Source organism: Balaenoptera physalus, assembly GCF_965194825.1.
Source record: "Balaenoptera physalus genome assembly, chromosome: 10".
Taxonomy (NCBI): domain Eukaryota; kingdom Metazoa; phylum Chordata; class Mammalia; order Artiodactyla; family Balaenopteridae; genus Balaenoptera; species Balaenoptera physalus.
Genome location: NC_138889.1, coordinates 32353434 through 32425522, shown reverse-complemented (window position 1 = coordinate 32425522; position 72089 = coordinate 32353434).

The following is a 72089-nucleotide window of genomic DNA, read 5'->3' as shown; positions in this document are numbered from 1 at the left end:
TCTTGTGGTGGAACACAGGCTCTAGGCACACAAGCTTCAACAGTTGTGGCACATGGGCTCGGTAGTTGTGGCGCCTGGGCTTAGTTGGTCTGTGGCATGTGGGATCTTCCTGGACCAGGGTGCGAACCTGTGTCCCCTGCATTGGCAGGAAGATTCTTAACCACTGCACCACCAGAGAAGCCCCCTTTGTGTTCTTTTTAAATTCCACCTTAGATTGGGTTGAGGCCTGTCTCTTTGTAATTCTGAAATTCTGATCTATGTATTTCAACATGGCCTTTCAGAACAATAGAAGTCAAGTTTGTTCCATCTTGTACATGATGGCCTTCACATATTTGAAAACAGCTCTCTTGTTTTCTCTGAATTGTCTCGTCTTAAGGTTAATCAAAGTTTCCTTAGAACTTCCTTCCTCCATGAAAGACTAATACGAGGATATTTCCTCCAGAATGTTTTAGTGTTCTAGATTAAAAACAGCCTAGTTCATTCGTGGTTTAAAAAATAGGGAATGTGCAATGATAGAATACCACTTGGCCTGTTTTCCCTTTGCAAGGCAGGCTTTAGGACAATGATAAATATTTGTCTAAACTGTGCAGCTGAGCCATATGCAAATTTGCATAATTGTACTCCAGGTGATGTGCTGCATGGTAATTACTTGTTACTTGTAACTTGATAAAGCTGGGTTTTAGCAACACACTCCTGACTGAATGCACTGTCAGCAAACCAGGAGCCCTCCTCATGTCTCCTTGTCACCTTAGATGCCATTAAGGAAGAGGGAAGATGTAGCAAGAGACAGTGGAAGACTTCTCCAAGGCCACAAATAAGTGTGATTTCAAAGAATTTGTAAGAGTGGTACAAGCTGTTTGTTTACAGTGCAAATGTTTTGATGTGATCAGTCCAAAATTTCAGGGTCTCTGCCAACACCGATTCATCCGACCAGATGGGTGAATGAGAAGAACATGTATTACTCACACTTTATGGGCCACGTCCTGTAGTAGTTGCACAAAGGAGACATCCAGGCTGTGTAACCATGCTTCCTGCTCTTGTGAGGAGCATCAGTCTCTCTGGAAAAATATTGAATACTTCCTGTTAGGCAAGGATTCTGTACTTTACTGCAGAGGTCTAAGGAAGTTGATCAAATCAAATCAACATATTCAACAATTCAAGCAAAAAGCATTGTGTTAGGTTCTGGGAGAAGGAAGTGAATAAGAAATGCCTTATTACCGCTTTTTTTTTTTGGAACAGTCTTTTGGATTTTTTTAAAAAATATTTATTTTTTAGTTTTTGCTGCGTCTGTTCTTAGTTGCAGCACGCAGGATCTTCATTGCAGCATGCAGGCTCTTTGTTGCAGCATGAGGGCTTCTCTCTAGTTGAGGCACGCAGGCTCAGTAGTTGTGGCATGCGGGCTTAGTTGCCCTGCGGCATGTGGGATCTTAGTTCCCTGAACAGGGATCATACCCACGTCCCCTGCATTGGAAAGCGGATTCTTTACCACTGGACCACCAGGGAAGTCCCTGGATTTTCAAATGGTTTGTATTGTTATGATATAAGTAAAACTTCCTTTTTTAAGGATAATGATATGGCAAATGTTGATGACACAATGTCAGGCATAAAAGAGGCAGATTACAAAGATTGCTTTGAGAGGCTGTGTAGAGTAGTGGGTGAGAAAACACAGTTTTGGAGTCTGAATTCTTGCTCCACCACTTACCTCGGCACATTATATAATCTACCTGGACTCCAGTTCTCTTATTTTTGACATAGGGATAATGATACAGAGCTCTTATCTCATTAACAATGAGAAAAAACTAGTGCTTCAGAGAACACCTGGCCCATAGTTCAAGTTCAACATATATCAGCTATTAATGGGTTATCAGTACTATGAACAGTACAGAACATTGTGAAATTAGTAAAAACTTGGAGTGAAGCTAGAAAGTCTAATGGAAAATAAACAGTTGATTAATCAATATGAAAGCATTTGAAGGGATCTGTCTTTCAATTTATCTTGAAAGAATGTTTGTGTGATAAGTAAAGATTATAAAGTAAAAACTAAAATTATTAAATAAAAATAATTTGAAGCAGAAACCAAAGACACAGTCTCCACCCTCAGGGATCTCATGATATAGTGGAAGAGACATAATTATTGGTTCACACTGTAAGAGTAATTAGTAAAAGCCAGAACAAATGAGGGAAGGATGCACCCTGTGGGAGTGGGAAGGAAATGCCCTGAAATATTTCCTAGAGTCCATAATGTCCGAGATGCAGTCAGAGGAGCAATAATGGTGGTGGCGTTGTAGCTCAGGGGAGGACATTCCAGAAAGAAAGGCCCCATGTAACTACGTGGCGAAACCCTCATGCCTGGCACTATGAGGTATATGTGACATTTAGCGTGACATATGTTGGTGTTGGATTGTGGAGGGTCTTAAATATCATGCAAGAAGTTAGGGCTTTGCTATTTACTCTGTGAGTTTATTCCTCCAAACACTTTTCCTGGAAAATGTATATGCTGTGAGGATGCATTAGATATCCTGACATTTTCCCCCAATGAGAATGATAATGTTTCAAATAAGATGAGTTGGGGATAAAATAACAAGCAAAAATATCCTAATCAGGAATGGTAGTGTTTAAGCCACTAAAAACATGCCTTTTCACCCATTTTGTGTAGATTCTAGGTGTGAGAAGAGGGACCTGTGACCTTCCTCAAAATAGAGTCTACAGCATCCACATGTAGAAATTGGCATAACCAGGCACCTTTCAAACTTTTGGATAAAGTTGAAAAAAATAACATGTGAAGGCAGAGTAAAGTTTATTCTCCAAAAAAGATCAATTCCCCTTAATTACTGACATAAGGATGGATCCAGGAACAAAATAGCTCAAAGTATCCTGGCTTTTCCACTTACAAGTGAACCAGATTTTCAGTGACACAGAAAGCACCAAACATGATTTTAAATGCATTAAATTTATCTTATAATACATACCAGGGAGGTGGTAGGACTTGAGATTGGGAAGTTCGGTGGGAGGAACCCTGGTCTTTGGAGCAAGTGGCCTGGTTACAAGTCCTGGCTCTGCCATCACAGGTCTGTATTACGTTAGGTGGAATCTTTGGGCAATCTGAGCCTCAGGCTCCACGGACCTAAAAACAGGATTGAAATAATGCTTCTTCAACAGGGAAATCTTGGAGATTGATGGGGGAAACTCCTCCCTCTCCCTGCTTTAAGAAATTAAACTGGGATCATGCAGTGGGATGAGACCCAATCCACCTATGTCACGTTACTAGCCTTGTTTGCATATTGAAGATCACATAGGAAGATTCCTCAGTTATCTGAAGCAATATGCTCTCTTTCATTGTCCATGAAGCTCAGGGTACTCTCCGTCCATCTTTCATTTTCTTACTTCTGATGGGAGAATGAATGCATGGTACTCACTATGTGCCAGAAACTGTTATATGTGTATATTTACTTTATATGAATATGTATAGTGTTTACTTTACACATATTAACTCATTTAAATTTTTGAGTGGATTTTATTCTCTCCATCTTACAGATTAGGAAATGGAAACTGAGGCACAGAGAGGTTAAGTAAGTTTTCAGGATTGTACAACTAATAAATGTTGGATCTGGAATTTAAATTCAAGCAATCTGGCTCCAGAATCAAAGTACTTAACCATTATACCACACGGTCTCTCTTAGAGCTGTGGGTTCTTTCCTTTACTATAATAAAAGAAATAGCATGATCTCTCAGTCTCCATGTCAAGAAGCAATAGAGGTGAGAGAAACTGTAACAAACAAGAGAATGACCCATCAGAAGGGGACAGTTTCTACTCACTTCCAGCTATTGGTTGCCATGGGGTGTTCCTGGCCTAATATTGCCAGCACAAGTTTTCTGATTATTTTCAACAAAGGCTGGAATTCAAAATTTAAAAATGTATTCTATCCATTTTCAGATACCTTATACTAATTACAAAATTTTAAGAACTCAACACAAGCCACCAGGTGTTCACAGGACAATAGTTTGTGGTGTTGGCTGAGAGATGTTAACAGCACTGTGGTTTCAAGAACAGTCTCTGCAGCCAGACTTTGAGTTCAAAACCCATCTCATTACTTATAAGGGAGCAAGTCATTAATTTGCCTCAGTTCCCCTGCCTGTAAAACAAGGCTTACGACATAAATGAGGATATGTGCCTCAAATTATCTGAATGAGGATTAAATGAGTTAACATAAATAAAGCTCTTGAAACAGTGCTTGGTCATGGTAAGCACTATATTAGCACTTATTATTTGATCTTATTATCATTCTGCCCCATGACATGAAATCAGTCATCCACAATGGATGAGGAACTTTCACAGGTCTGGGTGTCAAGTGAAGTAGGAAATAAGTTAGCTTTGAACATTCTTGGAGAAGAATGTTCTATGTGGCCATCAAATGACTAACATTTAAAAATTACCAAATTTCATAATGTTATTACCTCTATTTCACTCCCCATCTAGATTCTACTTCAATTTTCATCAAGGGGAGTCCAGAGAAAATGATTTCCTCATAAAAATAAAACAAGAAACTGATTTCTCATTTCTATTTTTTCCTTCTAGTTTTTTTTGTTTCTTTGTTTTCAATTACATTTCCTCTTAGTGATTTTCAGGGGATAAAATTCATAGAAGAGGGATTAACACAATTCTTTAAAATGGCATTTATTGTGCACAGAGAGAAGTGCTTAATCCTACAGGAAGTAATAAAATAATTAGATGACTTTTTCTGGAAAGAAAAATAGAAAAGAAGAGGAAAAACAAAAGAAGGAAAAAAGTTCATCAGTTTCTGAATATGACAGTAATTAAACTCCACTAAGCATCTACCAAGAACAGTGTTCTGCATAGATGACATAAGGATATGAATTTTAATCGGATGAGGTCCCAAAGATTTCTGAAGTGGTTGTCAGTATTTAATGCGCTAAAAAATCAGCTGAGAGCTTGTTAAAATGCAAGTTTCTGGACCTTACCCTGGAGAGTCTGCTAATGTAGTTCTGAGTGGGGCCCAGGCATATGTTTATATTAATCAGACATTAGATCTCTGGACTGCACTTGGAGGAACATTGTTCTAAAATAAGAGCTTAGGGTATTAGAAAATATGGTTACCTATCCAACGACCACCCCTCCTGCATTTTTAACTCAAAGATTCTTCAGCATTATGGGCCTTTCTTCAGTTCAAGGGGATGAATGTTGATTTGATCAAACCAGTGACTATAATTCCATTCACTTGACAGGCACAGATGTGAGATGTCACTCTGGTCAATATGATAAAATGGTAAATATTTTGGGAAAGACTTTCACTTTGATTGAAGAGAGAAATTCTTCAATGCTTCTTTTTTTTTTTTTCTTTGCTTATGGATGAAGCCATGTGGGGAGATAATACTTGGAACTCCTAAAGCCAAATTCTAGCATAAGCAGAGTAGCCAGCACACTGAGGATGATAGAGAAGAAAGATGGAAGAAACATGGGTTCTTGAGAACATTACTAATGATTACAATAACCTTTGAAATATCTTGTCTCTGGATTTGTTGAGATAATAGTCTTCATATAATTTAAACTAATTTTAATTAGACACCCTGTTATTTAAAGCTTAGGGCAAATATATGATACAAATTTTGTTCTGGAATGCTATAAGGAACAGACCATAAAATACAGAACTTGCAAAGTGAGGTAGACTGAATGGAAGACAGTGATGGCTGTAGCACTCCCATCTGGGAAGTTGGAGATACCTGTTACACAGTCTCAAAATACTTGATCTAACTACCAGTTGTTTCTTGGGCTGCAGACTTCATTCTGATCTAATTTGGAAGAAATGGAAGGAAAAATTCAGTGCATGGGGATTTATTGACTGTCTATAGACTCCTTCACTAAGGTTCTACAAGAAAGAGAAAAATTATCTGAATGTGGCCCCTGTGAGGACAAAGAGAAAGGAAACAGGCTTTGCTAAAAAATGCCTATAGGCTGAAAACTGAGTTGACTGAGAGTCTTCTAATTTGAAGTCTTGCAGTGCTGGAAAAGTCAGTTTCTGCCCCCTAAGCTAAAGCTAGTTTATAAAGCAGCAGGGAAACAGGAGACTTATCAGAAGATAAAATTAGTAAGTTTGGTGCCTCAGGCCACTTGCAAATATCCCCCATTATTAATTATTCCTAAGTGAAAGAGAGGCAAGGCTGTCTGCAAAGATTGAATAAAAGTGGCAGCTTCTCCAACAAAGACTATACTTCTCAAAAGTCTTAAGGTAGGGGCCACTGAACTAAGAGAGAGGGAGAAGGGCAGAGTGCAGAGGTCAAAGGACAGTGGGCGGGAAACAAAAATTCCAGAATTAGAGACCATGTCGAATCAAACATTTTACCTGTGGTTACTAACCTGTGAAAATGACTGTAAGTGTCTACAAGTTCGTGCATCACTGTGTTGCTAAGGAAAACTTGCAACAGAACAGCCTATGAATCATTACCCCGAAGGGAAATTGCAGGCCTCTGCACCTGAACCAACATGAAGTAGGTGGCTAAATCTGTGCGTACTTTGGAAAAGTTGTTTCATATTGTGCATCTCAGATGTAGTCAGGGAGGATGAACCACCCAGAAAGCAGAACCAGTTTTGTGGAGGACAAAGGACAAGGGAGACCCTCCCTGGGGGCAAAACCAGGTCTATGGAGGATAGGGGATGAGGGCTGTCCCTCTAGGGGGCAGAAGTAAGTCTACTGAGGACAGTGGTCAAGGGCGTCCTCCCAGAGGGCAGAAGCCAGGCTTCCAGACTGGCTGTCCTGGGGGCTAACTGGGTCGCTTGAGCAGAATCTTCATTGTTCTTATTCAGGTGAGTAGGAATGAGTTCGCACCTCTCTGCTTTGCCTCTCCTTCCACTTTGTCCACATGTACGTTGCTATGGCAGTTATCTTCCTCCATTTCTTCCAGTGTACATTTTCAAGTTATGGGCAGATAACTTGTCTTTTAACCATAGGGTTGCAAACATGGGCCCAGTGAAGAAAAGTGTGCATCACCCAGATGTCCAACACTTGGAGCCAGATACTGGATGATCCTTGAGGTTTATTTCCTTTAGGAAATGTAAGAATGAGTGTTAAGTGTGAGGCTGTTATTTTTAGCATAAAAAATGGCACATATGGGTATCGGGTGGCCAAAGGAGTGGAAAGTGGTGAGCTATTGTTAAATGCCCAACAGCTCTCTTTGCCTCCTGGCACTACAAACCACCTTGTTTAAAGACTCCAATTTTCTTCTGCTTCATGGGGCTTCTCCCCAGCCCTCAAGGGGATAAATTTTGATAAGACGAAGCCAATCATGGCAAAGTCATTATCAGAGACAGTCATTAGTTTAAGGGTGGGCTGTGACTACACCCTGGCCAATTAGACAGGAAGAAAACTCTCCTGAGAAACTCCTGGAAAGGACTTTCCTTCCTGTAAAAATGAGAGTGTGTGGAGAAACCCTCCTCCTACCTCTTTCAGCCTCTGGAAGACACTGTGTGTGAGGAGAGTATCAGCTGCACCCGTCATCTGGCAACTCTACTGGAGCTACTGACTTATGATGGCAGAAAGATGGAGGGAACCCAGGTCCCAGATGGCATTGCAGAGCCTCAGAATGAGCCCTTGGATTATTCTGGCACCTGATATCTTGTGGAGGGGGATAATGAACTCCTAGTGTTTAAGCTATTTACTGGGTCTCCTGTCCTAAATGAAAGAGAGAGACAAGGCCTTCCTTAAATACTACAGATAGGATCTGTGTGACATTTTTGTTTAGCGCTCAGTTTCTGGAGTCCAATAAACACCTGAATTTGAAGCCAGACTCTGCTACCTAGTAGCTTAAACAAGTTACTTAACCTTCTTAAGCTTTAGTTTCTCAGTCTGTAAAAATGGAGATAATAGGAACCTATTTGATAAGATTGATTTGAGGCATGAGAGATAATGTACATGCAGTAAGCATTCAATAAATGTTAACTTCTCTTCACTGTTAGCTTATTGATAAAGAATATTCTAGTTTTACCCTGATATAGAAGCTGTTGTTAGTGTAGCATACCAGCACTCTGATTTGAAGAGTGTTCCTGCATTTTATTTTAATTTAATTTAATTAAAAATTTTTAATTGAAATATAGTTGATGTATAATATTATGTTAGTTTCAGGTCACTACATAAGGATTTGACATTTGCATACATTATGATCACTGTGATAAGTCTAGTTACCATCTGTCCCCATACAAAGTTATTCCAATATTATTGACCTATTCCTTGTGCTGTATATTACATCCCAATGATTTATTATATAACTGGTGTTTTGTGCCTCACAATCCTGTTCACTTATTTCACCCATTGCTTCACCTCCTTCCCTTCCACGTGTTAAATAAAACAAAAAAGCCACATATTTCAGGCTTCACTGCATCAGAATTAGGCTGCTAAAGAAAACCAGGAGTAAGTTTGTTTTGCTTCAATGGAACATTCTTGACCCTGCCTTCTTCCCAGCATCACAGGTTAAACAAGCGTAGATGCTTTTGACAATAATCCAGGGGCCTCAGTTGGAATATGTGATTTCTTGCTGATCTGGTAATTGTTGGAGAGCAGGAGATGTCTGAACTGGGATGCTTAATTACTTTCACCATGGGAATAGATTGTGGTGGCATTACTGTTGCTATATTTATTTAAACCACATAATCATTTTTGCCATTGTCTCTGCTCTTGAGAATCTGGTATATCTCTATCTAGGATGGTATTCTATACATTCATGGACCATGATGGAGATTCAAGTCCAATCAAGGGCCAGTGATGAGATAGACATAAGGGATGGCCGAAGGTGAGATAGAAAGGAAGGGTGACATTCTCACATATTATACGATTCCTAAAAATTTGGATTATGAACTCACAGAGCATATTTTTATGATGAAAATTAACCTAAATTCAGTAGAAGCTGCAATTTGTTCACTACAGTTCTCTGAAAATGTCATGTGCCTGATCATGATGACATTTTATTTCAACAAGTACTTCCAGATCTGTTGCAACAGTTGATCTCCAACCAGTTGAGAATTACCAGCCCCTCATCATAATACTGTATCTAATATTAGAAACTACAAACCCAATTTCTTCTTCAACTGCTATTTCAGGTATAACCCTAAGCCAAGGGGATGCATTTGAGGGTGTTGGTGGAGGGGGGTGGATAACTGAATTCACTCACAAAAATCCCAGGTCATTATTTCTGACAAGTTATTTGATCTTCCTGAACAATTGTCTCCCTATCATTTCCTCATTCATAAAACAGGGCTGTCAGTGCCTTTACCAGGGGATTGTGGCTAAGATCAAAACTGCATAAAGAAAATGAAGCTTGTGTTTGTTGGTTTGTTAGCACATCATGTGGAACTGGTTAGGCAGATTATAATCAAAGGTGGGGCGTATGTTCAGGAAATGTGTACTCAAAGTATAAACTCTATGGGGTGGGCAACATTCAAATGGATGGCCCCACGGAGGTCACTTAGAGACAGTATTCTTTCGGAGTAGCTGAAACTGGTTCAGTGAAAGACATGCTGTTTGTACATTTAAGCAGAGTATTGGCTTCAAATAGGAGACCACCTTACAAGTCTCGAGGGCAGGTGCTCCAGATTAGAGGGGTTCACTTGCACATGAACAAGTAGAATCACTGTGCAGAGTGAGTAGGGGCAGAACCCACCTTTTGTATTGCAAAGTGGCCTTGGTGACAAAAGACTAGGTGAGGCCTTCTTTGTGTCCCTTGTATCTGGACTGAGTTTCTCTTGGCCTATGATTAGAAAGAATCCATTTACCTCCTTGGCTAACTTCTACTCATCTTTCACGTCTCAACGTAGGTGACACCCTGAGAAGGTTATCCCGACCCCATGCCCACCCTGGTTCTGGGCTAGGCGTTCCCAACTGTGTTCTCCCAAAGCATCCTGAACATGCCAACCACTGCACTCTTTATGCTCCTCTGTTATTCCCTGCCCACTCATCTCCACTCTTATAAAACTGTAAGCTTGTGAAGTCGAGGGCCTGGGCCAGCCTTGTTGGCCTCTGTGCCCTAGAGCAGAGGCTGACATACAAGATGTATGAGTATCGGCAATAAGAATTCATGCCTGAATGAATATCTAATTGTTATGACACTCTGAGGTCCTTCCTCTGGGAAACATTCACTTAAAAAATTTACTGTGAAACTGTTAAAAAATACATGAAAGAAGATTATAAGGAAATCCCATAAAGCCATAATCTATATCCAATGATTATCAAGATCAAGATTTTGCCACATTTGCTTTACCTTTTCCCTTTTGTAGTTTTGTTGCAAATCCCAGATCTCATGTCATTTTAGCCGTGAATATTTTAGGATGCATTTCTAAAAACACAATTATTTTCCTACATAAGCACAATGCCACAATTTCTTTGTATCGTTGATTGCTTAGTCGTTATTTAGATTTCCCCGATTGACTTAAAGGTGGCTTTTTATAATCAGTTTATTCCAGTTAGGGAGAAAATCCCATACATCATTTGGTAGTTATGTTTTTAATTCCCTCCTACCACCTTTTTCGTTTCATGCCATTGCCCTGTTGAAGAGCTGAATTTATTGTCCTGGAGAATGTCCCATATTCTGGATTAGTCTGTTTTCTTGAAGTGTCATTTATTTGTTCCTGTAGCCCCCTATAGCTTATAAATTGGAAATTAACTCTAAAGGCTCAGTAAGATTTAGGGTCAACTATTTTTGGCAAGAATATTTCATAGGTTGTGCTGTGTACTTTGTGTTACATAATATTGAGAAGCACACAATGACTGAACGTCCCAGGGCAGTATTTTGTGCAGGTGCTGTGCTTTATTCAATTAGTCCTCTATTGATAGACATTTGTGTTTTATTCTCAGTTGTTTGATATCACAAATAATGTCACAGTGAATAACCTTGTGCATAAGATATATCTTCTGACAGTGTATTTTTAATATGGTTTCCTAGGGATGAGTTTATTGCTTCTTTGATGCTAATTTATGTTTTTACCATGACTGTTTTACAAATTATGTTTCTATTTTTGAGTTTCAGTTGTTTTTACCATGATGCGCCTTGGTGTGTTTATCCCACTTATGTTTATCCTGCTTAGGGTTAGAAGTGCTTCTTGAATCTGTGATTTGATGACTTTTGTCAGTTTGGAGAATTCTCAGCATCACATTAAATATTGCTATGCTCATTCTCTCCTGTCTATCTAGAACTCCAAGCACCTTAAGGTTAGACTTAACTGTATCCCCTATATCTCTTGTGTACTTTCTGCATTTTCACTCACTAATCTCTCTGTACTTCTGTACTTAATATTTGGGATATTTACATCTGACTCATATTCCAGTTCATTAAATCTCTATTTAGCCATGTCTAAGTTGTTTTTAAACCCATTCATTGTATTCTTAATTTCAGTTATTGCATTTTTTTAGTTCAAAAACATCCATTTGATTCTTTTTTTAAAATAATTCCCGATTTATTTTCCCAATTCTCATTTTTTTTTTTTCATTTCCTTGAAGGCATAGTTGTTTTAAAAGCTATGCTTAGTACCCACTATTTGGAGCCACTGATGTGTTTCTGCTGTTTATTATTTCTCTTGTTTTTGTTTACAATATCTTATCTCTTTGCATGATTTGATATTGATAAAATACCATTCATTATGCATGGAAATTTATAGAAATAATTTGAGGTTCTGGATGATATTATCTTCCTCTATGTAGGATTTACATTTGTTTTGGTCAAATAGGAGTACATGTGAACGTGAGTCACCTTAATACACTTTCAGGGATTTGAAATGATTCAAACTAGGCTTTAGTCACAGCAGAGACATATGATTTTCCATTATTTCTAGGTGGTAACCTTCTGGGTCCCAAGCTAAAGCCTGAGAAGTATACCAGAGTCCTTCCTGCATAGTGGACTGGGATTCCAAATTTTCATCATGCTCTGTTTGACCATCACAGGCATCACTTAGTTTCTCATCCTCTCAGCCACTTCTTCCAGAATCGACAGTCACCTCTGTGGGAAAAGCAGTCTTCATTGCAGAGTTTTCCTCTCCCTGTTTCCTTCTTTTTCCTAATTTGTCACTGTCATTTTTATCTCTTTGTTATTCTCAATGTATTAAAAACTTAAAAATATTTTCTCCATATTTTCCAGGTGTTTTTGCTGGGAAAGTTGGCTTAAATAGTCTAGCCCACTGTTACTGGAAGCAGAAGTGTCCTCACTAATTTTTATAAAGAAAATTGTTCTAATTTGTGAGATTCTACTTATTGTTTTGATACGTATTTCTTAAATTTTTGATTGCCTATATCTGTGCCATCCTCACAGTGAAATCCCTGACTTCTCATAGATCATCAGGACATCTAGGTGATTACCTGAGTTAAAAGCATTGCTACGTCCCTGAGGAGATTTGGGTAAACGTCTTCGCAGGTCTGTATATCAGGACACATTTTAGAATACAGTGCTAAGTTGCACAGGTAAAATTTTCTTATCAGTGTAAATGAATTTTCTCATAATCAACTTATTGAAGTTTTCTTCTATCTTAAAACAAATTCAAATGAATCTGTCACTGTGACATTATACTTGATTAATAGCTTTGTGAAGCTTTAAAAATCGTACATGTTAAAGTTCCCCCAATGGACATGCCAATTACACTACCAGTGCATCTGAGAAGGGAACTATGCCCTTTCTTTCTTTATCAAGTACAGTAATTGTGTAGACAGTGAATTTTTGTTTCTTTTTTTGTGTTATGCCTAAATTATTTATTGTTGCTATGCTTGAGAATATTGTGTTGGGCCATGTTTTCATTCAACACAAGAGAATGGAACTACTCAGGGTAAATTGTAAAGAAACACCAAGTCCTTCAGATTGTATCATGGCAGGGTTATGTCTGGAGTTGGCTTCCAAATGGGGTTGCTAACCTGAGTATTCCCACCATCTCACTTCCTATGTTCTGTGTTCTCCATTTCCTTTTACCTCCATTAATTCCTAGTGGAAAGATCTTGAGCTTTGAAGTCAGAATGGCATGAACTCCCTACTCCACCTCTAGCAAATTGAAGATAGCATTGACTCAATCAGCTGTAAAGATTGGGATACCCCAGAAAGCAGAGCATGGTATCTCATCACTGGTTCATCTGTGTAAGCTATAGAGGCTATGATGACAGGCACCCTGGTGCTATTTGAGCAGTGGGAAAAGAGACTTAGAGAAAGTTGTCAGAGGAAGGAGTAAGGGCAGCAGTGGGGCTATCTGCTTACCAACTCACCATTTTGTGTGTACACAGGATACTTGAGGCTCAACTAGACACTATAGAATGTAGCTGATGAAGAGTCATTTTGCCATTCAAGAGAGTTAGCCTTGGGGCAAGAAGATCCCAGCAACAAAAGGTCAATAATTGTGCTCTGGAGGAATCAGGAGAAGGAGAAGTTTGAAAGAGGTCAGGCTGGAGTCAAATCTTATACTTTTCTGTATATAACAGGGAGGTCTGCTGAAATACTCTTTCCATATCCACCCCTTTCCCTAGCCATGCCATTTGAATGCTGTCACCAAGAGGATATCAACAGTCAGTCAATGCTACCATGAAAACCAAAACCAGTCGAAACGAATATAGAGGACAAAACCAGTAGCTTTTGAAATGGTGGACACGTGCTCCCCCCTTTTAATCACCTTTAAAATTATGTATGAGAACAAGGATGAGCCCTGGCATGGATATTTTTTCAAAGGTCCCTGGTGATGCTAATGAGAAGCTAGTGTTGAGAATTTCCAAAATCCTTTAAGAGAGGATGAAAGAGGTGTTTCCAGAGTAGACCAAAATCCTTCTTTCACTTCAAGGTAAAGGTCAGAAAGGAAGAATTAAAAAGCAGACCCACACCCCATTACCAGGTCAGGTTCCTCAAACCATGTGTCTGGACACATGGGGGAAAGTTTGATTCAGTGGAATTTTAAATTAAACCTAAAGTAAATTGAGTAAATTGGAAGTTGATGGTTTCCACATAAGGCATTATTGGGAAATCTACCACCATGCCAAGAAAAAAATTCAACACAGCACTTGTGGGGGTGGTCATTAGAGAAAAATAAAACTGTTTCATGTTTGTGTACCATTCAGAGTATACCAGATACAGGAGCAATAACTTCCAGCAGAGAAGGAAACTCCATAATGAAATCCTGACAAGTTGTAATAGTACAGCTTGAGGAACTATATGCCATTCTCTCTGGAGTAGCTTCCTCCTGACCCCCAAATTCTGAGCCGGTGAACAATAGAAAAATTTCAGGAACACGTTCCACCTTGTTTTGGTTATAATCTGTATAATGGGATTGAATAATGTCAGCCACCTCCTAAGAATGAGGTTTATTAACTTTGCTGTTAGCCTTTCTTCACCTCTCAGTGTCTCATTTTACATTTATAAAATCATTTACACATTATCACTCTTTCTTGTTGCACTTCCATTTTCCTTTATTTTTTTCATTTCTGGTAAAATATTTATAATTCACAAGTTTCTCTTTCATGTTAAGAAGAAAGTATTAGCCCCCCAGATATATTTTTATCAGCAGAAAACTTGGCACCCTTCGTTTAAGGGAAACCTATATTCCAGATGAATAATATTTAATTATCCTTGCTCTAAATCTTTTACTCTGCTAAGCTTACTTCTTAAACCTCAACCGTCTTGTCTTGCATGGCCATTCATATTCACAATGGACTTTATAACCTCTTGAGAATTTAAATTTCCTTTGTTAAACCTCAGTTTTTGAAAGCAGATCCTCAGCTTTTACATCATTGTCAGGTTTTCTCTAAGGGTAATGCTTCATTCTAATAAGCTTTAATTGCTACATTAATCCAATTCATTATCCATGCAGATTGCCATTTACTGTTCTTTTAAAAATCTTTCCATCTGATTTTGTGTACACAACCTGTAAACAAAGGCAGCTGCTGAATTTGTTCAGACTATTACCATTTGGGATGTGCCATCTACATTTTGTTCCCAAATTAATTAGGGCAGATGAACCTGCTTACTTTGCAATTGACAGAGCTGGTGTCTACGTAGGAGGTGTCTTACAGAAAGTTTATTATTTTACTCTCAGAATGGCCCATCTAACTCAACGTCATAACTATGTTTTCCAGGTCTGGATAGTGATCAATTATTCAGAGCCCAGTGTTTCCAGGTGATGATAGATCAATTCCTGATGATATTGCTCACATTATAAATTCTCTTTCTCCTCCATGGAGTAACTTTAATCAGACACTGGGGATGGGGAAGGGTAGGCAATTCTACCTGATATGAAATAACCAAACTAAAAGCAGCTACACACATGCCTACTGAAGGGGATTGCAAATTTATCTATTGAAGGTCACTAAGGACAAGAAGCTCTCTTAAAAGGGATTGTAAATTGCATTTTGGACTGCAATCATTATGGGAATATTCTGTTTAATGAAATTCATTACAAATAAAGGTACACAGAAATAAAGTCATGGAGAGTGATAAAAACTCCATATTTACATTTTTTTCTGCAGGCATGTTTAAGTAATACCCTTAATCAGAAACAATCAGAATTAGGGTTCAGGGAGCATTTTCTCCCTCACAGACCAAAAAATTTCACTAACCACAAGGTACCCTATTATCACCCAGGGTTTTAATAAGATGTGAGAAGATTCCAACCATAATTTCTTAAGTTACTCTTAAAGTGTGCTTGAAAATGTCATTTTATTGGGTTAGAATTTAGTTATAGAGATTAAATGCTGATTTTTTTCCTCTTTTCTTCACCTCCCTATTTCTTTTGTGGGACCTACTTTGGGGCTTGATGGATGCTAATAGTAGGAGAACTCTGCACATGTGGGAGGCCACAAAACAATTAAAAAGCAAGATACGCATATTAAAAAGAAGCCTCAACTAGTTTACTGTTTTTATTGGGTTGGCTGTGCCATTCCAAAACTTTCTTGGAGAAACATTGATATATGATGGCTTTTTAGTGGCTACATGTTTAAGTTGGCAAGTAGGTTTCTCCTCTCTTCTCTTTCTAGGCAGTTGGTCATGGCTGCCTGAGTACTGTTTTAAGAAGTATGTTTAGGGGAGATCAGGGCTTAGCAGAAAATGATATCATAACTGGCTAGTGATGTTTGTGATTGTCATCAGAAGGGGAAAGGAAGGATGTGTGTCAAGTGATTGCTAGATACCACTGCCAGCTACAAACTGGTACATGCCATCTCCCTCTACAAGGACCAAATCATGAGCTGCTGCAGCTGCTGACCTTCACCACTCTGTGAAAGGCGTTCAGGGTGGAGATCAGGAATGAGGTCCTCTGTGCTCTGGGGAAACTGGCAGAACAGGCCCTCAGATAGATATTTTCAGGAGAAGATTTTATAAGCCCAACTCTTGCATCTCTTCATATCTAGAAAAACACTAAAATCCTTCATGGTGACGTCTGCTCTTCATGACTGGCAGTAACCTTCATGAGACTAGCAGCAATTTTTTGCAAAAAATATGTGCTTGATTGCATGTACTCCCCTTTCACCAAAATCACATATATACTGACCTTCCTCCCTACCTCTTTGGAGCAGTTTCTCAGAGCTATCTGAAATACTGTCTCCTGGGCTATAGTCCTCATTTTGCCCCAAATAAAACTTAACTCACAACTCTCATGTTGTGCATTTTTTTTCAGTCGACACCATTCACATAGCTTTTTCTTTTATTGTTTACCTTTTAACCAACTTCATAATTCGTAGTTCTAGCCCTTAGTGAGAGCACAGTGAGTGTCTTAGGGGTCTTAGGTCTCCCTGAAACTCAACAAAGCCTAAACATTTTAGATACTGCAAAGAGAATGCTCTGGAGCATTGATGATAGGACTTGGAAGGCAGACCTAGGCTAAATCTTTTGGACCAGTGTAAGCAGTCCAGGGAAAAAACACAACTGAAGGACTTGGGAGATCAGCTGAGATGCAGAAGACGGCACCAAGGGGAATGGCATGTATTAAATGGAGCATGGGGATTGGAAATGGGTGAAGAATTTTGCGTAGGATTAATGCTGATTAAAATGAAAAGAAGGAGGGAAAAAATAAGGAAAAAATCTCCATATTAAAGTTGTTCCTACTGTGAGAACAGGAAAAACAAATAGGTGTAAACACCTGATAGAGGGTTGGTTTGTTGAAAATTCACAATAGAGTGTTGGGAAAAAAAGATCATATCAGGTAGCAGCAGAGCACATTTCTCGCTGGACTCTTCCACATCAGGGGTCAGCTAAATCTTGTAGAAATTTATTTGGTAAATTCCCAGCAGCTTCCATGTATCCTACCATTCTGTCTTTTCTTTAGAAGATGACAAAATGCTGGGAGTCTCTAATACTTTTTGAAAATCCAATATTTTCTAAAGTTTTTTTTTTAACTTAAATCAATCTCAGAATGTATTCCCCTCTCATAGTATTAGTTTATACCTTTTATATTCATAGCTCTATGAATATCTGTATGAAGGGTAAGACCACTGCAAAAGGAAGTATGTGTTCAATCAGAATCATCATTTGTCTAAGGTTTACTCAACTACTTTTGAATGAAAAATGAGTTCTACTGCCTTAAGGTATCCATTATATGTATTTCAATGCCTCTTGAAAGGTATTTCTTCTGATTATCATTGTTGCAGGATAAACAAATTGAACACTTGGTGACTTAAAACAGAGACATGCATTTCACTCACAAATCTGCAGTGGAGCAGTACTCAGTGGAAACAACCTGTCCCTGCTCCACTCAGAGTCAGCTGGAGTAGCTCAAAGTTTGGAGGCTGGATCTTCCTAAAGCTTCACATATCCGGTGCTCAATGCTGGCTGTTGGCTGGGATCTCAGCTGCAATCTCAGCTGAGACTGTGGCCAGAACACATACACACAATCTTTCCATGGTTGCATGGCTTCCTCAACACATGGTGATTGAGTTCCAAGGGCGGGCTTCCATGAGGACTAGGAAATTAGTTGGAGAACTCTGAAGAATGGTTCTATGACTTAGCCTTGGAAGTCACATAACACCACATCTGTTGTCAATACAGACCCATTTAGATTCAAGAGGAGGGAATGTAAATCTTATCTTTTAATAGAGGAATGTTAATGTCACATTGTAAGGAAAATATGTAGGATAGGATATATTTTCCATCCCTGGAAAATACAATAAATACAATCTGCTGCAGTACTAATTATGTACCACCTTTGGGAAAATGGAAATAAAGACTCCAATAATTTTCTGTATTTTGTGGCTTAGATGAGGAATCTACAATAAGAAAGATTAAGGCAAATGACTTGGAAATTGATTAAAAGTGATGACACAATGCCTAACACTCAGCAGCTGCTCACTAGACTCCTCCCCTGCCAAATGATTAAGTCCTGTCATTTCTATGGTATTACCAAAGGTTTTGTTAAATTAAACCAAAGAACTAAAATTAAATTTTAGTTCTGTTCTAGATCTAGATTTATTTTAAAATATCTTTTAAAGTGCTAACCTTATTATGTCTGAAAAGTATTTTATCAATTATAGAATCTGATTTAATGGAATATGAAGTAGCATGGAGAGATTTGCTTATGTTTTTTAACTAACGATAAATCCAATGACTGTAAAATGATTAAAGCGTAAAGTATTAGTTGTATTTTAAAATAGGGTAGAAAGATGCATAGTAATTTAAGAAAACTTTTGCAAGTTCTCAGAGTTTATCAAGATGGTATAATTGAGTCTATGTGGGGTTTATAATCAAAATGACATAAGTTCTAAACTTGACTGACATTTTATAGTTATGACATTAAAATTATTCACAATAGATGATAGTAATTGTTACCATTTATAGAATGTTTATTCTGGGCCAGATATTTTGCTAAGAAATTTGGATGCATGCTCGCATTTGTTGAGGTTTTTTTTTTTTTTTTTCAGTGATCTTAAGGTAGAAACTATGATTATCCCCATTCACAGATATTACGCAGTAGGTAATAGAACTGATATTTGAACATCTTCAGTTTGACTCAAACTCTTACCTGCTATGCAAGTTCTTTAAATTTCCTGAGTATCCTCATTTATATAATAGGAACATCATTCCTACTTGAAGGAGTATAAATAAGATCACATATGGAAAAATTATAGCACATAGCAGGCACTTAAATCCTAATTTCACTTTCTCTTTAGGGATCAGGAGCTCGGTTCATAACCCTGATGGCCTAGGCACTAAATATTGCTGCCTGATTTAAGCAATGTCTGTGTCTTTAGTAGCTATAGATGCCCAGAGCTGGAAGGGGCCTTCAATATCCAGTTCTCCTCTTTGTTTTACAGCTGAATCAACCTGAGATTTAGAAGGTTAAATGACTTAGCCAGAGTCACAGACCCAGTAAAAGGCAGAGCTGGGGGCAAACTCCAAGACCAGTGCTCTGCTAGTGTATCATGCCACACCGTAATTTTTTGACAAGTTTTTAATATTATAAGAACATGAAAAAATAAGCTAATGATTAGATACATAAAGTTTGCTGGTACATCATGTTTTATATTGATAATTTTATAACTAAATTTAGTGTTTTATTAAATAAGTATTACTAGTGCACACTTATATGTATTTACAAATGCCTGAAACTGAAATTTCATGTCATCCTCAATGATTGTTAAGTTGCTAGTCAGTACCTCACCCCACTAGGGTTAATTATTACACCTAATAACACTCATGCTGCAAACTCCTGCTTAGACTAATTACTCTCATAAATCTCTTTAGAGTAGTGTAAAATTCTCATTACTTAAATGATGAAACAACTAATCTTTGCTCCTTGTCCCTCTGAGATAATAAGATTGCCAAGACTGCTACAGTTGAATGATGTTTTGAGGTAATTAATAATGCGACAAGAACCAAGGACCTAAAGGACCCACAAAGATGCCTGGAAACAGAGAAGCAAAATTTTTTGAGACAGAAAAGGGACTATGGAGGGTCCACCTTTACATTTTTAAAAAGATTATTTTCCACTTTAGTCTGATTTTCAGACTTTCATTGTTGACGAAGATCCTTGGACTTGTTAAATTTGCTGTCACCTAAAATTGCACTGTGTTTTTCATCCATTCATTTATTAAGCAAATACACACAAGCACTGAGAATGAAACCATGAATGGACAGACACTATCACTGCCCTCATAGAGCCTCTGCCCAGCAGAGAGGCAACTAACCAGACAACTCAAATAGTGTGTGGCTTGGGAAGTTTTGCCAGACTTTTTGACTTGACCGCATTTTACCATGAACTTCTTCAGGCACTGCCACTGCTGGTGACTCACAGGCACTGCATGGCTTAGCAGAATCACCAGGTTTGTAGCTCCAAAAAATGTGTCAATAACTTTTGGTACATCCTGTGTCTCTATTTGTTCATTGTAATAACCACTTCATAAGTATACCAGTCAAGAGACAGAAACCACAGTTATTTGAACAGAGAGAACTTAATATAAAGAATGGTAACTAATGTAATGTTGTTAATAGGTAGCTAAAGGAATAAAAAGAAAACTTAGGTGTCATGGAAATGACAACTGCAAGAAGAAGCTACAGTCCCTAGGGCTGAAGGAACAAAGAGGTTGCAATTATTAAGACTTAAAAACTTAGAAGAGGGGTCCTATGGACCTGAGTTCCAGATCTCCAGCTCATCTGGTGCTCTTTTCTCTGGACAGAGGGGAAGCCTGGTGAAGCTGTTCCTGTAAATTTGGAAAAACCCAGACAGATTCAGCTGCTACTGGGAACTGCTGCTACTGGAGAACATTTCCGAGGTGACTCTAATGGTAACAGGAAGGCCCCAGGAACCCACAGGGAGCAAGCTGAAAGCAGCATGTCTTCTGCTCCTCCAGCATTGCAGTCTCCCTCCAGCACTCCCTGTAGGCAGAGTCTAACAGGGCATCAGCAGGCAAAGCAGAAACATGGTTATCTGAGTCTCAGCTCCAGCATCAAAACTGGAGTATTCAAACTGGACAACTACATGTAAAAGAATAAAATTAGAACATTTTCTCACACCACATGTAAAAATAAACTCAAAATGCATTAAAGACCTAAATGTAAGACTGGGAACCATAATACTTCCAGAAGAAAAAATAGGCAGAACACTCTTTGACATAAATTGTAGCATTATTTTTTTGGATCAGTCTCCTAGGGCAAAAGTAACAAAGGCAAAAATAAACAAATGGGACCTAATTAAACTTAAAAGCTTTTGCAAAGCAAAGGAAACCATCAACAAAATGAAAAGACAATCTACTGAATAGGAGAAAATATTTGCAAATGATATGATCTATAAAGGGTTAATATCCTACATATATAAACAGTTCATACAACTCAACATCAAAAAAAACAAAACAAAACAAAACAAAAAACCAAACAACCTCATTAAAAATGGATAGAAGAGCTGAATAGACATTTTTCCAAAGAGGAAATGCAGACGGCCAAGGGGCACATGAAAAGATGCTCAACATCACTAATCATCAGAGAAATGCAAATCAAAACCACAATGAGATATCACCTCACACCAGTCAGAATGTCTATCATCAAAAAGACCACAAATAACAAATGTTGGAGGGGGTGTGGAGAAAAGGGAACATTAGTATACTGATGGTGGGAATGTAAATTGGTGTAGTCACTATGGAAAACACTATGGAAGCTCCTCAAAAAACTAAAACTAGAACTACCATATGACCAATACCACTTCTGGGTATATCTCCAAAGAAAACAAAAATACTAATTTGAAAAGATACATGCACCCCAATCCCCAATGTTTATAACAGAATTCTTTGCAATAACAAAAATATGGAAGCAACCTAAGTGTCCATTGATGGATGAATGGATAAAGAAGATGTGGTATAGATATACAATAGAATATTACTCAGCTATAAAAAGGAATGAAATTGTGCCATTTGCAACAACATGGATAGACCTAGAGGGTATTATGCTTAGTGAAATAAGTCAGACAGAGAAAGACAAATACTCTGTATTACCACTTATATGTGGAATTTTAAAAAAATTTTAAAAGGAATAAATATAACAGAAACAGTGTCACAGATATAGAGAACAAATTAATGGTTAACAGTGGGGAGAGGGAAGGGAGGAGGAGCAAGATAGGGATAGGGGTTTAAGAGATACAAACTACTATGTATAAAATAAATAAACTACAAGGATATATTGTACAACACAGGGAATATAGCCAATATTTTATAAAACTTTAAATGGTGTATAATCTATAAAGATATCAAATTACTATGCTGTATAATTGAAACTAATATAATATTGTAAATTAACTATACTTCAAAAAAAAAAACAGAGTATTCTAGGGTGCATTAGGAAAAAGAGGCAATAATTTAATAACTAGGACAAATGAGAAACCAACAGAGGGTGCAACTCTTTTATCTTCAAAACCCCTAATCCAATGCCTGATAATTACTCCTCGAACTCCTTCTGTGTAGTTCTGTGAGGACAGATATCTCTCCTATCTGGGGAAGCAGGTCACTGGGAGGGAGTATATCTGGGCATGGTTATCCTGCAGCCTTTGTCACTTGCTCTCCTTCTTGCAGGATAACACACACAGTCATCTTAATACCCACAGTGATATTTGTAATATCCTCCCTTTGTGGATTTTTGGCCCGTGTATCTTTATGGAGAAATGGTGCTCCCAGCCCCACTGGTTCATACTCTTTTGGCAACACCATGGAAAGAGTCATGATGGGAATACAGAGTTCCTTTTCTTTCTACTAAGGGGCCTCCAATATGTCTTTTTACTCAGTATTGACTGAGAAACTGGTACTGGCCCAGCTGCTGGCTGACTTGTTTTGGATGAGAAATGAGAAGTACAGTTCTGGGAATGATCTGGGGTGGTTGAGAATGGATTTTTTTTTTTTCTTGGAAGGAATGATGAAAAGAATAGCTCACACAGGGAGGAACCAAGATGGCGGAGTAGAAGGACATGCTCTCACTCCCTCTTGTGAGAACACCAGAATCACAACTAGCTGCTGGACAATCGTTAACAGGAAGACACTGTAACTCACCAAAAAAGACACCCCACATCCAAAGACAAAGGAGAAGCCACAATGAAATGGTAGGAGGGGAGCAATCACAGTAAAATCAAATCCCATAACTGCTGGGTAGGTGACTCACAGACTGGAGAATGCTTATACCACAGAAGTCCACCCACTGGAGTGAAGGTTCTGAGCCCTACATCAGGCTTCCCAACCTGGGGGTCTGGCAATGGGAGGAGGAATTCCTAGAGAATCAGACTTTGAAGCCTAGTGGGATTTGATAGCAGGACTTTGACAGGACTGGGGGAAACAGAGACTCCACTCTTGGAGGGCACACACAAAGCAGTGTGCACATCAGGACCCAAGGGAAGGAGCAGTGACCCCAGGGGAGACTGAACCAGACCTACCTGCTAGAGTTGGAAGGTCTCCTGTAGAGGCAGGGGGTGGCTGTGGTGCACTGTGGCGACAAAGACACTGGCAGCAGAAGTTCTGGGAAGTACTCCTTGGCGTGAGCCCTCCCAGAGTCTGTCATTAGCCCCATCAAATAGCCCGGGTAGGCTCCAGTGTTGGGTTGCCTCAGGCCAAACGACCAACAGGGAGGGAACCCAGCCCCACCCATCAGCAGTCAAGTGGATTAAAGTTTTACTGAGCTCTTCCCACCAGAGCAACAGTCAGCTCTACCCACCACCAGTCCCTCCCATCAGGAAACTTACACAAGCCTCTTAGATAGCCTCATCCACCAGAGGGCAGACAGCAGAAGCAAGAAGAACTACAATCCTGCCGCCTGTGGAACAAAAACCACATACACAGAAAGATAGAAAAGATGAAAAGGCAGATGACTGTGTACCAGATGAAGGAACAAGATAAAACCCCAGAAAAACAACTAAATGAAGTGGAGATAGGCAACATTCCAGAAAAAGAATTCAGAATAATGATAGTGAAGATGATTCAGGATCTCGGAAAAAGAATGGAGGCAAAGATCGAGAAGATACAAGAAATGTTTAACAAAGACCTAGAAGAATTAAAGAACAAACAAACAGAGATGAACAATACAATAACTGAAATGAAAACTACACTAGAAGGAATCAATAGCAGAATAACTGAGGCAGAAGAACGGATAAGTGACCAGGAAGACAGAATGGTGAAATTCACTGCTGCGGAACAGAATAAAGAAAAAAGAATGAAAAGAAATGAAGACAGCCTAAGAGATCTCTGGGACAACATTAAACGCAACAACATTCGCATTATAGGGGTCCCAGAAGGAGAAGAGAGAGAAAAAGGACCCGAGAAAATATTTGAAGAGATTATAGTCGAAAACTTCCCTAACATGGGAAAGGAAATAGCCACCCAAGTTCAGGAAGCGCAGTGAGTCCCATACAGGATAAACCCAAGGAGAAACATGCTGAGACACATAGTAATCAAACCGGCAAAAATTAAAGACAAAGAAAAATTATTGAAAGCAGCAAGGGAAAAACAATAAATAACATACAAGGGAACTCCCAAAAGGTTAACAGCTGATTTCTCAGCAGAAACTCTACAGGCCAGAAGGGAGAGGCATAATATACTTAAAGTGATGAAAGGGAAGAACCTACAACTGAGATTACTCTACCCAGCAAGGATCTCATTCATATTTGATGGAGAAATCAAAAGCTTTACAGACAAGCAAAAGCTAAGAGAATTCAGCACCACCAAACCAGCCCTACAACAAATGCTAAAGGAACTTCTCTAAGTGGGAAACACAAGAGAAGAAAAAGACCTACAAAAACAAACCCAAAACAATTAAGAAAATGGTCATAGGAACATACATATCCATAATTACCTTAAACATGAATGGATTAAATGCTACAACCAAAAGACACAGGCTTGCTGAATGGATACAAAAACAAGACTCATATATATGCTGTCTACAAGAGACCCACTTCAGACCTAGGGACACATACAGACTGAAAGTGAGGGGATAGAAAAAGATACTCCATGCAAATGGAAATCAAAAGAAAGCTGGAGTAGCAATACTCATATCAGATAAAATAGACGTTAAAATAAGGAATGTTACAAGAGACAAAGAAGGACACTACATAATGATCAAGGGACCAATCCAAGAAGAAGATATAACAATTATAAATATATATGCACCCAACATAGGAGCACCTCAATACATAAGGCAACTGCTAACAGCTACAAAAGAGGGAATTGACTGTAACAATAATAGTGGGGGACTTTATAACACCTCACTTACACCAATGGACAGATCATCCAAAATGAAAATAAATAAGGAAACAGAAGCTTTAAATGACACAATAGACCAGATAGATTTAATTGATATTTATATACATTCCATCCAAAAACAGCAGATTACATTTTCTTCTCAAGTGCGCATGGAACATTCCCCAGGATAGATCACATCTTGGGTCACAAACCAAGCCTTAGTAAATTTAAGAAAATTGAAGTCATATCAAGCATCTTTGCTGACCACAACGCTATGAGATTAGAAATGAATTACAGGGAAAAAAACGTGAAAAACACAAACACATGGAGGCTAAACAATACGTTACTAAATAAGCAAGAGATCACTGAAGAAATCAAAGAGGAAATCAAAAAATACCTAGGGACAAATGACAATGAAAACAGGACGATCCAAAAGCTATGGGAGGCAGAAAAAGCAGTTCTAAGAGGGAAGTTTATAGCTATACAAGCGTACCTCAAGAAACAAGAAAAATCTCAAATACACAATCTAAGCTTAAACCTAAAGGAACTAGAGAAAGAAGAGCACACAAAACCTAAAGTTAACAGAAGGAAAGAAATCATAAAGATCAGAGCAGAAATAAATGAAATAGAAACAAAGAAAACAATAGCAAAAATCAATAAAACTAAAAGCTGGTTCTTTGAGAAGATAAACAAAATTGATAAACCATTAGCCAGATTCATCAAGAAAAAGAGGGAGAGGACTCAAGTCAATAAAATTAGAAATGAAAAAGGAGAAGTTACAACAGACACCGCAGAAATACAAAGCATCCTGAGAGACTACCACAAGCAACTCTATGCCAATAAAATGGACAACATGGAAGGAATGGACAAATTCTTAGAAAGGTATAACCTTCCAAGCCTGAGCCAGGAAGAAATAGAAAATATGAACAGACCAATCACAAGTAATGAAATTGAAACCGAGATTAAATATCTTCCAACAAATAAAAGTCCAGGACCAGATGGCTTCATAGGTGAATTCTATCAAACATTTAGAGAAGAGATAACACCCATTCTTCTAAAATTGTTCCAAAAAATTGCGGAGGAAGGAAAACTCCCAAACTCATTCTATGAGGCCACCATCACCCTGATACCAAAACCAGAAAAAGATACTACAAAAAAAGAAAATTACAGACCAATATCACTGATGAATATAGATGCAAAAATCCTCAACTAAATACTAGCAAACAGATTCCAACAACACATTAAAAGGATCATACACCGTGAACAAGTGGGATTTATCCTAGGGATGCAAGGATTCTTCAATATATGCAAATCAATCAATGTGATACACCATATTAACAAATTAAAGAATAAAAACCATATGATCATCTCAATAGATGCAGAAAAAGCTTTTGACAAAATTCAACACCCATTTATGATAAAAACCCTCCAGAAAGTGGGCATAGAGGGAACCTACCTCAATATAATAAAGGCCATATATGACAAACCCACAGCAGACATCATTCTCAATGGTGAAAAACTGAAAACATTTCCTCTAAGATCAGGAATGAGACAAGGATGTCCACTCTCACCACTGTTACTCAACACAGTTTTGGAAGTCCAAGCCATGGCAATCAGAGAAGAAAAAGAAATAAAAGGAATACAAATTGGAAAAGAAGAAGTAAAACTGTCACTGTTTTCAGATGACATGATACTATACATAGAGAATCCTAACAATGCCACCAGAAAACTACTAGAGCTAATCAATGAATTTGGTAAAGTTGCAGGATACAAAATTAATGCACAGAAATCTCTTGCATTCCTATACACTAATGATGAAAAATATGAAAGAGAAATTAAGGGAAAACTCCCATCTACCACTGGAACAAAAAGAATAAAATACCTAGGAATATACCTACCTAGGGAGACCAAAAACATGTATGCAGAAAACAATAAGACACTGATGAAAGAAATTAAAGATGGAGAGATATATCATGTTCTTGGATTGGAAGAATCAATATTGTGAAAATGACTATACTACCCAAAGCAATCTTCAGATTCAATGCAATCCCTATCAAATTACCAATGGCAGTTTTTACAGAACTAGAACAAAAAATCTTAAAATTTGTATGGAGACACGAAAGACCCCGAATAGCCAAAGCAGTCTTGAGGGAAAAAAACGGAGCAGGAGGAATCAGACTCCCTGATTTCAGACTATACTACAAAGCTACACTAATCAAGACAATATGGTACTGGCACAAAAACGGAAACATAGATCAATGGAACAAGATAGAAAACCCAGAGATAAACCGATGTACCTATGGTCAACTAATCTATGACAAAGGAGGCAAGGATATACAATGGAGAAAAGACAGTCTCTTCAGTAAGTGGTGCTGGGACAGGTACATGTAAATGAAATTAGAACACTCCCTAACACCATACACAAAAATAAACTCAAAATGGATTAGAGACCTAAATGTAAGACTGGACACTATAAAACTCTTAGAGGAAAACATAGGAAGAACACTCTTTGATATAAATCACAGCAAGATCTTTTTTGATCCACCTCCTAGAATAATGGGAATAAAAACAAAAATAAACAAATGGGACCTAATGAAACTTCAAAGCTTTTGCACAGCAAAGGAAACCATAAACAAAATGAAAAGACAACCCTCGGAATGGGAGAAGATATTTGCAAATGAATCAACGGACAAAGGATTAATCTCCAAAATAAAGAAACAGCTCATGCAGCTCAATATTAAAGAAACAAACAACCCAATCAAAAAATGGGCAGAAGACCTAAATAGACATTTCTCCAAAGAAGACATATAGATTGCCAAGAAGCACATGAAAAGCTGCTCAACATCACTAATTATTAGAGAAATGCAGATCAAAACTACAATGAGGTATCACCTCACACCAGTTAGAATGAGCATCATCAGAAAATCTACAAACAACAAATGCTGGAGAGGGTGTGGAGAAAAGGGAATCCTCTTGCACTGTTGGTGGGAATGTAAATTGATACAGCCACTATGGAGAATAGTATGGAGGTTCCTTAAAACACTAAAAATAGAATTACCATATGACCCAGCAATCCCACTACTGGGCATATACCCAGAGAAAACCATAATTCAAAAAGGCACATGCACCCCAATGTTCATTGCAGCACTGTTTACAATAGCCAGGTCATGGAAGCAACCTAAATGCCCATCGACAGATGAATGGATAAAGAAGATGTGGCACATATATACAATGGAATATTACTCAGTCATAAAAAGAACGAAATTGGGTCATTTGTTGAGACGTGGATGGATCTAGAGACTGTCATACAGAGTGAAGTAAGTCAGAAAGAGAAAAACAAATATCACATATTAATGCATGTATGTGGCACCTAGAAAAATGGTACAGATGAACCGGTTTGCAGGGCAGAAGTTGAGACACAGATGTAGAGAACAAACGTTTGGACACCAAGGGGGAAAGCCATGGGGGGCGGGGGGATGGTGGTGTGATGAATTGGGCGATTGGGATTGACATATATACACTGATGTGTATAAAATTGATGACTAATAAGAACCTGCTGTATAAAAAAAAAAAAGGAATTGCTCACAGAATGACTCTTTGGAGAGAATACAGACACTATAAAGTAAGAATTTGCATGCATTTTTTGTACAAACATTTAAAAAATCGAAGTATAGCTGATTATAATATATTAGTTCATTTATAATATATTAGTTTCGGGTGTACAATGTAGTGATTCAATATTTTTTTAGATTATACTCCATTTAAAGCTATTACAAAATAATGGCTATATTTTCCTGTGCTGTACAACATATCTTTATTGTTCATTTATTTGATACATAGTAGTCTGTGTCTCTTAATCCCTTCCCTCTACTTTGCCCCTCCCCCCCTCCCCTCTCCTCACTGGTAACCACTAGTTTTTTCTCCATATCTGTGTACACACATTTGTAAATGTTTGTATTTTAGTGGATATGCTCAAGAGGTCAAAATATTAAAGTACTCCAATAAAACATAAGTGACATCAATAATCACAGCTCTGCAACAGTATAACAGTGTCTCTTGCAAAAGCATCCATAGTAAACCCAGTAGTCATTAATTAACCCTTGGGAACCATGTAACTGTTTAAGTAAAATTATTTACTACCCTGAGTATGCTCTATTGTATTTTCTTGTATGCTTCAGATTACCCACCACCTTTCCTTGGTGCCACCCTGATGCTTTGGCACGTCTCTAATATCCTGTTCATGTCAGGTTGTACTTTGCTCCACCTGTATTGCATGAGATACTCAATCTAATGCTCCAGCTCACAGGTATCACTGTAATAGCCAGTTTCCTCAGTTGTAGCAAAAAATACATTTTACATATCAATAAAAATTTCAGTGCATTTTTGTATGTTCTCTTTTACAATGTGAAGATGGGTAGGTAAGGCATTTGTCCTAAAATGGTTCCTGACCTAGTAAGTACAATACTATATATGTGTCAGCTTAAGAAAATATTAAGATAGTGAGTTATGGTTTAGGAAACAACAGTGGCAGTTGTGGTGTAATAAGGAAAGGAGAAAGGGTAAAGGTAAGAATATATAACTATCTTTCCAATTCAGTCTCTTGGACCCAGGAATTTAAGTATAACTTACTTCTAACAGGGAACACTCTCATATGAAAGTGAAAATGAAACTTAATTCTAATGAGTTTGGTGTCAAATTCAAATGAGTATTGATGTCAAATCTTGCAAAAATGGCAAAATGATATGATCCTGCTTAGGATATTACTGCTCAAAAATGTGGCAGTTGTAATCAATAATAACCATGTTTTGTCTGTAAAACCTTGAGGACCAGAGCAATTTAATAGATAAAAATAGAAGCAATACATGAATTCTTTCCCAGTGTCAATAGTCTTTCTTTGCTTTAGGTTTTCAATCTTTAAGGCAAACCTTATCTACAGCCCAGATCCATACTGTCCAATACAGTAGACACCAGTTACATATGGCTAGTAGCTACCAAACGGGACAGCACGGATATTAGAACAGTCCATCACTGCAGAAAATTCTATTATACTATACCTGTAGTCAAGAGCACCATTCATTAGGGCTCAGTGCTAGGTGGGTTTAATTATTTCTAGAATTTTCCTAACAGAGGCATATAAACATTAGACCAAAGAAGATAAGAAGGAAAGGTAGTAATTGTAATATATATTTTTTCCTATTGTTACATTTAAAAGACAAATATTCACAATGATCTATTTATTTCCCTATTATTTTTAGTTAATGGTTTGGCTGCGTGGGATGGGAGGGTGTTGGAGGAGGTCATGGAGAGGATGTGACTGCGGCTTGACTGGCTAGAGGGACCCGGGCAACAGAGGTTATTCATCCCTCCTCCATCTTTGGAATGTTCTGCCTGTCTTTCTCACAGCTGAGCTGTTTTCAAGGATGCAGCCTTGAGACAGCAATGAGTTGAGACCACCTGGACTAAATGTGTGGCTGAACTCAGTTAAGGCTTCTCTACAGACTCATAAGATTTTGGCAGCAGATGTGGAAATCTCCTCATCTTGTAGCCACCAACACAAGCCTCGTGTATTAGTTTCCGTGCTTATTAAAGCTTCCCCCTGCCAATCTGGAGTGGTCTCCTCTTTCCTCCCTCTTTCCTTACCCTCTGTGTATGGGGCCAGTTTCAGATTTCACCCGGGAACTCCCAAGGTTGGGAACCAAGAGAAGGCTCATTCTGAAATACCTCTAGAGTACCTAGTACCCAGAGGATGATGGATCCCAGGAGGTTCACCTGGAAACTTGTCTGAAGATTATACAGCTTCAAAGAAGGGTACTGAGAGTGAGTTACAAAGATTACCAGGATACATGATGTATTTATGTGTAACATCTACTCAGGTAACTCTCATCTTGCAAGAGTTAAACTTTCATTAGGACAATAATCAGTGCTGTATTTCCAGGTCCATGGGAAACATTTAGCTTGCTCTGCTATAGAAGCACTTGATAAAACAATCAACAGCTACTCCCACATACAATGCAGAGAGTCCTCAAGAGCTGATTATTTGGTACTGATGTTATCTAGTACAAGAAGGCAACAATAATTATCAGCATCTATCAAATGTTACAACAACCTGGAAAAGTAAATAATCTTATTCCCATTTTACATATTGGAAACTGAGGTTCATGAAGTTTAAGTGATTTGCCCAAGGTCTCATAGCTAGGAAATGAATTCAAGATTTGTAAAAAAAAAAAAAAGTGGGGGGAATGTGGGCGCTTTTTCCTTCTATATCATAACAACTTCCCAGACATACCAAGCAACTTTTCCTTAGGGATTCAGACCTCCTTGTTCTGCTGCCAGTTATGTTATTTTGAGATATCTTGCATCAATAGATTGAAGATAAGCACCTTTCAAAAGCTGAAGGGATCATACACACGGAATTGTTTTCCTGCACCATGCTATTCCTCATCAACACTTAGCTGTAAGCCACAGGGAGTGCCAAGAGAAGCAGCTGTGGCACTGCTGTTTGGCATGTTAATAGACACCTGTATAAAAAAAAGAACTTGGAGAAGCACTGTTACTTCTCATTCCATCTGCCTTCCCTAACCCACCTTTCTTTCCTAGGTTACAAGTCAGTCATCCAAGGCCAGTGCTCAGAAAGCAGACTTTCTGCCCTTTCCTGGAGGCCACATATCACATCTATGGCTGAGTTAGAGCAACAGTGAAGTAGAACAGCACAAAGTCACGGAGAAATAGCCAACCAAGATCATGTGGCTCTCATTTCCCAGGCTCACAAGCTCCACGAATGCTCATGTAGAGAAGACTGACTGTGGACCTCACAGGAATGGAGACTCCCTCCTCTGTGAAGCTTATTTTTGAGTCTGCTGTGGTGAGGACAACTTGGCAGGCCTCACAGCAAGCAACAGCTCCGTTGTGTACTGTTGCGTTCCTTTGTAGCTCACATTTTAGTTTCTGATACTAAAATCATTTTATTTGAACCATAATAAGGTACCAACCTGTTTTTCTTAGGCACGAGGCTGTTGTAAATTTCAGTGAGTTAAAGATCCTTGGAAAATTTTCTTACAAGTCAAAGACTCATTTTTTTTTCTCCTAGATTTTGAGCCCAGAACTCTACATGTATATTTCATAAAACATGGTTTTTCTTTCTGACTGCTTCTGAAAGTTTGCCTTTAATGAACTCCTGTACAATTGTATAGTTCAGTATTACCCATGTGGCATGTGTCTGAAAAATTTCTACTGAGCTGTAACATGAGATGTTGTATTATTCAACAGCCACTTGTTATAAATCAGGTAGCTTTGTAAAGCTAAAAAGAGAGAGAGAGAGAATGAAATGCATAAGTAAAACAATAACTTATATGTGAAAGCTAATTTGCTATAGAGTAAATGTAATATGTTTTGATTCTATTGAAGTCTACTATGCAGTGTCTTGTGAAATCTTATTTGCAAACTGAATTTAAATTGTCTTGGAAGAGGGCTGACTAGAGGACTCTAAACCGGGGTAGCAATAATTGACAAAGTTGTAAGGAGCAGCATGCGTTCAGCGAGAATGAAGGCCATAGGTCCTGGCAGACTGGAGAGGGCAGTGGGTTGAGGAAAAAGGAAGGAAGGGAGGGTCTGTGACTTATCTAACTGTCACAAAGAAGCTAATGGTAGAGCACATTTTCAATATTTCATTCTCCCCTATCTCTAACCATGACCACCATCAATTTTTTTGCTTTTTGGAAGCCATTCTCTCTGCCTTTCTCACAGCCTACTGTGATATTCTTCCACACCTTCCAGATATACACCCAAGAGGTAAGGACCCCAAATCTCTCCTACCTGTCCTGACCTGGTGGTTACACATATGACCGTCCATCACTACTGAGTCAGTTAAAGGACATCAGTGGCATATGCTGAAGCTCCAGTCAGAGAGAAACACCGGACATCCCAGACATCTGAAAAGCATGTAAATTGAGAGCACATTTGTATTAACCACTATTTAGTTTCATTAGAAAATGACTGTTTCCAGCACACTCTACTCCAGTCATTTTGTGGCTGCAGCAGAGCCTCACAGACTGTGAAAGATTGCCCAAGAGATGCATTCCACCTGGGGAACTATTTTGAATTAAAGTACTAGAAGTCACACAGCTCAGATTCACCATAAACCACATGCCCTCCGTGCAAGAATTTTACATGGTAAGGATTTATGTTTACCATTTACAAAAAGAGTTTATGGATTTTTACCCAATTAACATATTCAGGCTCAGCTATGTTGCAAACTGCGTTTTAACATTTTGTGATTAGAGCTAGTAAATAGCTCAAATAGCCAAGGTCAGTTTATGAACAACTGTTAAGTAAATAACTAAATCCATCACTTTCCTAGCGAGTGCTTAATGAGTGTTAGCTGAGTAGTGCACACAGTGCTTCCTTCAGGTAATGCTCCTTCAAGGACCTATCCAAGTAGTAGGACTCGGTTCTCTCTGGTTCCTCACTGGTGACCTGAAATGTAGAAGGCTTTCATTAAAAGTCTGTGTAATGAGCGTATTCCCCAGCCTTGCCCCGATAACTCCTCAGCAGCTACTAAACCTTCAATACTTACTACCAGGATCTCCTGAAGGGAGAAGCTTGGGGTGGGCACTACCTGAACCAGAATTTCCATCAATGTCCTTCTCACTCTGGCATCACCTCTCCCAGATACCTCTCTACCTGGGACCACAGCCCCAGAGAAACCTGAGCAACCTGGAGAATGTGTAAAGTGGTGAGTTGCTCTGCTCCTGGAATTGCTGGGCAAGGAAGTGAGCTTGGAACTCTTCCATTTCCCACCTAATCAATGAGGGAATATTTCCAGTCCTCTTCAGCTTTTGTGTCTCGCTGAAGGAAGTTGGGGGAGGGTTGTGGAGACACAGTCAAAAGAGTCAGGGCTTCAACGAAATATTTTGGAAACTCTGCAGACAAGGATGGGAGTAGAGAGGTGGGTGGGAGAGAGTTATACCACTGGAGAAGGATGATAAACCCTTTGGAGGCCACCGCCCAGAGAGACAGGCCCATTAACAGGCTGAGACTTACTCAAAAGTTGATAGAATACTCCCTCTCCTTCACACCTTTCCATCACACCAAGTTGGTTCCAGTATAATAACAGTGAATTAAAGCCAAAAGAGCTGCAGGACACAGAGTTTCTCTGAGTGGAGTACACAAGAAAGCCTGAGAGCCTAGAGAGGAGACAAAAGCAAGGTCACTAGAAGTGTTTAAAGCTTTTAATACCTACACCTACAACACATATCAAACACAGCCCAACTTATCACCAGATTAACACAAATTCTCATACTAGCCCTGTTTTCCTCAGTCCTATTACATAAATAGCATGTCTGGCTTACAATAAAAAATTATAAATGTTGTCAAAGGTCAGAAAAGGCAGTCTGAAAAGACAAAACAATCATCAGAACCAGATGCAGATATGACTTTAATTACCAGATTTATCAGATATTTATCATATTATTAGATATGACAGGCGCTAGAATTATCAGACCATTTAAGATATTGAATTTAAAATAATTATGATTAATATGTTAAAGATTCTAATGGAAAAAGTAGCATGTAAGAACAGATGTATATTATAGGCAGAGAGATGGAAACTCTAAGAAAGAATCAAAAGGAAATGCTAGGAATCAAAAACACAGTAACAGAAGCAAAGAATGTCTTTGATGGGCTCATCAGTAGACTTGACATTACTGAGGAAAGAATCAGTAAACTTGAAAATAGGTCAATAGAAATACCCCTATGAAATGCAGAGAGAAGAAAGAATGAAAAAAAAACAGAACATCTAAGAACTGTGGAACAATATCAAAAGATGGACCAAACATGCAATTTTAATACTAGGAGAAACAAAGAACAGAACAGGAGAGATACTTGAGGCAATAATGGCCAGGAATTTTCCAAAATTAATAACAGACAACACAACACAGACCAGGAAGCTCAGGATAAATACCAAAAACAAAACAAAACAAAACATAAATACCTATGAAAATAACGAACTAACCAAACAAAAACATCGTATTTAAACTGCAGAAAACCAAAGATAAAGAAAAAAACCTTACAGGAAGTAGGGGTGGGTAGTGGGGTGAGAGGAAACACTTATAGACAAAGATAAGAATTACAGTATGACTTCTTGCAGGAATCATGGAGTGGGAGTGGGGTGAAAAGGAAGCTCAGACTCCCAAGTTCTTTGCACATTTTCCAAAACTCCAGCTTCATGTACACCTACTTTTTCTAATATTTCTCATTCTAAAAGGCCAATTCTTGGTTGGTGACTTGGGAATCTAAAATTTACTATTAGTTTGAAAGAGTCATGAATCCAATTTCCTTGCCTACAAAGTGGAGATAAAAATATCTTCCTCATTCACAGAAAGTTGTTACTATTCAATAAAATAATAACACATATGAACTTATATAACCAGGGCATTGCCATTTGGTTAAACAGAACCTGCCACTTTGTAATGGCTATAATTAATTGAGGCATTTTTCTTATGAATAATGTGTTCCTTTGGTTGTAAGTAAAAAAAAAAAAGTGTTTTTTAAAACTAACAAAAATTTTAAAAGGTGATATACTGGTTCACAAAAGTGAAAACTCACATTTAATGTAGGCCTCAGGCATGGTTTGATACCAGCTCTATTTCTCTATGATGATTCTCTCAGCTCTACCCTCCTCAGTATATTGGCATCATTCTCAGGCCAGTTCTTCTCATGATGGCAAAGTGGCTGCTGTAGTTCCAGGATTCACATTCACATCACATATAAACCAGAAGGAGAGAGGGTGTCCCCTCTACTGACTCTCTCAGCAGAGCAAGGAATTTTCTTTCTAATAAGCCCCCAGAAAACTTCCCTTAAGTTTTATTGGAATAAATTGGGTCATATTCCCATTTGTGAAACAATTCTTCTACCCAGAGGGATGCCATGCATTGATTTACTTAAGTCTGAGCTTCTGGTGGCAAGAATAGGTCACCTTCATTGGGTTACAACTATCACGGCCATTCCTAAACTGGGACAAGGAGTCAACTATATACCAAGTATATTGTACATTAAGAGATAGTAAAATAAAGATATGAGTGTTCTTATGAAAGGGGGTGAGCAAAATGGATGGAGGAAAGGCAACCAACAAATGTCTACTACACCGATAAAAAACACAACTTAATAATTTAAAAATTCTGCCACATATTTCACTGGATATGGGTAGATATCAAGTTACTTCAGATGAACTCAACTTCAAAACAAATGACTCCACAGAACTTTAAGAATCTCAGGCTCACACACTACATTCCACAAAAATAGATGTATATGTAAAGACGTATGGCACAATTAAGAGAATTATGAGTTTTGTTGTTAAATATTTATAAGCACCTAAATATCCTTGGATAAGTAGTACCAGAATGAAGTGTTCTATCACAAATACAATTTCCTCAGGAAAGAAACATGAAGCCATTGCACAGTCTCTAACCCTAAACAGCACTCAGAAGTGTTGGAGCAGATCAAGTATGCATATTACAGTTGCATAAAATAGATGAAAAGGATTTTAAGGTGTATGCAATAGAAGTCCAGAGACTCCTTATACAGAAATTTGTTTTCTTCTATAATCTGTTTAGATAACTTCCTTAGGAGAGGACAGGAAAGGGACAAAATAAGAGAAAAGATGCATAGATTTATTTTCCCCATGCTCAAATGGGAGTAACCCCAAAACAGAGCTCATTCCTTCTTTACGGATTAGTAAATGTTTTGGACATAGGGCAAGATCAGCATGTACTCAAGCATGTGGCACAACAAACATTGAAACAGAACTCTCTGAATCATAGAACTTGGAGGCCTTTGTTCAGACTATTCTCTCTGCCCTGAAAGAAACCCCCTAGTGTCACAACTGCCCATCTCTCCTTTGCTCTATCAACACGTTCTCGAATCACCTCCTACAGGAAGACCTCACAGAGGCCCAGGACTTTTCAAATTCTCCTTCTCCTTCTTGTTCCTCCCTCACAGCACTTGCCAGAGTGTCATTGGTCTATTTGTGTCTTTCCTCCTCTAGAGGCTGAGCTTCTCTATGCTGCTGAATCAGTAGCACTTAGCACAAATTCACTTATTAAATGCTCAGCTAGTATTTGTTGAAGTGAATTGGTGAAATGAAATAACTTTAGCTTTAATGGCTGCTGCTTTGCTTGAGGCTTATTATTGTGTCTGATAGGAAGCAGCTTTTGACAGACTTATTTTGTGACCACGAATCCTTCTCTTCATTCTCCTCCCTTTCCTCCTCTTCACCCCCTTCCTCCTCCTCTATTACACACAATGACCTTCAGGAAATTCTAAGCATTCCTGAATACTGATATTTCAAGTGATTTGACCTTAGAATTTTGGTGATAAAGTGTTTCATTTTCGGGGTCATATTAACTTAGAGCCTGAGAATTTGGGGCTGCACATTTTTGGGCTGGCACCTAATCATTAATAGCTGTGTATTTTCTGAAGCACTTGAAAATTTTTAATGAATACGCGACTCACATACATTTGAATTGCAACTAGTGGCTAAGAGCCCAGTCTGCTTTGATTCAATTCCCAGCTTGGCCTCTAACTAGTTGTATGACCTTGAACAATTTACTTAACTTCTTGATGCTATTTCCTCATCTGTAACAGAGTTGTTGTGAAGATTTAATGAGATAATAAATATAGAGCATTTGGAATGTTTCTATGTGTGATAAGTGCTCAATAAACATGAGCTTATATTTCTATTATAAAGTAAAATAACTGACTCCACACTACACTCAAAGTGTCACAATTCTGAAATGATGCTTGCATATTATATTGTTATTTTTGCTGAAACGTGAGTCATTTACATTTTCAGGATTTTTCATATTCAAATCTTTTTCATCTTGTTCTTTCCTCCATACATGCACTTATTAGATGGTTGATTAATGTTATTCATTCATTCATGGCAAGGCTACATATCAAAGTCTTTGCTCTAAATTTTCTGTCTTAGAGTGTAATCTCTCCCCCATCTTCTATCTCACTAGTACCTTGAGGGCTGTTTGTTACTAGCACTTTCCCAACTCCTACCAAAACACAGATAAAGATTCAAAGAAACCCTTGGTCAGGGATTGAGACAGAAAGATTTGAAGGCATGCCAGCAAAGTCAGACACATATTGGTTCATTTAATCCATACAACAATCCTATGAGTGAGACACTATTATTATCCTCATTTCACAAATGATGAAATTGAGGCAAAGAAGGATGAGGTAACTTGACTGAAGTCAAGCAGTTAGGAAGTGGAAGAGTTAGAAATCAAATCCAAGTGTTCAGACTCCTTAGTCATACAAAAATCATCTAATCCTTGTCCTGGAAGAACTCATGACACAGGCAGGAAAACAGATGTAGCATGTGTAAGTGTTAAAATATGGACTAAAAATGAGCTTTGGGAGCAGAGTGGAAGGCATGGCCAACTAACAGTCTGAAGGAGCAAGGAATGTCATTGGGCAGAGGCAGCCAGTCCCATTTTGAAGGATGAATGGATTTCCCAGGGGGAGAAGGGCATAAGGACACTGTGAGTTGCAGAAGCAATGTGTGCAAAGACTTGCAGGGATGGAAGTGCTAACTCTGTTTGAGGAATGCCAGAGGAGTTTCTGGGATGGATACACAGAAAGAGACATTTGGAGGATGTCTCTTGGGACAAGGCTGGAGTGATAGATTAGACTAAACTGCCTTGTGCAAATGAGCTTCAGATTTTAGCCTGTAGGAAATTGTGGCACAGTGGAAGTTTTAACAGTATGAGAGAAGCATAATCAGATTTGTATTTTGTAAAGAACTTTCTGGAATTGGAGAAGAATAAGGTATAAAGGTATAGACCATAGGTAAGGATGGAGAGAGATTATGAAACTGAGCATGACCGTGCAGAACCTTCCCAGGGACAGACCACTCCATGTCCCCTGCTTCTTGTTTATAGAAAAAGCTATAGGCTTCTAGGCCTTCCCAGACTTCCAAAGAGTAAACTCAAGCCATTAAAAATTAGAGAAGTAGAAAATACAGAAACAAAGGAAAGTAGTCAAGCAAGAAAAGTAATAATAGCTTGAACAACAGTTCAACCATAAAACAGAGTCATAGGACCCCTAGTTATTCCTCAAGAGATATGGATAACAATCTGATGCATATCCTTGAGTTGTTTTACAGAAACCCAGACCCCACCTGATAGAAACTACTGACCACAAGCACATAGACCCCAGACTGGTTGGAGCCAGAAGACTGATGATTAAGATACCCGAAATCTCACCTTGTTACCTCACCAACAACCAATCAAAAAAACATCCATGAGATGATCATGTGCTCTTGAACCTCACCCTTAATGTTGCTTTTAAAAATCTTTTCCCAAAAGCCATCAGGAAGTTCAGGTCTTTTCAGCATTAACTACCTGTTCTCCTTGCTTGGCACCCTGCAGATAAATGCTGTAATTTCCTTCCCTGTAACCTGATGTCAGTAGATTGGCTTTGCTGCACATCAGGCAAGCACATCTAAGATTGGTTCATTAACAATTAGAGGTTGCATTCATTCAAATGAGAGCTGATCTGATGAAGGTATAATTCAGACAGTGGCAGTAGGCAATGGATTTTAAATGTCTTCTTGTTGATTAAGGCTCCTAATACTAACTTGTAAGTTTGAATTCTGATTCTGTCCTATGAAATGCCTACAGATAACAACTATATGTTGTCTACAAACTTGATATGTTGTCTCTGATGACTTCACCTGGATCAATAATTAAAATATGTAACAAAAAGACAAGGTGATCTGTGTGCAGAAATCATTTCTAATTTAGCATCAAACTCCTTTTCTCTCCACTGAGATACTTAGGAAAATGGACACATAATCAACTAATTTTAGAGTTTCAAATCCATCCTTAGGTGCTGCCCCTTTTATTTATATATATATTTTAACATCTTTATTGGAGTATAATTGCTTTACAATGGTGTGTTCGTTTCTGCCTTATAACAAAGTGAACCAGTTATACATATACATATATCCCCATACCTCTTCCACTTTGCATCTCCCTCCCTCCCACCCTCCCTATACCACCCCTCTAGGTGATCAAAAAGGACCGAGCTGATCTCCCTGTGCTATGCAGCTGCTTCCAAATAGCTATCTATTTTACATTTGGTAGTGTATATAGGTCCATGCCACTCTCTCACTTTGTGCCAGCTTACCCTTCCCCTCCCCGTATCCTCAAGTCCATTCTCTAGTAGGTCTGCGTCTTTATTCCCGTCTTGCCCCTAGGTTCTTCATGACCATTTTCTTTTTGATTTTTAGATTCCATATATATGTATTAGCATACGGTATTTGTTTTTCTCTTTCTTACTTCACTCTGTATGACAGACTCTAAGTCCATCCACCTCACTACAAAAAACTCACTTTCGTTTCTTTTCATGGCTGAGTAATATTCCTATGTATATATGTGTCACATCTTCTTTATCCATTCATCTGTTGATGGACACTTCAGTTGCTTCCATGTCCTGGCTATTGTAAATAGAGCTGCAATGAACTTTGTGGTACATGACCCTTTTGAATTATGGTTTTCTCAGGGTATATGCCCAGTAGTGGGATTGCTGGGTCGTATGGTAGTTCTATTTTTACTTTTCAAAGGAACCTTCACACTGTTCTCCATAGTGGCTGTATCAATTTACATTCCCACCAACAGTGCAAGAGGGTTCCCTTTTCTCCACACCCTCCCCAGCATTTATTGTTTGTAGATTTTTTGATGATGGCCATTCTGACCGGTGTGAGATGATATCTCATTGTAGTACTGATTGGCATTTCTCTAATGATTAATGATGTTGAGCATTCTTTCGTGTGTTCATGTGTTGGCAATCTGTATATCTTCTTTGGAGAAATGTCTATTTAGGTCTTCTGCCCATTTTTGGATTGGGTTGTTTCTTTTTTTGATATTGAGCTGCATGAGCTGCTTGTAAATTTTGGAGATTACTCCTTTGTCCGTTGCTTCATTTGCAAATATTTTCTCCCATTCTGAGGGCTGTCTTTCAGTCTTGTTTATGATTTCCTTTGCTGTGCAAAAGCTTTTAAGTTTCATTAGCTCCCATTTGTTTATTTTTGTTTTTATTTCCATTTCTCTAGGAGGTGGGTCAAAAAGCATCTTGCTGTGATTTATGTCATAGAGTGTTCTGCCTATGTTTTCCTCTAAGAGTTTGATAGTGTCTGGCCTTACATTTAGGTCTTTAATCCATTTTGAGTTTATTTTTGTGTATGGTGTTAGGGAGTGTTCTAATTTCATTATTTTACATGTAGCTGTCCAGTTTTCCCAGCACCGCTTATTGAAGAGGCTGTCTTTTCTCAATTGGATATTCTTGCCTCCTTTATCAAAGGTAAGGTGACCATATGTGTGTGGGTTTATCTCTGGGCTTTCTATCCTGTTCCATTGATCTATATTACTGTTTTTGTGCCAGGACCATACTGTCTTGATTACTGTAGCTTTGTAGTATAGTCAGAAGTCAGCGAGCCTGATTCCTCCAGCTCCGTTTTTCTTTCTTAAGACTGCTTTGGCTATTTGCAGTCTTTTGTGTTTCCATACAAATTGTGAAATTTTTTGTTCTACTTCTGTGAAAAATGCCAGTGGTAGTTTGAAAGGAATTGCATTGAATCTGTAGATTGCTTTGGGCAGTACAGTCATTTTCACAATGTTGATTCTTCAAATCCAACAACATTGTATATCTCTCCATCTGTTTGTATCATCTTTAATTTCTTTCATCAGTGTCTTATAATTTTCTGCGTACACACCTTTTGTCTCCTTAGGTAGGTTTATTCCTAGATATTTTATTCTTTTTATTGCAATGGTAAATGGGAGTGTTTTCTTAATTTCACTTTCACATTTTTAATCATTAGTGTATAAGAATGCAAGAGATTTTTTTGCATTAATTTTGTGTCCTGCTACTTTACCAAATTTATTCATTAGCTCTAATAGTTTTCTGGTAGCATATTTAAGATTCTCTATGTATAGTATCATGTCATCTGCAAACAGTGACAGCTTTACTTCTTCTTTTCTGATTTATATTTCTCTTATTTCTTTTTCTTCTCTGATTGCTGTGGCTAACACTTCCAAAACTACGTTGAATAATACTGATGAGAGTGCACAACCTTGTCTTGTTCCTGATCTTAGTGGAAATGGTTTCAGATTTTCACCATTGAGGTCAATGTTGGCTGTGCATTTGTCATATATGGCCTTTATTATGTTGAGGTAAGTTCCCTCTATGCCTATTTTCTGGACAGTTTTTATCATAAATGGGCGTTGATTATTGTCGAAAGCTTTCTCTGCATCTATTGAGATGATGATATGGTTTTTCTCCTTCAGTTTGTTAATATGATGTATCACATTGATTGCTTTGCATATATTGAAGAATCCTTGCATTCCTGGGATAAACCCCACTTGATCATGGTGTATGATCCTTTTAATGTGCTGTTGGATTCTGTTTGCTAGTATTTTGTTAAGGAATTTTGCATCTATGTTCATCAATGATATAGGCCTGTAGTTTTCTTTCTTTGTGACATCTTTTTTTTTTTAATTACTTCTTTTTTTAAAAAAATTATTATTTATTATTTATTTATTTTTTTTGGCTGTGTTGGGTCTTCGTTTCTGTGCGAGGGCTTCCTCCAGTTGCGGCAAGCAGGGGTCACTCTTCACTGCGGTGCGCGGGCCTCTCACTATCGCGGCCTCTCTTGTTGCGGAGCACAGGCTTCAGATGCGCAGGCTCAGCAGTTGTGGCTCACGGGCCTAGTTTCTCCACGGCATGTGGGATATTCCCAGACCAGGGCTCGAACCCGTGTCCCCTGCATCAGCAGGCAGATTCTCTACCACTGTGCTACCAGGGAAGCCCCCTTTGTGACATCTTTGTCTGGTTTTGGTATCAGGGTGATGGTGGCCTCATAGAATGAGTTTGGGAGTGTTCCTCCATCTGCTATATTTTGGAAGAGTTTGAGATGGATAGGTGTTAGCTGTTCTCTAAATGTTTGATAGAATTCACCTATGAAGCCATCTGGTCCTGGGCTTTTTTTGCTGGAAGATTTTTAATCACAATTTCAATTTCAGTGTTTGTGATTGGTCTGTTCATATTTTCTATTTCTTCCTGGTTCAGTCTCGGAAGGTTGAGCATTTCTATGAATTTGTCCATTTCTTCCAGGTTGTCCATTTTATTGGCATATAGTTGCTTGTAGTTGTCAGTCACTGTTAGACTGAGGAACAAGTCCTGAGAGCAGGTGAGAGGATTAAGAAGAGAGGGGGTCAGGAGGGTGGTGTACAAGCACACACACACTTGACTTCCCATCAAAACTCTTTTTATAGATTGCAGTAGGCAATACATGTTTTTGTTAAAAATCACAAGACAGAATCATCAGACAGTATTTCCTTAATGTTGAAGTTATAGTACAAAACAGTCTGCGAACCAGAATATAAACATGCATGAGAACAGACTGTGATTACCGAAACATGCTGAGGACAAACTATAGTTAGAGAAATCTCAAGCAACCTCACGGGCCAAGACTCATATCTTCTCTAATAACTCTTTCGGGTCCTGTCAGGAATTAAGCAGGACTTTGCCATGCTTTAAGCTGCAAGGACTGTGTCAGCTTGCAGCTGGATCCAGACATTTAGTAATAATCTCTCATGATCCTTTGTATTTCTGCAATGTCAGTTGTTATTTCTCCTTGTTCGTTTCTAGTTCTATTGATTTGAGTCTTCTCCCTTTTATTCTTGATGAGTCTGGCTAATGGTATATCAATTTGTTTATCTTCTGAAAGAACCAGCTTTTAGTTTCATTGATGTTTGCTATCATTTCCTTCATTTCTTTTTCATTTATTTCTGCTCTGATATTTATGATTTCTTTCCTTCTGCTAACTTTGGGGGCTTTTTGTTCTTCTTTCTCTAACTGCTTTAGGTGTAAGTTTAGGTTGTTTATTTGAGATGTTTCTTGTTTCTTAAAGTAGGGTTGTATTGCTATAAACTTCCCTCTTAGAACTGCTTTTGCTGCATCACATAGGTTTTGGGTCGTCGTGTTTTCATTGTCATTTGTTTCTAGGTAATTTTTGATTTCTTCAGTGATCCCTTGGTTATTAAGCAGTGTATTGTTTAGCCTCCATGTGTTTGCAATTTTTACAGAATTTTTCCTGTAATAGATATCTAGTCTCATAGCGTTGTGGTCAGAAAAGATGCTTGTACGATTTCAATTTTCTTAAATTTACCAAGGCTTGATTTGTGACCCTAGATATGATCTATCTTGGAGAATTTTCCATGAACACTTGAGAAGAATGTATATTCTGTTGTTTTCGGATGGAATGTCCTATTAATATCAGTTAAGTCCATCTTGTTTAAGGTATCATTTAAAGCTTGTAGTTCTTTACTTATTTTCATTTTGGATGATTTGTCCATTGGTGAAAGTGGGGTGTTAAAGGCCCCTACTGTGATTGTGTTACTGTCGATTACCCCTTTGAAGGCTGTTAGCATTTGCCTTATGTATTGAGGTGCTCCTATGTTGGGTGCATAAATATTTACAATTGCTATATCTTCTTCTTGGATTGATCCCTTGATCATTATGCAGTGTCCTTCTTTGCCTCTTATAATAATGTTTATTTTAAAGTCTATTTTGTCTGATGAGAATTGTTACTTCAGCTTTCTTTTGATTTCCATTTGCATGGAATATCTTTTTCCATCCCCTCACTTTCAGTCTGTATGTGTCCCTAGGTCTGAAGTCGGTCTCTTGTAGACAGCATGTATAAGGGTCTTGTTTGTGTATCCATTCAGCCAGTCTATGTCTTTGGTGGGAGCATTTAATCTACTTACGTTTAAGGTAATTATCGATGTGTATGTTCCTATGACCATTTTTAATTGTTTTAGGTTTGTTTTTGTAGGTCTTTTCCTTGTCTTTGTTTCCTACCTAGAGAAATTCCTTTAGTATTTGTTGTAGAGCTGGTTTGGTGGTGCTGAATTCTCTTAGATTTTGCTTGTCTGTAAAGGTTTTAATTTCTCCATTAAGTCTGAGTGAGACCCTTGCTGGGTAGAGTAATCCTGGTTGTAGCTTTTTCCCCTTCATTACTTTAAATATGTCCTGCCACTCCCTTCTGGCTTGCAAAATTTCTGCTGAAAGATCAGCTGGTAACCTTATGGAGATTCTCTTGTGTGTTATTTGTTGTTTTCCCCTTGCTACTTTTAATATTTTTTCTTTGTCTTTAATTTTTGATAGTTTGATTAATATATGTCTTGGTGTGTTTCTCCTTGGCATGTATGGGACTCTCTGTGTTTCCTGGACTTAATTAACTATTTCCTTTCCCATATTAGGGAAGTGTTCAGCTATAATCTCTTAAAAATTTTTCTCAGTCTCTTTCTTTTTCTCTTCTTCTTCTGGCACCCTTATAATTCGAATGTTGGTGCATTTAATGTTGTCCCAGAGGTCTCTGAGACTGTCCTAAATTGTTTTCATTGTTTTTTCTTTATTCTGCCCTGCAGTAGTTATTTCCACTATCTTATCTTCAATGTCACTTATCCGTTCTTCTGCCTCAGTTATTCTGCTATTGATCCCTTGTAGAGAATTTTTAATTTCATTTATTGTGTTGTTCATCACTGTTTGTTTGCACATTAGTTCTTCTAGGTACTTGTTAAACGTTTCTTGTATTTTCTCCACTGTATTTCCAAGATTTTGGACCATCTTTACTATCATTATTCTGAATTCTTTTCCAGGTAGACTGCATATTTCCTCTTCATTTGTTAGGTCTGGTGGGTTTTTACCTTGCACCTTCATCTGCTCTGTGTTTCTCTGTCCTCTCATTTTGCTTAACTTACTGTGTTTGGGGTCCCCTTTTCGCAGGCTGCAGGTTCGTAGTTCCCGTTGTTTTTGGTGTCGGCCCCCAGTGGCTAAGGTTGGTTCAGTGGGTTGTGTAGGCTTCCTGGTGGAGGGGATTAGTGCCTGTGTTCTGGTGGATGAGGCTGGATCTTGTCTTTCTGGTGGGCAGGTCCACCTCTGGTGGAGTGTTTTGGGGTGCCTGTGGCCTATTATGATTTTAGGCCACCTCTCTGCTAATGGGTGGGGTTGTGTTCTTGTCTTGCTAGTTGTTTGGCATAGGGTGTCCAGCACTGTAGCTTGCTGGTCATTGAGTTGAGCTGAGTGTTGGTGTTGAGATGGAGATCTTTGGGAGATTTTCACCGTTTGATATTACATGGAGCTGGGACGTCTCTTGTGGGCCAGTGTCCTGATCTTGGCTCTCCCACCTCAGAGGCACAGCCCTGACGCCTGGCTAGAGCACTAAGAGCCTGTCATCCACACAGATCAGAATAAAAGGGAGAGAAAGAAGGAAAGTAAGAAAGAAAGAAAGAAAGAAAGAAAGACAGAAAGAAAGAAAGAAAAGAAAGAAGATAAAGGAAAAGAAAATAAAGTTATTAAAATAATTATTAAAAAATTTTTTTAAGTAATAAAAAAAAGAAAGAAAGAAAGGAGAGAGCAACCAAACCAAAAAACAAATCCACCAATGATTACAAGCATTAAAAACTATACTAAAGTAAAAACAACAACAAAAAAACGGGCAGACAGAACCCTAGGGCAAATGGTAAAAGCAAAGCTATACAGACAAAATCACACTCAGAAGCATATACATAGACACCCACAAAAAGAGAAAAAGGGAAAATATATATATATATATCATTGCTCCCAAAGTCCACCTCCTCAATTTGGGATGATTCATCATCTATTCAGGTATTCCACAGATGCAGGGTACATCAAGTTGATTGTGGAGATTTAATCCGCTGCTCCTGAGGCTGCTGGGAGAAATTTCCCTTTCTCTTCTTTGTTCGCACATCTCCCGGGGTTCAGCTTTGGATTTGGCCCCACCTCTACATGTAGGTCGCCTGATGGTGTCTCTTCTTCGCTCAGACAGGACGGGGTTAAAGGAGCAGCTGATTCCAGGACGGGGTTAAAGGAGCAGCTGATTCGGGGGCTCTGGCTCACTGAGCCCGGGGGGAGGGAGGGGTACGGAGTGCGGAGCGAGCCTGCGGCGGCAGAGGCTGGCATGATATTGCAACAGCCTGAGGCACTGCCATGTGTGCTCCCGGGGAAGTTGTCCCTGGATCACAGGACCCTGGCAGTGGCAGGCTGCACAGGATCCCTGTAGGGGAGGTGTGGATAGTGGACTTGTGCTTGCACACAGGCTTCTTGGTGGCTGCAGCAGCAGCCTTAGCGTCTCATGCACATTTCTGGGGTCTGCTCTGATAGCCACGGCTCGCGCCATTCTCTGGAGCTCCTTTCAGCTACAATCTTAATCCTCTCTCCTCGCGCACCAGGAGAAAAACGGGCAAGAAAATGTCTCCTGACTCTTGGGCAGATTCTTCCCCTTTTAGAGTCTCTGACCACAAGAGTTATGCCCAATGTTCTTCTTCTTGCTCCAGTATTGATCAAACAATGTTTCTGGGGATGGCAATAATAAACAGGTCTACGATTACTTTCAGGGTTCTGATATGCATTCCATCTGGACATGGAGTCCTATCCTTAGATAAAGGAATTAAGTGCTGTCTCATTATCACCTATTTTGAGTTTTAAATACTTCTGGATCATGTTAATTTGAAGGTCATTTTTGTCTAGTGGGTAATTCAAAAGTAAAATGGTAATGAGTAATTTCCTCTTATCTTTGTAAAATAATACAAGATAATTTTTCAGCCATCAATTTCTTTCAAGATTTCTGTTATCTGCTGAATTAGTCAAAGACTCTTTTGGTTTGCAAGTGAGAGAAATTCAATTTGAACTAACTTAAATCATTTGGGAGATGGCTTATATTACCTGGAATGGCAAGGATAAAACTTATTAATGTCCAAGGTAACTGGGCACGCAAAAAGCTAGGAACGAATGAAAAGCAATAGCTCTGACACTTCCATTTCACCAAATGCTTCCTTTTTGGCAGCTAGAATTAGGAAAGGATAAAAATTTATCTTTGCTTACATCTACCTTTTGAAAATGAATTGCCAGCAAGTCATGTGAAATATTGTCAGATGGCCTATTCTAGAAAGCTAGGATATCACTGTCCACACCATCTTTATGGAGTGCTGCCCCCTTATCCATCTTCTTTTCTAACTCTAATCTCCAAATAGTGAGATTTTCTCAGTATTGGAAGTCATTGTATAAGAAAACACATAGTGTAGTTCCCTATAGCAGAGAGCTGAGGGTGCATTGAGAAGAGTGGCAAGTACAGTTTAAGGGTTAAAAAATTGGAATTTGGAGCCATATCAACCTGGGCTCAAAGCAGAATTTCATAATTTAGTGGGTATGTGACTTTGGGCAATTTTCCTAATGAATCTGTTACTCAGTTTTCATATCTTTAAAATAAGGATAGTAATAATACTTTCTTCATAGGATTTGTTGACTGCTGACTCTCTAAAAATATCACCAAAATAACCCATTGATTAAGCAGAGCCAAGTGACTTACCCATTGCTAGGGGAAAGAACACCACTTTGACTAAGTGATTGAATGCCTTAGAAGGGGAAGGACAAGGATGGGTATTTATAAAGTTTGGGGGGTTAGTTATATTAGTATTTCAATACAGGGACCTGAAATTGGATAAAGTTCAAAATATAGTTTCAGATTGGTGGACATAGGGAAGGGAGGGTTTTGAAGTGCATTTTGATGAATAAACAGTTGTTTGACAAGTGAGTAGTTCACTCAGTTGAGCAATCTATTGTCCTGAGAGGAGGGCTCCATTCCAATCACAATTCTGTGGCACTCAACCCTGTGTCCTATGATTCAATTAAATTCTGACATTACCTGGAGTTGTCACAAACCCTACAAGTTAAGGGCACAAGACTGCCCCACTTCCGACACCAGCTGCAAGTCTCAGGCATCCCCAATATACTTGTGCTTCTTCTGGGCTGACTACAAATTTGGGAGTTTCCCCAACTCTCCCTCAGTTTTGAGAATGTGCCAGAATGACTCACACAATTCAGAGAAGCACTGTACTTAACAATTACCAGGTTTTTATAAAGGATATGAATAAACAGTCAGATGAAGAGATACATATAGCAAGGTCTGGGGAAGGGAGACAGTTTCCATTCCTCTCTGCGTAATCCACTCTCCCAGCACATCAATGTGTTCACCAACCAGGAATTTCTGTTAACTTCATTGTCCCTGGGTTTTTATATGGAGTTTCATGATATGGGTATGACTGACCAAATCTTTGGCCATGTAATTGAACTCAATTTCCAGTCCCTAACCCCTTCATAGAAGAAGTCTGGGTGTGGAGTTGACAATTCCAACCCTCTAATCATGTGGTTGGTTCCTCTGGTGACCAACCCCCAACTTGAAGTCATTTAGGGCACCCCACAATCTCATTAACATAAATTCTAGTATAGTTGAAAAGAACTCATTATGAATAACAAAAGACACTCCTGTCACTCAGGGAATTCCAAGGGTTTTAGGAGCTCCTTGCCAGGAAGCGGGAACAAGGATTAGATATACTTTTTATTATACCATAAGCGCTATTGAAACCGAGCAGGAGCCCATGGGGCTCCTGGGCACAAAAGTCTTTCTGTGTCCCCTGTTTCTTTTTTGTAGGACATAGGCTTCATTCAGCCTCCATGACCTTCCTGCGTTCCAAAGGGCAGGTTCAAACAATTGCTAATCAGGGAAGGGAGGGGATGCAGAGACAAAGGAGGAGCAGTCAAGAAACAATAGTGAAGCCTTGGGGCAGGGTTCTGGTCCCTCCTCAAGGGATATACATAACAATATCTTTGAGCTCTTCTGCAGAACTAAAACCCCCACCGAATGGAAGATATTAACTACTTGATTAAACATTCTTCTTTCCAGAGAGAAGGTCACAGTTCAACAACCTCAAGAACAACAGAAGCCCATCACACACCAGATGATCCCTGGATTAGAGGAGTGCAGGCCCTGCAGGCTCCCTGATCCTTACCAACAACCCTGACTATAAAACTCCTTATGACACCCCCTCAGGTTGGAACACACAGTTCTGAGATCATTAACCTACTGTGGCCCCCTTTGTCTGGCAAAGCAATAAAGCTATTCTTTTCTACTTCACCCAAAACTCTGTCTCCAAGATGCAATTCAATACTGGTGTACAGAGGCTGAATTTCAGCTATACTATGAATTCTGGTTATCAGTCTATTGTCTGGAGATGGGCTAGTTGAGTAGTCTGTTATTCAAACAAATGGAATTTAGGGAAGTTTCTTAGGCAAATAATAACATTATTTACAACTTTACCTTCCTGGGTGAGGATTTCCTAGAATAGTAATGTTAATGTAAATACTCCAAGTTCTTGATCCTATTAAGCTGTGTGGTGGGTTAATACAGATTATTACAAGAAGGGCTTTTTCTTCCAGATTTTATTGATTTAACTATGAAAATACTTTCCAGCGTTTAGCAAAAAGTAGGTTTTCAAAAAATTAGCAATGTGAATTTATATAAGAATAGGGAAAGGTAGAACAATTATGAAATAGTTGTTATAGTTCAGGAGAAATTTGGTACATCCATGAACAAGGTTCATGGCAATGGGGCTGGACAGGAGAGATGGACCCAAGAGATATTCAGAGTATATACCTCAGAGAATTTTTTTTTTAAATTTTTATTATTTTATTTATGGCTGTGTTGGGTCTTCGTTTCTGTGCTAGGGCTTTCTCTAGTTGTGGCAAGTGGGGGCCACTCTTCATCGTGGTGCGCGGGCCTCTCACTGTCGTGGCCTCTCTTGCTGTGGAGCATAGGCTCCAGACGCGCAGGCTCAGTAGTTGTGGCTCACGGGCCCAGTTGCTCCGCGGCATGTGGGATCTTCCCAGACCAGGGCTCGAACCCGTGTCCCCTGCATTGGCAGGCAGATTCTCAACCACTGCGCCACCAGGGAAGCCCATACCTCAGAGAATTTTATAGTAGACTAAATGAGGAGAGTAAGGAGAGGGAAAGCATGACTACTATGAATGCATGATGTAACCACTCATAAAGATACAGAATGGAGATGATGGAGCAGACTTTGAGGAGTGAGGTTATGGTTGGATACATAATTATTGTCTGAAGGGGACAGGAATGAGAAGGAGCCTATATTTTAAAATTAATAAATAATTGGATAAGGTCTTCGCTGGGAGACATCCAACTCAGGAAGCAGTTAGGAACACACGTCTGAAGCTTAGTGGTAGAGACTGAAGGTCAATGCAGAATAAAGACCAAGTTTACAGGCATAGTGAATGACAGCATCTGTCCTTAACCTGACCTTCTGCAGGATTGTACATGGTGTCTGAGTATTAAAGTTTTTAGGGCATTGTGACTTGTTCATCTTATAATTCAATAAAATTTAATCAGGCATCGCTATGGTAAACAACCCTCCTTGTAAACCCAGGCAGGGAATTTCCTCATCCCAGGCAGAGCACTGTAGCCATAAATTTGCCCCATGAATTATAGAAGGATGTAGAAACTGTAAACCAGCCCTTCAATAAACAACCACAAGAGGCCTAATTGTCTGCAAATCTCTTTCTTCCTTATGCTCAGGGTCTGGAACTAATTTCAATTGCTGATTAAAATGGTCATTTCCTCTCCTGTATTTGGGTGCTAATGACAACATCCTTAGAATTCCACAAATACCATCAAGTGTTGGGAATGATGGAGCTGTATAATCAGGAAAAGTTTCCACTCAGTACTGAAGGACATAGAGCTAATGATGGATAGGAAAGGATGCAAGAAGCATGCTGAAAAGTTATAAGCTAGAGTGACTAGGTGAGTTTTACCACAATGTATTAACTGACACTCTAGCCCAAGGAGAAAGTTTGTCCATTTTTAAACACTTGCTTTAAGATAAAAGCCAGGAAGCTTCAAATACATTTATGAGCCTTTGGAATACAGTTCAAAGAGGGTCTCAAATATGTTAAAAGATTCCTGAGAACCTGGTGTTAAGTACGGATGACTTATTTAACTCAGAGTCTTGAATAAAGCAGCTAGTGGCAACCTTCAAAATTCAATGTCTTTCTGAATGTTCCCACAGATCCAAGGTCAAAACAAAGGGACTTTTTAATAGATTCTCTAAACCTACCAAAGCCTTGATAATGAGACAGAGGAGAAAATTAAATAGAGCAAAGCCAAAATGAGGCTTCATTTCTTTCTGTGTATCTTGATTTGTCACCTATGATCAAAGTTAAAGAGATATTCATATGTAAATGCCTAAATGCCCTCTAGAAACACTGGCTGCAAAATTTTAATTTAACTTATTATTATTGAAGTACTAGAAAGAAGATTGTTTTCAAAGGCAACTAATATGAATTTAATTTTAGTATTTATTCATTCAGCCAACCAACATGTTTTACAAATCTGTGTGATACTGGGCTTAACTTTTATGAGCCTCAATTCTTCCTGCATAAAAGGAATGAGTTAGACTAGATGATGTTGTGAAGGAGCAGAATATGCCACCCCCAAAATGTGCCTCTTTGACATGTGGATTGTTTTGAGCTGAAGGCAATTAAGACACAGCAGACTCAGGAAAAGGTTTTTACCTCTCCCTTAACTGCCTAAAAGAATTTGGATAGAAGACCTATACCAGGAAGAAAGCTATTACCAGAGATAACTTTCTATATCAGAAAGACTTATCTGCACAGCATGGCAAAACTACGTTTACCAAACATTTGTTCTTCTCATCTTCTTGTGAGTTGTCTTCCTCTCCATCAAGGCTCCAGACACCTACTTCTTCCTCCTTAGCTCAGGATGGCAGATAAGCCTCAATTGCTTGACTGCCTTGGAGTCTGCCTGTCTTTGTGGGGCTCCCATACATACATAATTAAATTTGTTTTTCTCCTGCTAATCTATCTTATGTCAATTTTATTATTAGACCAACCAAAGAAACTAGAAGGGAAGAAGGAAAAAGTTTTCTCTCCCTACAATGTCTGAGTGCATTCTAGCTCTAATATTCTTTTATAAAATTGAAGATAAATTCTATGAGAAAAAAATATGCCTACTGGATTGCCTTTATCCCTTAAAAATTAAATGTCACGTACATAGAGAAAAAGTGGTCCAGTGATGAAATATTAATAAAAATACTGAGGCAGGGAGAAGTAGGCTATGGTGATAGATGCTACAGGGTGACAGATGCAAGTTGGTGCTATGAGAATGCCAATTCTTTTAGTCTTAGGGATGCTATTCTTATATCTTAAATGGTGACTTAATTCATACATTTCTTATGGTTGGAATTCTATTAAAGGAATAGAGGGGATTTTTAAAATAGATTCTCTAAACATACCAAAGCCTTGATGATGAGACAGAGGAGAAAATTAAATAGAGCCAGAGCCGAAATGAATATCAGGAATAATGTTTTGCTTAAACATATATCTTCTTTTCTCAACCATATTTTTTATTTCACTGTATAGCCATCTAAGTTCTGACAACAAAAAAAATTACAAGTGCTCACTGAGCACAAACACTGTGTTAAGTATTTTAAACAATTTCACACATTGAATCCTCATAGCAATTCTACGAAATAAACACTACTATGACCCTTATTTTGCAGAGGAAGAAACTGAGACTTTTAAGTACTCTTTAGTAACTTGCCGAGGGACACACCATACAGCTAGTGAGTGTCAGAACTGGAATTCAAATCCAGGTCTGTCTGTGTCTAAAATCAGAGTTCTTGATCCTGAAAGGTAGCAGAATACAGTAGCCCCAAATATGCTGCTTTTGTGTATTGAATTTTTGAGCTATAGACACTTGAAAAACAGCTAATACTGAAGTCCCCTATCTGCCTAAAGACAGATCCTCCAAAGGAACTCAATTGTCATAGATCCACTCTCCATGAGTTTCATCACTCGGGAAAGATTTACTCATCACAGAAGAGGAGACTAGACCACACCTAGACAAACTTTATCACAAACTATTATACCTCCCATCTATTCTTTAAGGGCCCATTCATCTTTCCTAAAAATCCTTTATTCTCCCCTGAGAAGCCTACAGCCCCTCTCCCCTTCTCTATTAAGAGGCCATTTAATCCTGAATTATAAGCCACCTCGAGGAGTTACTCATTTTTTGCTGGGTATTTCCCATGTATACATGTTAATAAACTTCTGTTTTTCTCTTGTTAATCTTTTTCTTACAGAGATCTCACTAAGAACTCAAAAATGTGGAGGGAAAATTATTTTTTCTCCCCTACAACCTCTATGTCATATTTCCTACTCTCTCTTCCTTGTCTCTCCATGGTAGTTGGTGTCATAATTATTAGTGATGACTCAAAGTGGGAAAGAGAACAGATCTAGGTATAACTTTAGTCACAAAGAGCTCTTAAGAGATCCGTGTAAATATCTGTTGGCTGATATGTGTGATATTACTTCACCATAAAATAATTCCTGAGAGGAATTTACTAACTAGAATTTTACTGGTGATTTAACCCAATATCAAATATTAAGATTATTTCACGTAATGAGCAACATGTGGGCTTCAGTCCTAGACTGTGGTATGAGTCTGCTAATGTGCCTATGTAAATCTCTTCTTCCTATGTGTTTACCACTCACCTTTCTAGAGTACTCATCCAACATCTAAGTTCACGAACTACCTCCTGTCTTTATTGTGAATGCCTCAGCCCTAACAAGTCCCCCTCGGTCCTCTGAAACCCTGTGGAACTTATGGTCCATTTTTTATTGGGCACATACTGTGTACTGCTTTGGATGTTTGTATCTATATTCACTCCATGATCTAGTGTCCCACTTTAATGACAGCCCTTTGATGGCAAGAGCCACTGTTCCTGATATGTATTTTCTTAGCAAAAGTTTGACTTAAGCTAGGCTCTCAACAAATGTTTAATGATAGTAATAATCTTATGTGAGTCAAAGCCAATCTCTCCTTTCTTTAGTGTATCTTGAAACAGGGAATTTCAGAATTATGCATCTTCTCTGACTTGTATGTAATTAAGGAATTAAAAGGCAGTAATGAGGAGTTCTACATAGTCTCAGTCTACAGATGAAAAGACTCACTTTTCCCCACCCAAGCAAGTTCTTGCCCTGACATTTCTCTACTTCTCTAATGCCTTTAAACAATTCTGGAAGGTCTTAAGCAAAATAATCTATTACAAACTTAATTAACTTGCATCATCATCAAAGTGTGTTAGGAGCTATGGGGGATCGAAGGCATTCATTCATTTACTCATTGATTTATTCAACAAGTGTTTACTAAGTAATTATTAGATTCAAGTATTATGCTAAATGCTGGGGTTACAGAGATGAAATTTTAATTCTCTGTTTTAAGAAGCTCATGTTATAGAGGCATATAAACACAATATGTGATAAGTGCTTGACAGAACTGTGACAGATGAACAGGTCGCAGTGAGAGAATAGCCAATGGGAATCAGTATTGACTGGAGCATCAGAAAGTTTTTGATGAAATTGTTAGAAGGGCAAATAAGAAGACAAGGGGCATTGTTATCAGAATAATATAAATAAAATTTGATCCAATCTTCAAAGTTCCTGCGGTCAAATGCTGTGTGTTTGTAAATGCCTGAAATCAAATTAAGAAACTTAAAGAGTTAGTAAAGTACTGATAGACATTGAATATCTCAAACTCTTTTTTCAACAGGTGTGGAAATTGATGACCAGAGAAGTTTGGTAGGTGCTCGAGTTCTCATAAAGAATCTGCAGAGACAAGGCAGAAATCTGGTCCAGCACAAGGCCACATGGCCTTTTAGACTTATCATTGCTCTGGGAAAGTAGAAGGTGAGTCATTTTTCAAGCACTATTTTTGTTATGTGTGAATTAGGGAGTACTTGTAGTGGTTAGGAGAGGACTGTTAAGATGTAAAAGACTGATTCCATGCATATCTCACATGTTAGCTGTCTTTCCTGACCTTTGAGATTTGGATAAGCTCTCCACAAACCACCATTTAATGAAATAATTCCGACTCTTGCTCCTCAAAAAATCTGAAAATTCTTGAAGTGCTCATAGCCTCATGGTCACCTATGGTTATGAACGTCAGAGTTCAAGTGTAATCCCAACATTTTGCTTGTCCTAGTTTTGTTCTGCATCACACTGAACCAAAATATAAAATTCAAGCCTTTTGTCAATTTCTATTTTTTTAAAAAAGACTCACTCACAAGGGGTTTATGGGAAGCAGACTATGCTGAAAATTTGGAATTGGGCTAGTGGCAGAATAAACGTGTACAGCTGGGCAAAATAAGCAACCACAAACTGAACATTAGACATCCCTATTTATAAAATTCCATAACTTATTTTGCTGCTAACAATGTTAATTTCCTGTTTCAAGTGACATCATTTCTGCTTGGATTGTTTTTTCATTCCAATTTTATATCCTTGTCTCCTCTGATCCTGATATACCTATGCTTTTCTCTTGTAAACACCTTATCAGTGTATGCAGGCCTGAAAACCAATAGTGAGCACCTATATCTCTGTGCCTGAGGGTTTTCTCTGGTTATTGGTGCCTGCTCCACACATGTGCCTATGCTCTGTCAAGCCACAATCCTCAACCAGTGACTGATGGATGTCCATGTATAGACACCTTAGGTACCCCACCCCTCGTTGGGATGACTGTCAGTGTGTGCTCTACACAGGCTTTTACAATTCCCAGCAAGTTTAAAATCCACTTGGTAACACATAGTTGATTGGTTTCCTCCTCTTCTGATCCCATTCCCCTACCAGTGTTCTATGAATTCACCTCTCAAATAAACCACTTGCTCTCAAAAATCTTTGTTTCTGGGTCTGCTTCTATGAGAATCCAAAATAAGACACCTCCATCCAAAAGATTTATAAGTTATTTTCCCAAACATGGGTTTCTCCCTCAATATGTGTATTTGTTAGAAAGTTTTCCTGCTCTGATATATACTTGTCAAAGGATTGGCTTATTATTTGGAAGGAGGGTATAAAAATAGCAATAACTCCGAAAGTGTCAAACAACCAAAGCATGCTGATTTATCCTGATCTTTTCACAAAGAGGGCATTTTGTTTAGAGCATTACTACTCTTATGACGGGAATTACATGTCTGACAAGAGGTATCAAGGTGTAAGTTGACAGCACCACTAGGAATTCACCTCGAACTGTGCTTCTCAAGGAAGTCCATTTTATTCCCAAGGTGAAGTTTGAGAGTCATGACTTTTCTCTCCTCAGCTTTATGGTAGTTTAGAAAACAGTAACTCAGCATCTATTATGTGATCAACACTATGTAAGATCCAGGGAATACAGAGATGAAAGAAACAAATTAGGTGTTCACATTTTAATGGAGAAGACAGGCTTTAGTCAGATATTTTGATTCAATGTGGTTAGATTTCTCGTAAAGGATGCCTAAGCACTATGGTAGCAAGATGCTCAGTTTTTGCATGAAATGAATATTTAACAATGCCTGTGTGAATGCAAGAACAAAATAAGAGCCCTTCTAGGGTATGGATCACATTTCTGGACTCTCCTAAACGTTTCTGAAATTGTCCTGGAAAACTTGTGTCAATACTCTTTGGGGACACATGTCAAAATTCAGGTCTCAACATCTTTTTTTTCACCTTTAATTTTATTTTTTTTAATTAAAGTATAGTTTATTTACAACATTATATTAGTTTCAGGTGTACAACATAGTAATTCAATGTTTTTATAGATTATACTCCATTACACTCCATTTGAAGTTATTACAAAATAATGGCTGTATTTCCCTGTACTGTACAATATATTCTTGTGGCTTATTTATTTTATAAGTAGTAGTTTGTGTCTCTTAATGCCATACCCCTATCCCACCCCTCCCCCCTTCCCTTTCACCATTGGTAACCACTAGTCTGTTCTTTATATCTGTTAGTCTGTTTCTTTTTTGTTATATACATTGGTTTATTTTATTTTTTAGGTTCCACATATAAGTGATAACACAGAGTATTTGTCTTTGCCTGACGTCTCACTAAACAGAATACTCTCTAGGTCCATTTGATATTGTTGCAAATGACAAAATTTCATTCAGCTTCTTAATCAAGGATGTTGTAAAATGTCAGGACAAAGAGGGATTTAGAGATCATCTACTTTACTTAGTGAGGAATAGAGAAGCTAATAAAATATGCCAAGGTCATATAATAAAATTATCCAGATCCATTCCTATACCTTTTATATAAAGGGCCTTCTCTCCATACACACACATACACACACACACACACATACACACACACACCCAACCATCACCACCATACATACATTGTCATACGCCTATACTCAATCAAATAAGTAGAAAACTTGGATTAGAAAAAAATAAAGCATCATATTTGACTAAAGTTTCCCTCAATTTCTCTAGGGAAAAGGGAAACTAGTATAAATAAACCATTAAAATATTATGAGAGGCCAATGTGTGACATAGTGGAGCTGAATTTAGAATAGCAACCTAGATCGTTCACAAAAGGTCACAGATTACTCTTTCAGGTGGACAACTGCAAAATTGTCTTTATGTTGAACAAGATACTGACTTATATCTTCAATTTTTCAGGGAATTTACTATTTATCTCTTTATTTTTCAGGGAACTTCCCATCTCAGAATCCCTAAAAGAGAAAACAAACTATTCTAGTGTTTTCTTCTACAGTTAATTTAAAAGGGAGATAATGCACTAAAAATTTTAATTTAAATGATAGCATTTGGAAGTGCAGAGGCTAAGGTTGCACACTTTTAAGAGAGAAACTCTTTCCAGCTTTGGAAAAGGAGGAGTAATTGCACTACCAGATCCTCGTGAAAACATATATTGACAGTAGTGTGAGATGCTTTTGATATAGGTTCTCATCTACTTGAACAGCTGACATTTGCTTGCAAAATGTGATGGAACATTGATCAGAGAACTGCGGACAGAAATATGGAGCAGAAGAGTAAGACCGGAGATCACCTTCCTCCCCACAGATACATCAGAAATACATCTACAGGTGGAACTGCTCCTATAGGACACCTACTGAACGCTGGCAGAATACCTCAGACTTCCCAAAAGGCAAGAAACTCCCCACGTACCTGGGTAGGGCAAAAGAAAAAAGAAAAAACAGAGACAAAGAATAGGGACGGGACCTGCACCAGTGGGAGGGAGCTGTAAAGGAGGATAGGTTTCCACACACTAGAAGCCCCTTTGTGGGCGGAGACTGTGGTTGAGAGAGTGGGGGGAGCTTCGGAGCCATGGAGGAGAGCGCTGCAACAGGGGTGCGGAGGGCAAAGCAGAGAGATTCCCACACAGAGGATCGGTGCCGACCAGCACTCACCAGACTGAGAGGCTTGTCTGCTCACCCGACGCGGGGGGTGGGGGCTGGGAACTGAGGCTCAGGCTTCGGTCGGATCCCAGGGAGAGGACAGGGGTTGGCGGTGTGAACACAGCCTGAAGGGGTTAGCGCATCACAGCTAGCCGGAAGGGAGTCTGGGAAAAGGTCTGGGGCTGCCAAACAGGCAACAGACTTCTTCTTGCCTCTTTGTTTCCTGGTGCACAAGGAGAGGGGATTCAGAGTGCCGCTTAAAGGAGCTCCAGAGATGGGCGCGAGCCGCGGCTATCAGTGAGGACCTCAGAGACAGGCATGAGTCACTAAGGCTGCTGCTGCCACCACCAAGAAGCCTGTGTGCAAGCCCAGGTCACTTTCCACACCTCCTCTCCTGGGAGCCTGTGCAGCCCGCCACTGCCAGGGTTCTGTGATCCAGGGACAACTTCCCCAGGAGAACACACCTCAGGCTGGTGCAACATCATGCCGGCCTCTGCTGCTGCAGGCTCACCCCGCATCCATCCGTACCCCTCCCTCCCCTGGGCTGAGTGAGCCAGAGCCCCCGAATAAGCTGATCCTTTAACCCCGTCCTGTTTGAGGGAAGAACAGATGCCTTCAGGCGACCTACAGGCAGAGGCGGGGCCAAATCCAAAGCTGAACCCCAGGAGCTGTACGAACAAAGAAGAGAAAGGGAAAACTCTCTCAGCAGCCTCAGGAGCAGCGGATGAAATCTCCACAGTCAACTTGATGTACCCTGCATCTGTGGAATACCTGAATAGGCAATGAGTCATCCTAAATTGAGGAGTGAGGAGGTAGACTTTGGGAGCAAAAATATATTATTTTTTCCCCTTTTTCTCTTTTTGTGAGTGTGTATGTGTATGCTTCGGTGTGTGATATTGTCTGTATAGCTTTGCTTTCACCATTTGTCCTAGGGTTCTGTCCGTCTGCTTTTTTTTTTTTTTTAACTAAAAATATTTTTTTCTTAATAATTTTTATTTTAAAAACTTTTTAATTTAATTTAATTTAATTTAATTTTATGCTCTTTCTTTTTATTTTTTCTCCCTTTTATTCTGAGCCGTGTGGATGAAAGGCTCTTGGTGCTTCAGCCAGGAATCAGTGCTGTGCCTCTGAGGTGGGAGAGCCAACTTCAGGACACTGGTCCACAAGAGACCTCCCAGCTCCATGTAATATCAAATGGTGAAAATCTCCCAGAGATTTCCATCTCAACACGAAGACCCAGCTTCACTCAATGACCAGCAAGCTACAGTGCTGGACACCCTATGCCAAATAACTAGCAAGACAGGAACACAGCCCCATCCACTAGCAGAGAGGCTGCTGAAAATCATAATAAGGCCACAGACACCCCAAAACACACCACCAGAAGTGGACCTGCCCACCAGAAAGACAAGATCCAGCCTCATCCACCAGAACACAGGCACTAGTCCCCTCCACCAGGAAGTCTACACAACCCACTGAACCAACCTTAGCCACTGGGGACAGACACCAAAAACAATGGGAACTACGAACCTGCAGCCTGTGAAAAGGAGACCCCAAACACAGTAAATTAAGCAAAATGAGAAGACAGAAAAACACACAGCAGATGAAGGAGCAAGGTAAAAACCCACCAGACCTAATAAATGAAGAGGAAATAGGCAGTCTATCTGAAAAAGAATTCAGAATAATGATAGTAAAGATGATCCAAAATCTTGGAAATAGAATAGACAAAATACAAGAAACATTTAACAAGGACCTAGAAGAAATAAAGACCAAACAAACAATGATGAACAACACAATAAATGAAAATAAAAATTCTCTAGAAGGGATCAATAGCAGAATAACTGAGGCAGAAGAACGGATAAGTGATCTGTAAGATAAAATAGTGGAAATAACTTCTGCAGAGTAGAATACACAAAAAGAATGAAAAGAACAGAGGACAGTCTCAGAGACCTCTGGGACAACATTAAATGCACCAACTTTCGAATTATACGGGTCCCAGATGAAGAAGAGAAAAAGAAAGGGACTGAGAAAATATTTGAAGAGATTATAGTTGAAAACTACTCTAATATGGGAAAGGAAATAGTCAATGAAGTCCAGGAAGTGTAGAGAACCCCATACAGGATAAATCCAAGGAGAAACATGCCAAGACACATATTAATCAAACTATCAAAAATTAAATACAAAGAAAACATATTAAAAGCAGCAAGGGAAAAACAACACATAACACACAAGGGAATCCCCATAAGGTTAACCGCTGATCTTTCAGCAGAAACTCTGCAAGCCAGAAAGGAGTGGCAGGACATATTTAAAGTGATGAAGGAGAAAAACCTACAACCAAGATTACTCTACCCAGCAAGGATCTCATTCAGATTTGATGGAGAAATTAAAACCTTTACAGACAAGCAAAAGCTGAGAGAGTTCAGCACCACTAAACCAGCTTTACAACAAATGCTAAAGGAACTTCTCTAGGCAGGAAACACAAGAGAAGGAAAAGACCTAAAATAACAAACCAAAAACAATTAAGAAAATGGGAATAGGAACATACATATTGATAATTACCTTAAATGTAAATTGATTAAATGCTCCCACCAAAAGACACAGACTTGCTGAATGGATACAAAAACAAGACCCATATATATGCTGTCTACAAGAGACCCACTTCAGGCCTAGAGACACATACAGACTGAAAGTGAGGGGATGGAAAAAGATATTCCATGCAAATGGAAATAAAAAGAAAGCTGCAGTAGCAATTCTCATATCAGACAAAATAGACTTTAAAATAAAGACTATTATAAGAGACAAAGAAGGACACTACATAATGATCAAGGGATGGATCCAAGAAGAAGATATAACAATTGTGAATATTTATGCACCCAAAACAGGAGCACCTCAATACATAAGGCAAATAATAACAGCCATAAAAGGGAAATCGACAGTAACACAATCATAGTAGGGGACTTTAACACCCCACGTTCACCAATGGACAGATCATCCAAAATGAAAATAAAAAGGGAAACACAAGCTTTAAATGATACATTAAACAAGATGGACTTAATTGATATTTATAGGACATTCCACCCAAAAACAACAGAATACACATTCTTCTCAAGTGCTCATGGAACATTCTCCAGGATAGAACATATCTTGGGTCACAAATCAAGCCTTGGTAAATTTAAGAAAATTGAAATCGTATCAAGTATCTTTTACAACCACAATGCTATGAGACTAGATATCAACTACAGATAAAAATCTGTAAAAAATACAAACACATGGAGGCTAAACAATACACTGCTTAATAACCAAGAGATCACTGAAGAAATCAAAGAGGAAATCAAAAAATACCTAGAAACAAATGACAACGGAGACACCATGACCCAAAACCTATGGGATGCAGCAAAAGCAGTTCTAAGAGGGACGTTTATAGCAATACAATCCTACCTTAAGAAACAGGAAACATTTCAAATGAACAACCTAACCTTGCACCTAAAGCAATTAGTGAAAGAAGAACAACAAAAACCCAAGTTAGCGGAAGGAAAGAAATCATACAGATCAGATCAGAAATAAATGAAAAAGAAATGAAGGAAATGATAGCAAAGATCAATAAAACTAAAAGCTGGTTCTTTGAGAAGATAAACAAAATTGATAAACCATTAGCCAGACTCATCAAGAAAAAACGAGAGAAGACTCAAATCAATAGAATTAGAAATGAAAAAGAAGTAACAAATGACACTGCAGAAATACAAAGGATCATGAGAGATTACTACAAGCAACTCTATACCAATAAAATGGACAACCTGGAAGCAATGGACAAATTCTAAGAAATGTACAGCCTTCCGAGACTGAACCAGGAAGAAATAGAAAATATGAACAGACCAGCCACAGGCACTGAAATTGAGACTGTGATTAAAAATCTTCCAACAGACAAAAGCCCAGGACCAGATGGCTTCACAGGCGAATTCTATCAAATATTTAGAGAAGAGCTAACACCTATCCTTCTCAAACTCTTCCAAAATATAACAGAGGGAGGAACACTCCCAAACTCATTCTACGAGGCCACCATCACCTTGATACCAAAACCAGACAAAGATGTCACAAAGAAAGAAAACTACAGGCCAATATCACTGATGAACATAGATGCAAAAATCCTCAACAAAATACTAGGAAACAGAATGCAACAGCACATTAAAAGGATCATACACCACGATCAAGTGGGGTTTATTCTAGGAATGCAAGGATTCTTCAACATACGCAAATCAATCAATGTGATACACCATATTAACAAATTGAAGGAGAAAAACCATATGATCATCTCAATCGATGCAGAGAAAGCTTTCAACAAAATTCAACACCCATTTATGATAAAAGCCCTGCAGAAAGTAGGCATAGAGGGAACTTTCCTCAACATAATAAAGGCCATATTTGACAAACACACAGCCAACATCGTCCTCAAAGGTGAAAAACTGAAACCATTTCCACTAAGATCAGGAATAAGACAAGGTTGCCCACTCTCACCACTATTATTCAGCATAGTTTTGGAAGTTTCAGCCACAGCAATCAGAGAAGAAAAAGAAATAAAAAGAATCCAAATCAGAAAAGAAGAAGTAAAGCTGTCACTGTTTGCAGATGACATGATACTATATATAGAGAATCCTAAAGATGCTACCAGAAAACTCCTAGAGCTAATCAATGAATTTGGTAAAGTAGCAGGATACAAAATTAATGCACAGAAATCTCTGGCATTCCTATACACTAATGATGAAAAATCTGAAAGTGAAATTAAGAAAACACTCCCATTTACCATTGCAACAAAAAGAATAAAATGTCTAGGAATAAACTTATCTAAGGAGACAAAGACCTGTATGCAGAAAATTATAAGATGCTGATGAAAGAAATTAAAGATGATACAAATAGATGGAGAGATATACCATGTTCTTGGATTGGAAGCATCAACATTGTGAAAATGACTCTACTACCCAAAGAAATCTACAGATTTAATGCAATCCCTATCAAACTACCACTGCCATTTTTCACAGAACTAGAGCAAAAAGGTTCACAATTTGTATGGAAACAGAAAAGACCCCGAGTAGCCAAAGCAATAGTGAGAACCAAAAATGGAGCTGGAGGAATTATGCTCCCTGACTTCAGACTATACTACAAAGCTACAGTAATCAAGACAGTATGGTACTGGCACAATAACAGAAATATAGATCAGTGGAACAGGATAGAAAGCCCAGAGATAAACCCCCTCACATATGGTCACCTTATCTTTGATAAAGGAGGCAAGAATATACAGTGGAGAAAAGACAGCCTCTTCAACAAGTGGTGCCGGGAAAACTGGACAGGTACATGTAAAAGTGTGAAATTAGAACACTCCCTAACACCATACACAAAAATAAACTCAAAATGGATTAAAGACCTAAATGTAAGCCCAGACACTATCAAACTCTTAGAGGAAAACATAGGCAGAACACTCTATGACATACATCACAGCAAGATCCTTTTTGACCCAGCTCCTAGAGAAATGGAAATAAAAACAAAAATAAACAAATGGGAGCTAATGAAACTTAAAAGCTTTTGCACAGCAAAGGAAACCATAAACAAGAACAAAAGACAACCCTCAGAATGGGAGAAAATATTTACAAATGAGGCAACTGACAAAGGATTAATCTCCAAAATTTACAAGCAGCTCATGCAGCTCAATATCAAAGAAACAAACAACCAAATCCAAAAATGGGCCAAAGACCTAAATAGACATTTCTCCAAAGAAGATATACAGATTGCCAACAAACACATGAAAGAATGCTCAACATCATTAATCATGAGAGAAATGCAAATCAAAACTACAATGAGGTATCACCTCACACCAGTTAGAATGGGCATCATCAGAAAATCTACAAACAACAAATGCTGGAGAGGGTGTGGAGTAAAGGGAACCCTCTTGCACTGTTGGTGGGAATGTAAATTGATACAGCCACTATGGAGAACAGTATGGAGGTTCCTTAAAAAACTAAAAATAGAACTACCATATGACCCAGCAATCCCACTACTGGGCATATACCCTGAGGAAACCAGAATTCAAAAAGAGTCATGTACCACAATGTTCATTGCAGCTGTATTTACAATAGCCAAGACATGGAAGCAACCTAAGTGTCCATTGACAGATGAATGGATAAAGAAGATGTGGCACTTATATACAATGGAATATTATTCAGCCATAAAAAGAAACGAAATTGAGTTATTTGTAGTGAGGTGGATGAACCTAGAGTCTGTCATACAGAGTGAAGTAAGTCAGAAAGAGAAAAACAAATACCGTATGCTAACACATATATATGGAATCTAAGAAAAAAAAAATAAAGGTCATGAAGAACCTAAGTGCAAGACGGGAATGAAGACACAGACCTACTAGAGAATGGACTTGAGGATTTGGGAAGGGGGAAGGGTAAGCTGTGACAAAGTGAGAGAGTGGCATGGACCTATATACACTACCAAATGTAAAATAGATAGCTAGTGGGAAGCAGCCGCATAGCACAGAGAGATCAGCTCGGTGCTTTGTGACCATCTAGAGGGGTGTGATAGGGAGGGCGGGAGGGAGGAAGATGCAAGAGAGGGGAATATGGGGATATATGTATATGTATAGCTGATTCACTTTGTTATAAACAGAAACTAACACACCATTGTAAAGCAATTATACTCCAAGAAAGATGTTTAAAAAATAAAAAAAAATTTAAAAAAAGAAATATGGAGCAAGAGGAATGGCCTAATAAGGCTTATGAAAATGAATGGTTGGGGAGGATGAATAATTTTTCTAATAAATGACTTGAATGATATACGTAAATCTAGAAGAGTGTTCTTCTCAGAAGGTTTCCAATATTAGATCCAAATGGAATGGAAGCAACTTACCTGATGAGCACTAAATTCAAGATGAATGTGTGAGTCTGGCAGCAGAGAAGCCAGGGGTTAACATACTAATAAACTAAATGATTTTGGCAGAGAGAGGTGAGTATTTGTTTGTCTAGAAGTAATTGTGGATGACGGCTTGAAAGGTTTTACTTGAAAGTTTGAAGTGATAAAAGTGTCATAAATTACATCTCCAGAAATCAGAGTTGTTTCAAGCAAGCAAGTTATAAATCCTGAGTTTGAAAGTTCATGCTACCGGATGGAGGTCAATTAATATAGAATACAGATACACAGAAAATCAGAATCAGGCCTTATTTATCCTTTTATTCCCTCTAAACTGTATGCATATAAGTAGACAATAAGATTTTTACTGAATCCATTTAACAACTACTGAGTGCTGACTATGTGCCAGATTCTGTGCTGGGATGAAGATACAAAAGAGTTTACATTCTGGTAAAGAGAGACATTTAAGTTGAACTAATACATTAAATGCAGTGAGAAAATGCAATATCAGAATACCATGACTGGTACACCTAGGTATGGTTTAGCAAAAGTATGATCTGAGCAGGTGGATCAGAGAAGACTTTATGAAGGAGAAAATTATTGACCAGTTTTTTGAAGGAGCAGTAGGAGTTGACAAGGTAGATAAAAGGTATCAGGGCATGCCCAGCAAAATGAACAGGCTGTGCAAAGTCACAGTGGTATGATGTACTGTTTCACATTTGGAGAATAACAAACAATATTGTGATAATAATTCTATAACTGCCAATTCTATATTGCCAAAGAGAAGAATGTAAGGTCAAGAGAGTGGGTGGGGGAGTAATTTCAGCAAGAGGTATAGCTGGAGAGTTTGGTTGGAGCCAAATCATGGAATTTCCTTGGTAGATGAAGTTTTCTGAGAAAGTTTAAAGTTGACTAGCTTGCTTTGCTGCACCATGAAAATCTCAATACAATTTCTATGGCTTGTTGTGTTCCGATGGGTCATTTTAAGAATTTGGAGCTGTCAGTTTGTCTAGAAATTTGAATTCTGACAGTGGGAAGAAAGGAGTGATGAACTCTAAGCTATAGAACCCTTGAAGGAGATCTTAGAAATACATAATGAATTCATCTTAAATTAAAAAGATGATAGTGAGCCATGCCTGACACTGCAAGAAAGAGGGAAGTGATGTTAGGTCAATAAGTGTGTTCTGATATGATACAATATAAATTAGTTTCCCTAAGTTACATGTGAGTTTTATCTTTAGGTGAAAGTTCAAGGTGATTTTAGGGAGTCATATAGTGTTCCCCCAAAATTCATGTCTACCTGGAACCTCAGAATGTTACCTTACTTCAAAGTAGTCTTTGCAGATGTATTTAGTCAAGAGGAGGTCATACTGGCTTAGGATGGGCCCTAAATTCAATAACTGGTGTCTTATAAGAGAAGCAGATACACAGAGACACAGTCATAGAGAAGAAGCCATATGAAGATGGAGACAGAGATTGCAGTAAAGTGTCTATAAGCCAAGGAATGCCAAGGATTGCTGAGAGCCACCAGAAGCTAGGAGACAGGCATGGGACCAATTTCTCCCTCAGTGCTTCTAGAAGGAACCAACTTTGCCAACAGATTTATTTTGGACTTCTAGTCTCCTGAACTACAAAAGAATAAATTTCTGTTGTTTTAAGCTGCCCAGTTTGTGGTAATTGTTACAGGAGTCCTAAGAAGCTAATACAGTGATGTAATATTTTAATAAATTGATAAGCTTAATAATTAGTCATCAGGAAATCTATCAGTTCTGCATGAGATTTTATCATACATTATAATTAAGCTTCTAGATACTGATTTGGGGATGTGATAAAACTTGGGAAAATGCTCCTAAAGTGATCCTGTAGTGTTTAACTTTTCTTGATGTCTCTTTTTAACCTATCATGGTCTGACATGCTAAACAACAAATCCACTGAAAACAACTAAAAATGATGGATAAAATACTTAATATTGCATTGAAGAGCCAGCAAGATGTTAAGGAGTACTTAAATTCCAATGAAGTAAACATGGAGCTCCAGAAAGGTAGGCTAGTTCTGAAGTCAGTTTTCATCCTGGTGACGTATGCCAAATCTGGTAACCTTGACTTCCTGGTTTGATGACTTTGCAGAGCACAGGGGGGCAGGAGACAAAACATGGGTCCCACCCAAGATGATAAGTCTAAAATAAGTCCACCTCACCCCTCAACCCCTGCCAACAATGCTGAGACTCTAAAGGACTACAACTACTGTGTAAGGATGAAAAATAAATATTCCCAGAAGGATATACCAAGGGAACTTACCTGTTAGCATCTTGTTTTTGAAAATCTCCCTTGAAATTTCTTAGCTATGGGCCTGTTTTCTCATGGCCAGGTCACAGTCTAAATTCACGTTACTTGTGGCAGTTCAAAAGTAACGTTACTTGCAGCAGTTCTAGCCAATTTTAAAGTCACTCCATGTTGAGGCAAAGGCAAGTCCTCTGTAAATGAATGTACCTTCAAACAAGTCTTGAGAAGTTGAACTGATAAGGTTTATAGTAATATTAGCTCATAGCAAAACAAATCCAAACATGCACGCAAAACCAGTCAGTAGAAGCACATCTGCAAACACTTCAGATATTGGAATTACCAATTAAAGAATATGTTTGTTTGTTTAACTTGTTTTGAAAAATAAAAGATAGGATAACATGAGTAAAGTTTAAGATGAGAAAGCCAAAAAAAGACATAAATGCCTGAAAAAAATAAAACAAGACTTCTAGATACAAAAAAGGAATTGAAATTTAAAAATTTTAAGGAATAAAGAATTCATAAACTGAAAAATAGATTAGAAAAAATTACTGAAAAGCTGCACAAAGCAATAACCGGAGAATGTAAAAGAGAAGAGGAGAGAATTGGAGGATAGAGTGAGAAGTTCTAACATACATTTAATTGGAATTCCAAAATAAAATAACAGAATGGATGACAGCAAAAGTAGAAGTAAAATGTCTGAGAATTTGAAAGATTTTAAATAACTTAAATACTATAAAGAATTTTAAAATATAAAAAAAAAATTAAAGACTTAACGAATTATTAAATTCAGGAAGCCTGAACACTCCAAACAGGTTAAATGAAAAGAAATACACCTCCAAACATTTAAGAGGGGAACCGCAGAACACCAAAGAAAAAGAGATGACCATAAATGCAGTCAGAGAGAAAAGCAGGTTATATGCAAAAGAACAATCAGTTTAACAGCAAACTTCTCAAAGCAGTGAGGGAAAGGAGAAGCTAATGAAATAATATTTTAAAAGAACTAAGAGAACATGCTGCCAATCTAGAGTTTTATACCCAATAAACCCATATTTCAAAGACATTTTCAAAGAAAAAGTAAAATATATATATTTTTTAAAGATAAAATTGAGAAATTTTGCCACCAACAGATCCTTATAAAGGCCTTATTTCAAGTAAAAGGAAAAAATTCCAAATGCAAGCTCTTAGGATACTGCATAGAACATTATGAAACATAATATTGATTTCTTAGTTTTGACAAATGTACAATGATTATGTAATATGTTAATATAAGGGGAAACTGGGTAAATGTTGTATAGGAACACTACTATATTTGCAACTATTCTGTAAATCTAAAATTCTCTCAGAAAGTTTATTTAAAAGGTCAAATATAGTCCTAATAGATTTAAAAAAGAATTCTATCTCTGCTTATGAGACATAACTAAAATTAAAAGACTCAGAATAGTTGAAAAAATACAATAGAAAATTATATGTCAAGCAAATTCCAAGAAAAATATGATCTTACTATTATAACATCAGACAAAATAGACTTTAAAGCAAAACACTTTACTAGAAATAAAGATGGTCACGCCATATTGATAAAATAATCTGTTCTCAAGGTTGATAAAAATTTAAAACTGTAAGTATGTAATAACATAGCCTCAAAATATATAAATCAAAAACTGACAGAACCATAAGGAGAAAATGACACATCCATCAACGTAGTGGGAAGTTTTAATTCTTCTCTCTCAGTAATTGATGGTTCAAGGAGACAACAGTTGGAACAAATATAAATTTGGTCATTTCAATACAACCTTGATCTAATGATCTGCTGTGTGTAGGTTATTGTGTTCAGCCATTGGAGAATACTGTACACTTGAGTATTTTAGAAATTTTGAAATATTTGAGGTTGTCCTAGTTACCTACTAGTGATTTATAATCTAATTACATTATGGTTAAAACAGAATTAATCCTTTGAAATTCACTGAGTTCCTTTATGGCTTAATACAGGATCAATTTTCATATTTGTCCTGTGAAAGCTTGAAAAAAAATCTGTATAGAACATTATACTCAGCTTTCAGAGAAATTTATAGTTAGAAACATTTATATTAGAAAAAAAGGATGAATCCTAGTGTCCTAACATCCATTTTAAGGGGTTAGACAAAAAATAGTGAAGTAAAAAATTTAGACTTTTCTCCCCACCGTTGCCAATTAGAGAATCACCATAATTCTTTGGTGAAGCATAAGGAAAAAGAACCTGAAAATATGATGTGGTAATATGACCCTCCTCCAAAAAAATCTCCCAGTAAACAATGGTTTAGATAAGTACTATTTATTTATTCAGGAGGTTTTTACTTTTGGTAGTGTATATATGTCCATTCCACTCTCTCACTTTGTCCCAGCTTACCCTTCCCCCTCCCCATATCCCCAAATCCATTCTCTAGTAGGTCTGTGTCTTTATTCCCATCTTGCCCCTAGGTTCTTCATGACCTATCTGGGGACAGGGATTAACCTAGTCTAGAGTTTGGGGGAAGAACCTCTCTGAAGAAACGGGGTTTAAATCAAGGTCTCAAGGGCTAGTGGCATTAATCCAGGCAAATAGAAACACTTACTACACAGCTCTGAAGGAGGCAATCCCCAGCCTATGAGGTTTGTTTCCCTTTTTCTGACTTCAGGAAAGTTAGGGGCAAAGCTCAGACTCAACCCTATGTAGCAGGGACCCTGGAGAGCCGACCAGCACTAAATGCCCCTCCTCAGAAATAAGGCCTTTTTTGCCTTTCACTGCTATGAATTCAAGTCAAAAATGTTTGTCTCATTAATCCCATGTTCAGGAAAAATGATGAAAATGAGTTGATCAATCAGGACTTTGTTTCCTAGCAGATGATTACAATCATCCAGATACATATGCCTGATTGAAATTGTTCATGATTGAAGACTGGATACCTGAAGCCTGCTGGTCCCATGGAAATTTAATCAAATGTCTGATGCAGTGAAAAATTTACTGAACTGGGAGACAGGAGGCCTCAGTTCTTGTTTCCAGTTCTTCTATAACCAGCCATGCAGTCTAGGGTATTTCTTGTCATCTCTGTGCCCCAGTTTACTCATTTGAAAGTGAAGGGGTGGGTTTGCAAAATCTATTAGACCCCTTTGAGCTAACTAACATCTCCATTTATTTTCACTAGAGGGTGGCAAGAACTCCCTGTGCTTTGGGTATTTGGTGGTTGGGGAACCAGATAGCAGCTGTGGTCATGATAATAGCAAGAAGGTAGCTAATATTCATTCACTTTCTGAGGGCCAGGTGGTGGACTGGACATTTCAGAAGCCTCATCTCATTCAGTACGCACAACAGCCCTCTGAGGTAGATACCATGCTTGTCCTCATTTTGCAGTTAGGAACCTGAAGCAAAAGGAAGTCAAGTAGGTCCATCCACCTCACTACAAATACCTCAATTTCATTTCTTTTTATGGCTGAGTAATATTCCATTGTATATATGTGTCACATCTTCTTTATCCATTCATCTGTTGATGGACACTTAGGTTGCTTCCATGTCCTGGCTATTGTAAATAGAGCTGCAATGAACATTTTGGTACATGACTCTTTATG